The sequence below is a fragment of the Corvus cornix genome, chromosome 11 (assembly GCF_000738735.6).
Source record: "Corvus cornix cornix isolate S_Up_H32 chromosome 11, ASM73873v5, whole genome shotgun sequence".
NCBI classification, from domain to species: Eukaryota; Metazoa; Chordata; class Aves; order Passeriformes; family Corvidae; genus Corvus; species Corvus cornix.
Window position 1 is genome coordinate 10,235,275 of NC_046341.1, and position 71,591 is coordinate 10,306,865.

Consider the following 71,591-nt stretch of genomic DNA (forward strand, 5'->3'; position numbering starts at 1 on the left):
GGAGTTTCACACTACTTCACCTGCAGCCTGCTTTCAGTTCTTGACTCCCCTCTGGAGGAGTGCAGAGCAGGCCGTGCTCTGGCTTTGCGTGCAGAGGCACAAAGGAAAGGGGCAGAGAGGGAAGACAGGCTGCTGGGATTGCCAGGCACCTCCATGTTACCATTTCCTGCTCCTCCAAGCTTTACTGGAGCCTGAAACATCACATCATCTAGCAAGTGTTGATCACTTCAGTAGTTCTGCAAAATGTTCTTGTACCTTCTCAGTCTTCAGCACAGTGGGCTGCTGACACACAGGCCTGAGGGTACTTCAGTGAAACCCCAAAAGGTTTTTTGGCAGCAGGCTCCAGCTAAGGCATGTGCATCTTCACTGGGAGATGTGCAAGCTGCAGATCTCTCAACAAGCTTCAAAGCTGCAGGAACAGGGAACTGTGCTTGGAAGCTAAGAGCTAAATTGATTCAACCCTGGGAAGATCTCTGACTCCAAATCTCAGGCAAAGTTATTTTAACAAGTTTTTGAGAATGTCAGCAACATTTCTGATCTTCTGGGGGTCTTAACCTGTTCAAAGCAGCAATATGTAGCGCATAAGATACCCTGTAGGTCACATATGTATCCAGATGGGCACTGAATCACAAGTAATTTAGTATGGGCTTTTAAAAGAGGAAAAAGTATGTAATTTGTCTCAGAAGCCCTTAGCTCCAAAACAGTGATTCAAGCATTAAACACTGAGCAGAGGAGAAAGCTGTTTTGGTGGAGGAAAAAGGAAATAAAATGTATGGGCTCAAAATGGTTGCACCAAGTCTGATCAGAGTATGAAGCAGGTTACATGCTGGCCCTGGATATGGCCAGTTTGGAGGCATATTCCCTGTCTCTCCCTGCATGGCTGGGTGGTGAGGTGCTGCAGTGTGCCTGATTGCTCGGGAATCCCAGCACTTCCCGCACTCATTCGTTCTTTCAAGTAGCAATGAAGTTGTTTGGCTGGATCCTTTATGAAAGTTAAAATTGGTTTGTCATTTTCTTTTCGCTTCTCACACCTTATCTAGTTTCTACATTCTTCCCACTTCACTAGTCAAAGTGATTGAAAGCCGAAAACTGAGCAGATCTGTCCCTGCAGCAACTTTCCTCGCATTTCTCATTTACCATTTTATCAAACGGGCTCTTTGTCTTTGCAGTCCCCTGATGTTGCCTCTGTTACACGGTGATATTCTTCAGGTCATGGGGGTTAAAAGGGGGCTAAAAAGGAGATCATATTGGACTTGCTCTACACAGACATGTAGCATTAGACCCAACGCCCAATAGAGGAAAGATATACTACTCCTATTTGATGAGCGGCAGGCCAATAAATTCATTAATCATCATTTTATGCCTCATCAAACACTACCCAAGTTCCTCCATGGGAGTTATACAAATTAGCCACTGAAAAGGCAGTAATTTTAGTTTAGCTAGGTAAGTGCTTTTTGATTGCCTTCCTGAACAATGCTTCCCTTGACAAGCTAATAAATCAGCCCTTTCTGAATCAGAAGTGCAGCAAGTGCGAACAATAACTCCACATAGTTTCTCCGCTGATTTCAGCTGGAAGGCCTAAGAGGATGATCTGGGATCAAAGTCTCTTACTTTATTGCAGAGCAAAAGCTTTCTTTATGAAGAAGAGCTACAGAGAAATGAGGGAAGGGGGATTTTTTTTAATCAATTAATGAGAGAAAAAGTCTTGAAACAAAAAGGAGGCCTAAGTCTCCAATTGCAGAGATGCTGGGAGGCCGGCAGGGCAGCTCGGGCAGGAGCCGGCCCTGCCGCAGGTGAGGCAAGAGGCATAAATCGAGGGGCTGCTCCTGTGGAGAGTTACAGATTACCAGGGCGAGTGAGAATACAGACTGTATTTAATCTGCGACCAATTGATTCCTTGAGTGTTTCAGGTATTTGTAGTGTAGGTTTAGATTTGTTGGGTGGCTTTACAGTGGGAAGCCTTGGGGCTGTACTGTCTTATCTTTTTTTCAAATTGCTGCTTTTGACAGTATCATTTTTTTTTTTAACTTGGCCGTAAATCATTTCACTAATCAGCTGTCACCAGCCAACATGCATACATTGGCATTCAGCCGGAGAATTTGTTTTGGAAGGCCTTTAGCAACAAAAACTATGTTTGTATCAATAACCGTCTGTTAATGTCTCATGCATACGGATGTAGAACACGGGGAGGAACAAGGGGAGACGGCAGTAACGGAGAGCAATTTTGGTGGAGGGAAGAGGGGAAGAGCATTAATTACCGCGTATGGCGCAGCCTCCCCCCGCCCGCCGCGGCTTGGGTGAGGAGGTACGTGCGGTACCTGCGGCTCCGCCGAGCCGCACTGCGCAGGGCTGCGCGGGGCCGGGGCGCGGAGCCCCCCGCAGATCCGCCGCGGCGGAGCTCGATGCTTCCCTCTCCCCGAGTCTAGACCTGAGGTATTTTAAGTACAGTGTGTCTCTTCTCCTCTTCATTAACTTTCCCTCCACACATCACTGCATGCCTCTGAAAATAACTTGGCAAACTGGGAGCCGTTTATCTCTTTTATCTTGGGACCTGATCCAATTAAATAAGTGCACATTTACATTTGCATCCATCAGCCATGAGCGTGGAGAGGTCTGTGGTTAGCTTTAGGCAAATAAGAGCCAATTTCGGGGGAAAAGCGGTATCTGGACGAAGCCGCTCCCTTCCCGTTGCGGACGAAGGGGCGAGCCGAGCCAGGGCGGGCGCGGGGCAGGATGCGGCCCCGGGGCAGGATGCGGCCCCAGCCGGCCCTTGACGGGCTGCCCGCGCAGCACCGCCACGGCAGAAAGAGGTGGTTATTTCACAAATGCCTGCATCAACCCCGGCCGGGCTCCCGGCGCTCTGCGAGTTCGCACATGCTCTAATTATAACAGATGAGTAAAGCCGTGCGGGGGACATTTATTTTCTGGTAGTTGGAGGTGAAGAGATCCTCGGCTGAGGAGGCTGGAAGCGCCCGGCCGGGTACGACCCCGGGGAGTCGCTGAGCACCCCCGCTCCAGCCTCCCGCCGTGTTCGGCCCCGCCGAGGTGAACCGGCAGAGATTTCCCTGCCAGAAAACGTGCAGGAGGAGGCTAGAGGGACTCGGGCAGCCCCGCCCGCCGCGGGCGCCCCTCGCCTGCAAACTGGCCATGAAAATAGCGCGGGCTGCTCCCGTTGAGTACGGGGTATTCAGCGAACGCAGCCGCCCCCCAAAAGAGGGGGAGGGTGGCGGCGAGCGGGATGTAGGTGAGCCGGCGGGCCGCGGCCGGGCCCTGAAGCCGCACCTCCTGCGCGGCTCCCTGCGCTTTTGCGACCCCCGCTGCCTCCTGCCCCTGCGGGTCCCGGCGTAACTCTCCCGGGAGACTCCGCGGCCGCGCAAGGAAACGCTGCTGCCTTCGGGGGAAAAGTAGAAGCGCCCATGTTGGGGTGGCCCGTGTCCCTCGCGCCAGCGCTAGGTGCTGCCGTGGAGGCATCGCCGAGGGTGCTGGGTGCAGCGAGGGAAGCCGAGGAGGGCTTAGTTGCCGGGGATCCAGCAGCAGCCTCGGAACAGGGGCAGGGGGTGGGAGCGGCGCCTTGGGACTGCCGGGGGCGGAGGAGGCGCCTGCGGAGCGCTCTCGGACAAGAGAAGGCAGAGCCTGCGCAGGAGCCTCTTCCGCGGCCGCCCCGTCGGGCAGGGCCGGCACCTCGGCCGGGCGCGGCCCGTTCACCCCTCGCCCGTCCCGGGAGAGCCCTTTCCCTGGCGGAGAAAGGTCCCCGGTTTCAGTCGGGCCGCGCCGCCGGGCGACCGCTTCCGCGCCCGCGAAGGCGCGGTGGAGGAATGCGGGGACAATGCGCCATCTGTCACCGCCGGGTCGCGCCGCGGCCGGGAGCGCCGCCGAGGGCGCTGATTTATGCTGAATGCGCCTTAGAAGATCTCGATGTAGACTTTGTCTTTCTCTGTCAGAGCCAAGTAAAAAGAAACAGCTGGCCTGAATTTTTAGCACCCATAATTAATTAAGAGCTTCATTCCTGGGATTTGATGATTCAATAAAGCAAGACCCTCATTCCCCTATGTGATTCCAGTGAATATCTACTCCACTCCAATCCTTTTGGGTCCCAAGACAGGGCAGATTAACACTCTTTTTCTGTGGGAGAGAAGGGAAAAAATGCCTCAAGATTGCATCTGAGGCGCACACAAAAGGTAAATTCAAAACTGCCACTTGTTCTCTGCAAAGGCTCCTTATTCTCCGCTATTGATGTATTTGTGCCAGGTTTTAAAGAAACCAGAGGGGGGATGAGGAATTAACATATTGCTCATTTGGAAAAACAGCCGGTTCTGGTTTTGGTAACACTTGTTCCCTTGCCAGCCACAGATGTCCTTACTAATAATCGTGGCAGGTCATAGAAAGAGGGGAGCGGGGGGATGGTGGGGGGTGGGGGCGGGCGGGCTCCCCGGCACTCCCGTGCCGCTCCAAGCCTGCCCCGAGCCTGGCTGCTGCCGCTGGGACGGGCGGAACACTGCGGAGCCGGGCGCACCGCACCGCCGGCTGAGGAATACCCGCGGCTGCGCACCGACGCTGGGCGCCGACCGGACCGGGCCCGTGGGGACGAGTTTTCCTTTGTTTTCTTTTGGATTTTTTTTTCTAAACTCATCTCAGTTTTGGGTTGAAGTTCCTGTACTTTTCCCTACTGCAACCCCCTGTGATATTTTTTATTCACCTCCTTTAAACTTGCTGACCGTGTGATTTCCCGTGTTTTCTTGGCGGAGGGGCTTTCACGTAGTTCCTAGGCACGACAAGAGAAGATGCTGTTTAGAATCTCTTGCCGGGGCGGGGGAGGTGTGTGGGGGGAGGTCCAATAAGCCAATTAGACGCGACCGCGCCGTCCCGGCCGCCGCGGAGGCTCCGCGCCGAGCGGGAGCCCCGTAGGTTAATCGTGACAATTGGAAAAGCAACACTGGCGGGGAGAGCAGCGGGGGGGATGTAAACACGGTCCGGGGTGTTGAGGGTCTAAATTAGGATTTGTTTTGTTTTTAAGCGTGAAAGAGGAAGCAGCAGGGCTGCGCCAGGCTCCCTGCCTCTCTCGCCCTCCGTCCCCGCAATTGAGAACCGGGACTGGAGGTACAGGGGGGTCCCAGCCGGAGCTCGGGGTCTGTGCTGGCTGCCGACTGCACCCCCAGCTCTCTTTTCTTCCAGGACAGAGAGAATTTTGCCGTAGATGGGATGGATGGGACCGATGGCTGCAGCCCTGGGCTAGCAGCCCGCCTGGGCTCCTGTCATCCCGGGCGCGCTGAGGTGTCGGTAGGCCCATCGGAATGGGCACAGCTGACCTCGGGACACTTGCCCGGGTTTCTCCGGGGAAGCCTCATCTTTCCCCGGGGACACGGCGCTTGGCTCGGACGGGCGTTGCGGGGGACGCCGCCCCGGCTCCCCGAGGCGAGCTGCCGCTTCCGCCGGGAGCCCCCGCATGTCTCCTCTAGGGTCCCGGATCCTCGGTCCGCGGTCGCGTCGACCTGGAGACTGAGCTGTTCCTGCGGCCCCACGCGTGGGCCCTGCCGGGCCAGTCAGGTCAACACGCTTGTCGGCCGCCCTGGAAGGTTTTGGGGGTGATGTTGGACTGTCACCTGCGGGAGAGGGCGGCCCGTGTGCCGCATCCCGCTGCCACCTGCGCCGCTCGACCCGCGCCGTCGAGGCGGGCGGCGTAGGGGTCGCGGTCTCCCCGCCCCATCAAGGGCCTTGCCGTGGGGTCCGGGGCGGAAAGGGGAGGGAGTGGGCACGGAAAGGGGCGAGCGGTTTCTTCCGGGAGCGGAGCTGCGCCTCGCGGTGGCTGGGCCGTTCCCACCTGCGCCCCTGGGCAAGCACCTGCTGCCAGGCGCGCTGATGAAAGCCCAGTCTGGAGGACGCCACCGCCAAGCCCGCTCTTCCCCCTCACCTCCCCAAAAAGCGCTTCGCAGCGGCAGCGAAGTCCTCCTGCCCCAAACCTCCGCGGGGCGGCCCGCGACCCTGCTCGCGCCCCAGGAGGGCTCCGCTCCCAGCGGGAGAGTCGCTCCCGGCCGCTCCGAGGGCTGCTCCTGAGTAACCTACGGCAGCTCTGACTGGCAGCAGGCGTTATTTTTATTTTAAGATATCCTCACTTCTTTTTATTTTTTTTTTTAACAACAAATTAACATGCCAGGGGCAAAAAAGGCGAACGCTGCCCCCTCCCCCCTACTCTCTTACGGGAAAAGAAACTGGTAAATTCGTGCTTGTGTTAAAGAATGGCTATACAGTATATCTCCTGTGGCAGGGGAAAATGGTGATGAATAAAATTGTTGTATGAAATCGTTTGGGCTACCATAATAGTTATGGTTTAAAATAGGCGACAGGCTGCAACCTAAAGGAAACGGTTAATTCCCTTAGGAATTTATACATCAAACGAAAACCGTATTGAGATCGCTAATAGACCTATTCAGAATAGCTCGGAGTATAAGGAATAGGGCTTTTGAACGAGCGAAGCTCCTAAGCTGCTTTGCAAAATAGCTTTTTCAGAGATGGGAAGATCAACTGCGGAAAGGTAGAACGACAATTAAAAAAAAAAAAAGAAATCCATAGCTAGATGAATAATTGAAACCTATTTATTTTGAGGTAGTCGTTCCTCTGTGGAACCTGTTGTCTCGGGAGCGCGGTCCTGAGAGGCTTTGTCGCTCCCTGTAGCACAGGGCGCTAGGGAGTTTCCCCCGAGTTCAGCCGGAGGCGGTCTCCGCCGGGGGGACGGGAACGGCAGAGCCCGGCGGGAGGCGGCCCGCGGCGCTTTGCCTCCAGCCCCGCACATCGGGGCCGCTTTTACCCGGCCCAGCTCTACCCTGTCCCTCGCCGCGAGAACTTTATCCCGTTTTAAACAAGGCAGGTGAGTCCAGTAAAGCTCACTGCTGCGCGAAAAATACGCCTGCCCGCAGGTCTCACCGACTGGAAATGAAATATCCAACGGAGCAATTCGAGCGTTTTTTAAAAAATCATTTATCATTAAAGAATGACAAAATAACATACTATTATCCCAGGAATATTAGACTCTTCGCACATTCAGTTGAAACAATTTTGATTTTAAACCAGATTATGCATAAAAAATTGTATAACCAAGCGAATATGGACTGCATCTTTAAAACTCAAAATACAAACTACTATTTAAAATCCCGTAAAATGTAAATATGCATGAATAAACCTGTTACAGCTAATAAATGGCTCTGACAAAGTTGAAGAGATTACAAAATAATTATGATTCGTAAAGAAAAAAAAAAAATCCAAGCAAACCGAGGGGTGTCTGGGCACCAGCCCCAGAGGTCCCAGTCATACTCCCATCACACCAGCAGTGTCTATGTCAGCGTACAGCTGACACACACAAAATCCACACTGAACAAGGAGAAACCCGTCCCCGAGGCTGGGAGCTGGAACAGTCCTCGCCGTTATTTCTTTGCTGGGACAGCCGCACCGGCAGGGACTGACTTTTGGTTGGGGGTTCCGCGCTGGGGTGCCCCTAATCCGCTCGGGGACCTGCTTCTCCCTGCCTTGGGCTGTGGAGCGGCAGAACGGCGCGGAGGAGGCTCAGGGCGCTCTCTGTCCCCGCACCCAAGGGACGTGTGGTGGCTGGGATTGCCCCGGCGGCGCGGCCCCTGTCCCACCATCAGCCGCGGCGCTGCGGGCTTAGCGCGGAGCGCGGCCCCGCGGGACTCCCGCACGGCCGAGCGGGCGGCGGGAGCCAAACCCGGGCCGAGTGTGACACCTACCTGCCAGCGCCGGGAGCACCGCGCCCGCGGCCGGCCCTGCGCGGGGCTGCGCGCCCGCGGGCCCCGCCTGAACAGCCCCATCCCGCGAGCCGGGGCAGCGGTGCTGCGCGCCGGGGCTGGGGAGCGGGGAAGGGAAAGGGGCCGAGGCGGCCCCCGCCTCACCGAGCGCCTTTGCCCGTGCAGTCGGCGGCCCCGGCTGCCACCGCAGCACCGCTGCTGCAGCGACGCGGGCTAAATCTGGCAGAAAATCGAACTCATTAGCAAAGTTCACCAGCTGATTGCTTTGCATAAAACACGACACTGATTGGGAGTAATTAGGTTAAAAGATGGGACTGCGCTTCGATTTGGTGTTTCTAACAAGTGCTTTTGTGCGTGGCCTGATTTAAGCCTTCACCTCCGGGAACAGCGTCCCTCCCGCACCCGGCCCCGTCCCGCTGCCGCCGCCGCTCGCCTCTCCTGGCCCCGCGGGCGGCTCTCGCCTCCGGAGCCCCCCGACCTTTTAGAAACTGCCTGTCACTCCCAAAAAGTCTTCAGTGAGATCCAAAATTGAGCCCCGCGTCTCATTTAAGACGTGCTTTTATTTTTCCGCAGCTATGCACGTATCTAACAGTTGCAAAAAGAGAGTGGTTTTGATTCTGTTAAAAATCTCTTTTAATTAAATATTTGCATTTTACAAAGGCGGCTGCAGGGTTGTTTTTTTTTTTAATCTAATACGTATAACCTATTTCCTTTTTTTTTTGTCTTGTTTTTGCATTATACTTTAACTCACACCCAAGGAAAAAAAAACAATAGGCATAAAAAATTAAATTAAACTTGTATATATATATTTTAAAACTATGAAACAATTCGGAAAAAGACACAGAAATGTATATATTTATATTACGAAAACAACATTAATGCCTGTACAGTTGTCTTGATTTCATAATTTACTTCAAAGATACTGTATTATCAATTTAAATACAAAAAAGCTACATTAAATATACAGAATAAGATTTAATACAAATCTTTCTTCTTTGTGTGTGTGAGAGAGAGCGTGTCACTCGTTTGCTTTTCACTTGCTTAAGACATTTCTGGGCGGTTTCCACCCAGCCATTTCAAATAGACTCTATAAACTTTTGAAGAGGGTGGTGGGAGGGAGGGGAAGCTGGTCTTTTTCTGTTTGTTTTGTTTTTCTTTTGGTACTGGAAAAATAACTGCCAAAGCAATTTATTATTTCTCTCAAATAAATTAAAAAAATGAAAAAAAAATAACAAAACCACAGTCCCAGGAGGGGTTAGGGAGGAGAAGCCGATATTAAATGTTGGACATACCTTTCTTCAGTTCGTAAGGTGAGTCTTTGCAAAGGTCTACTTGGGACTGGCTCCTGATCATTTTAGTGTCTTTAGCCAGGCTCTCGGCTCTGCTGAGGACAGTCTGATTTAATCCATTGAAGTGGGCGCCGGGGGCGGCGGCGGGGGGGCCGCGGGCGGGGTGCCCGTGCAGGGCCCCGAAGGAGCCGTAGTTCGTGTAGCCGGGGTAGAAGGGAGCCGTGTAGTAGAGCGGCCGGGGCAGGACCGCCCCGTTGGGGAAAGGGCACTGCGCGGCCGGCGAGCGCGGCCGCGGCGGCGAGCGGGACGGGCCGCCGCCGCCCAGCACCGGCGGGGCCGGGGGGTGCCGCCTCACCGCCGGCCTCCTTAGCCTTGTCCGCCGAGGTGGCGATCTCGGCCAGCGACCAGAGCTTGGGCTTGGCGAGGGCTGCCTGCTGCGGCGAGTGGATGACGGAGGCGCCGGTGGCGGCGGGCAGCAGCGGGTGCAGGTCGGCGGCGTGCGGCGGCCCGGCGGCGGCGGAGGGCGGGCGGTACGGCGGGGGCTCCTCTCCGCCCGCCGGCGGCGGCCCGCGGCCCCCGGGCACGGTCCCAGCGGCGAAGCGCCGGGCGCCTTGTGGGGGACGGGCGGCCCGTCGAGCCGCTCCTCCGCTAGCTCTTTGCAATCCGAGTCGCTGAGGCCGCTCTCGGCCTCCCGGGGGACGGGGGACTCCTGGAGGCGCTCGCAGCCCGGCGCTGCCTTGGGATCCGCCGCTCCTGGTAGGGGGAGAAAGGACAGGGGTGGGGGGACAGCTCTCGGGCTCGCCCTGCGCCCCAAACCCGCCCACCCACTTCGCCGCCCACCCCTCGGTCCCCGCCGTGACCAGGCCCGCACCGCTGCCCGCCGGCTCCCCCCGCCCCGGCTGCCCGCTCGGGGAACAGGCCGTCAGGCCACGGCCGCCCCGCGCCGGGCCGGGGGCAGCCCCGACGGCGCGGCCGCGATGACCCGGCCCGAGCCCGCTGTCCTACCTGTGTCCGGCGTCCCGGGGTCCCCCTTCTCCTCCAGTTTCTGTGGCTCGTCCTCGTCATTTTTCTCCAGGTCGATGTTTTCCTCTTCCTCCTCATCCTCGCTGCGGTTCCGTGGGGTCCAGGTCATTTTGTTCTCCTTCTTGAGCCGCCGCCGTGCATTGGCGAACCAGGTGGAGACCTGGGTGAGGGTCATTTTGGTGATGATGGCCAGCATGATCTTCTCGCCCTTGGTGGGGTAGGGGTTTTTCCGGTGCTCGTTGAGCCAGGCCTTGAGAGTGGCCGTGGCGTCCCGCGTCGCGTTCTTGCGGTACGCGGGGTCCCCGTAGGGGTAGGAGCCGAGGGGCGCCGCGTACGGGTGGTACCCCAGGGAACCGGCCATGCCCGGCGTGTGGTCGTAGGGCGAGCCCTGGGGAGAGAGGGGAGAGCGGCCCGGCGGGCGAGGTCAGGCGGCCGCGGGGCGGCAATGACAGGGCAAAGGCAACGCCAGGGCCTGCCCGCGGCCCCTGCCCGCGCCCCGCCGACTCTCCCCCAGCGCCGGGCCCGGCCCGGCTTCTCCCCGGCTCTTTCCCGGGAGGAAGGGCCTGAGGGCTCGCCGGGGCCCGTAGTCTCCGGCCCAGGAGACCACCGGCTGCCTGCAGCAATCAGCGGCTCTGCCCCAAATACAGGAGCGGGTAAGCAAGTGGGCAGCGCGGCGTGGGGGACGACAGAGGCAGGGGGACAGGAGCCTTCCCCCCGCCCTGCGATCGCGGCAGACAACCTGCCGGGCCCAGGCGGCCGGACGGGCTGGGCCGCTCCTCCCTGCCCAGGGACGGGAGGGGGAAAAAATAAAGGGAAGAAGAGAAAAGAGAAAAAGACTATAAAAGAGAAACAAAAAAAGGGGGAGGGGGGGGGGGGAAAGGCAAGAGAAAAGAAAGAGAAAAGAAAAGGATACAGAAAAAGGGAAGAAGGAACTGTGAAACCATGCCCTAAACATAGAAGAGAAGCTGAGCAAAACTCGCCGGCTTTTTGGGGGAGCTGCGGGGCGCTGGCGGTGGCCGCAGCTCTGCGGTGTGGATGTCCCGCACCCGGACTGGCCCCGCGGTGCCCCGCGGGCGCGCACGGCGGCGCAGTGCCCTAAGTGCCCTACCTTCCCCTTCACTTCCCCGCACAGCCCCGCGGAGCAGCTCGCGGCCATGGGATTAGAGCTCTGCAATATTTAAACCTAATTATCGCCGTGCAGGAGAAAGTTGCCTGGATTTATCGCCCGGATTTCTCCCATCGCCGACCGGTCCTGGGTTCATTCCCTTTTCAATCACAACAAGTTAATTGTTGCAGAACTACGATTGGTGCTTTTTATACATATTATTTTTTTCTTTTAATAGGGAATGAAACCAGTCCCCGCCTGCCCCGGTCCTTCTCGCCCGAGCCGTGCCGGCGGCTCCCCCGCGCCCGGCCCTGCCAGCCGCTGCCGCCAGCAACAGTGTGCGGCAGCGCACGGCGGCGGTGCGGGAAAGTTGGGCGGCGAGGCGGGGAGCCGCGCTCCCTTTTGTCCCCGAGATCTCAAAAATAAAATGGGAACAAAAAGCAGGCCCGGGAGGGGGGGGCAGGCGCCCGCGGGATGCCGTCGTGCCCGGCGTGGTGCCGGCTGCCCGCGGCTGCTCTTACCACGTAGGAAGTGAAGGCGGCGGCGGCGGCGGCGGCCGGGTCGGTGCCGTACTGGAGGTGGGAGTTGTAACCCGGGGAAGGGGCGGTAAAGGCGGTAGATCCGGCATAAGGGGAAAAAGCGGAGCCCGAAGAAGATCTCCCAAGTTCATCGGTCCTGGGTCCGGAAATCACGCTGGTGCTGTACGCCGGGCAGGAATAGAGAGCCAAGGACGCAGACGGCTGGTACAAGTAACCCTGAGGATACGACATGGCCAGGCGCACACATATACCCGGGAGCCCAAGGCGCCGGGAGGGAGCCGCCGCGCTGCCGGGTTGGGGCGGCTGCGGCCGGGGCTTCGCGGGCGCCTCTCCGCCCTCGCCCGCTGGGCAGCGGCGGCACCTTGCTCTGCGCCGGGGCCGCTGCTCCGCTTTCGCCTGCAGCCGGGCACCGCTTCCTCCTTTTTCTCCCCCCCTTGCTTTCCCCTCTTTCCCTCCCCCCCTCCTCTCTTTCTCTCTCTCTCCCCCTTGCACTGGGGGGCTTTTTTTTTTCCCCTTCCTCCTCGTTCTCGCTTTCCGAAGGGTCCTGCCAAGATGCTAAGTTGGAAATTGCAGCTCCTGACGCCTTCAGCACGGCCCGGCGAGGCTCCTCCTTCGCGGGGTGTTGTCAGTGGAAGGACTGGCAGGACCCCGCTGGGCTGCCGCGGCCGGGCCCAACCAGCGGGAGGGCTCCGCGCTTCCCTGGCCCTCCCCAGCGCTCAGAGGCTCAAGTGCGCCGGCTCCTGGATTGCAGTCACCTCCGAGCCATTTAAGATCAGCTCCAACTTTCTGCATGTGCTAAATACCGTGCGGAGCCGCGCTGCGCCGGAATGCAAGCCAATCAGTATATGAAAAAAAAATAGATCTTTAATAAGATTTATTAGCCGCCCGGCTCCCCCTTGCACAGCCACCCCTCCTCGTGCTCTCTGCCCCTGCCCCTCCCTCCGCTAAATCACTGGAGGTGGGATATACGGCGGAGTGCTGCTGATGCTAGTTTTGATTTCCTTAACAAAAAAGGAGATTTTCGTCGGGGAAGAGCCGCAGCCCGGTCCGGTCCGGCAGCGCTGGGCTGCTCGGCCGGTCACTCCCGCGAGCAGGGGCCGCCTCGCCGCCGGACCTGTTGCGGCGGCTGTGCGGCCGGAGCGGCGGTGGGGCTCCGGCCAGGAGCGGGGATCAGCTTCGTGGGGCTCGGATTTAGTCTCTCCCAGCGCCGGTCGCGGGAGAAGGGCGATCCGGAGGGGAGCGGAGGGGGCTGAGATAGGTCCGCAGACACCGCTCAGAGCGAGGGTTTGCCCGCGGATCTAAGGAACACACAGAGTATCCTCTCCCCACCCTCGGCTCATTGAAGGGTCGAGGCGAAAGCAGATTAAAACCATATGAACTGGGATAAATCCCTGCCGATCAGAAGATGTAATCTCTTGTGATTCCACCAGATAGATTTCCCAACAGAAACATATCCCGATTTATTCCCTTCTCGCATTTTTTTTCCCTTGCGGTTGAGGAAAGGAGCTACTCCAGCGGCCGCGGACCCCCGGCCATCGGGACCCGCCATGCCTTTTGCGGTTGAGGGAGGGGGCGATATCATTAGATTTATCATTTTAGAATTGATTTTATTTTGTAACTTTTGCATTTTCCGACCCTGATGCTCTCGCCGCGCTCCTCCGCGGGACGTAGCCGGCGACGCGAGGAGCAGGGGTGTGTTTTAAAACGGGCAGGCCGGGGCAGGAGGTACCCGTGTCCCCGTCGCGACACCGACGCCGCCCCGCTCCCTCCCTCCCTCCGTCTCCGGGGCTCCGTCCCGGCGGCGACATCCACAGCCCCCCGGCTGGGCGCAGGCTGGGACTTGCCGAGCGGCCGCGCTGCAGGGCCGGGGCTGCGCGGGAAGGGCCGGCCGGGCAGGGCGCGCTGGCCCCGCTGTCTCCGCGGGGGACGCGGCAGGACGGAGGCCCGCTGGGCGGGCGCTGCCCGCCGTACAGTAGAGTAACCTACCCTGCCCTGCCCTGCCCTGCCCTGCACTACAGTACCCATCAGGCCGCGGCCCCGCCAGTCCCGCCCCCGGCCGTCCCGGCGCATGACTGGCTGTCCCCCCGCCGGCGGCGGGCGCTCCGCTTCTTCCACGGGCCCGCGGACCTGTCCCTCAGCGCGGGGTGTGGAGGGGCGGTGGCAGCTCGGGCGCGGTTGCGGCGGAGTCCGGAGGCGGCGCTGACAGGACGGCGCGCGGAGGCGCTGCGGGCCGCGGGGCCGCCCCCGGCCCGGACCAGCCCCGCTGGGCTCAGCACAGCCCGGCCCGGCCCGGCCCGGCCCGAGGTGAGGGAGCGGGGCCAGCGGGGCCCGCGGAGCCGCTCGGGCGCTCGGAGGCGGCGCTGCCCCGCCGCGGGGGCGCCCCCTGACGGGCGGCGCGGGCCGGCCCCGCCGCGCTGCGGGTTCGGCCCCGGCCCCGCGCCGGTCCTGGCGGCGCCGGGCGGGACCTGGCGAGGCCACGCCGGGCTCGGCTCCTCCTCGGCGCTGCTGCCGAGCCGCGCTTGGTCTGGCCGTTCCCTCTATCCTCTTGCACCCCCCTCGCCCCCCTTTTGTTTTGGTTTTTTGTTTTTTTTTTTTTTTAATTTAGTTTTTTAATGTGCGGTGTGCAGAATTTCGTCTCTTTAAACTCTATGTGGTTCTGCCCCGGTAAACGGGACGGGTCCATCCCCGGCTCGCACGCTTACATGCTCAATCCACACAGGTGTGCACTTTCATCAGTTTTCAGCTGCACGGTGTCACCGGTATTTGTCCCCGGCTTAATTTTAGCGATCGCTCTGGAGCACTGCATTTCGTTTTCCACTCAAAAGCTCTCTGTCATAATCCTCTGACAATCCCCCTTGTTCGGGGAGTGAGATATCATCTGGTCGAGTTTTATACATTTAACATTCATTTTATATGTGACTAGAATAACTAACTGCTTTTCCGTGCTCCTTTCTTTGTAGGAAGAAGCAGAAGTTTTAACCATCTTCCCATGGCATCTGACTTTTTTGAAGAGGAGGTAAGGTTAACATCATGTAAAATTACCCTCTTTATTTCTGATGTTCCACTAATCTTTCTTCTGTAGGCATACATTTTGGAAACTGTGGTGAGTTCATGCATACTTTCATGCATTGCAACATGATACCAGAGCTGATTAATAAACCGTAGTGATAGGACTCTTATGCCATCAGGATTGTAAGTGCCTATCAAACTGACATTCTCACTGTATTATGCTACTTTTATATTCTTTGCAATTTTAAAAGAACTGTAGATAATTATTCAAGATCTTGAAACATTTAGTTTATAGTTTTATCGCTGTGGTTGTCACCTTCACTTTATATCAAATTTGAGACTCATTTCTTAAGGATGTCTCTATTTTCTGCTTTATTTGCACACTGATAGCTCTACTGAATGACTAGTCACAGCAGCCTTTTCCTCTGATAGCAGCATATTAAAATGTGAAAGCCTAAGACTAATCTGCTTTACAGGACTTTTCAGCCATTTGATCGAAGGGAAATAAGAAGTTTGTTTCAAGACTCCTATGTTGTTCATTAGTTCTGTTAACAAATGTGGGGCTTGAGAATACATTTGCTACTTCTCTTCATTTTTGGTGAAGGTATGTGCATTTGAAGGTATGGATGGATTCTTGGTGTCAGGAGTTTGTGTACTTTGCAGCTGCCAGTGAAACTATATCAGTGCAAGTTGATATTAAAATTCTGGACTTTGTATATTTTTCTCATAATTTTTTGGAAGATAAATTGTTAATGTAATAGAGAAAACACTTGCCCTTAAAATCCTATTTAACAGTGGGAAGGATTTACAGGCTGCTTATGCGCTCTTCACTTTATTTAAATTCCAGCATGTGAATTTAGATTCCGCTTGTATAAATAAATAATTAGAATCACTATTTTTGTAGCTTTCAATCTGATGGGCTGATCCCACAAAGCTGTTTAAAAGGTCTTTGGTTAGTTTAGTAGTTGGACTCCAGCAGGGTTTTTGGCATGAGAGGAACTTGGATTTGAGATGACTGCACAAAATGTAGCAATATTTGAACTTGCATATTTGTTTTTCTACATTGATTTCTTTTGCATAATTTCGTTGAGGGTGTGCAAATATGTGTGGTACAGCATAAAATGGCTTAATAAATTAGTGCATGAACGTACAGTAGGGATCAGCTGAGAATATTTTCTTTCTGGGAGGTTAAAAAGAGGCAGGATGTTCCTGAAAGTAACAGCAAACTATATTTTAAAAGTACAGCTGTTAGTAGGCTCTAACTGTAAGTGGTTTGGTTCCAGGTGGCTTGTAGTGAATGGAGTTAAACTTGGCTATCTTGGATATGATACACCTTAATTTAATTAATTTAATAGCTACTTTCTGTTGAAACTTTAAAATCTAACGATCCTGTTTTTATTGCAGTCTTTAAAGATCTAATCGTTCTCCTGTGTGTCTGAGATGTAAAACTTAGTGCGAGGAGAGGCAACAGATTGGTTCCGTCATGCGATTTTGTTGGGTTTTTTTGAGAGTACTTAAAAGATTATGATGGATAATGCTGTCTTGCCAAAGAATGCCGACACAGGTGTTCATCATTATCTTAATTAAGATCCTGAGAAAATGTCATCTTTCAGCATGAATTATGAAGGGAGATGCATTAGGAGATCATTTCAACTTTTTTTTCTTTTTACAGGGGTAGATGAGAAGGAGGCTGTTTTGTCGAAACCTTTTTGATATTTCTTTATCAGAATACCTGACCTTAGACACTCAATAATTTGTTTCTCCAGTTCAATTTGTGACTATATTATCAGGAGATCTGTATGTGATGCTAAAGGGAATCCTCTTAAAGAAAAAAAAAATTAAAAAGTATTTCCCCTACAAGGTATCTTGTTTCATTTAAAGCTGTCCTATGAAAAAAAAAACTGTGAGACTCGGTAGTGGAAATTGCTGCTGGAAACATCTGAGAAGAGATGTTTTGTACAGTATATTTAAAAGTATTAACAACTCATAACAGAGGAAAATAAATACATGTGAATATTCATTTTTTAAATTAGGCACGAAGAGAAAAGAAAATTTTCTTTCTCATCTTTGCACTATCATAGAAGTAAAACTAATTAGCTTGCAAAGAGGAGGGAGGGGCCTGTGTCTTTGTGTGTTAAATCAATACATTATTAACTGGGTAAGAGCTAAAAAATCGCATGTAAAATATTGGCTGTAAAACTTAGGGGCCCTTTCCCACCAGACACTGCTTCCCTCAGGTGCAGTGCTGGGAGTTCCAGGGTCAGGCAGCGCAGTGGAAGTGCCAGTGTTTGTGGCTCTCAGCCTGGGTGAGGGGTCCCTGAAGGAGCTCTCTGGGCAAGACACCCTCAGATGCTCTGTTGTTTTTTCTGCCTGGGCTTCTTTTGCCTGAGATGCTCCTTGTTCACACTCTCTGTGTTTGTGGTCTGAGAGCGAGGTGTAAACTCGTGAACACCAAGAACAACTCTTCCGTCCCTAGCACTTGGGTATTAGGTAGCTTAGAGTTTTGTTTTTCTCTCCAAGCCTGTCTATGTTAAATCTCTTCTTGTCTGCTAAAAGAAAACCTGATTATCAGTTCCAGTCTTTTCTTTTTTTTAAATTGCTTCAGCAAACCTTTTTAGTGTGTGGAATGAAATACAGAAGTGCAGCTGACAAGCCTTTCAAGCACCTAGTTATTGTATTGAGCATGTAACTCCAAAGATCTTGACAGTATCATGGGAGAACCTGAAACTGTATTTCAGTTTCCTTGAAGTTTCCTGTAATTAACTTAAATGCCATTATTTGCTTGAATTTGTTGGCATAGTATGGACTAAGTTAAGAATGTCTTGAGGGTTTATTTTACTTACAGTTCCATGGACATATGCAGAAAATAGACCCTGAGTAAAAAATAAAAAACTGCTCTCTTTCATGTCTGAAACAAGTTTTTCACTTAAAGCAAGCCACATCTACTGTTAGTTGGCTCCTACAGCAAATGAGGAGCAGCTCAGTGGGAAGGATGGCTGTGGCTCCCTGTGCCGTTTTATGGGATGTACATGAGCCCATAGCTTCCCTCATGGTGGCAAATTCTCTTTTGCCTGCAGGTGCTGCAGCATGGTTGGAGCTCCTGTAGCTGTAACCTGGCCTCCGGTGTGAGTGTTAGAGGTGGGTGACTTAATAGCAGTGTTGTGTTCCAAAGATTTTGTTCTTTATCTGCTTTACTTACATATATTTGCAGTCTTTATGACCAGTGTTTGCAAGAGCTCAGCAGTACCTCTCTGAAGCATAAAGCCAGGTAGCCTTTCTGGCCTTACACCCAAGGAATTCTTTATCATTTCCAGGGTTTTATTAATATTAGAGCTTTTTAGTCTGTATTCCTTAATGTCGGTAATGCAGATGTAGATGATTCTTGAAGCTGATTTTTGCAGATTAATGTGAATGTATTTGTAGAACTAGCATTTTTTTTTTATTATTATATAAATCACTGCTTGAGGAGAAAAACAAACCGGTTGGACCTTTCAAGGTGAATATGGATCACCATAACAGAGTTTACTGTACTAATGAACATGTGACTGATGACTCTCCTGCTCTTCCAGAAGGAGATGCACCTTCCTGAGCAATTTCTTTTTTCCCCAACAGAGCAAAAACGAGCTTTTTCTTTTCGTAAGCACATATTTTTTTACAGTATTTCTTAGCATTTCTAGTGCGGATCAAGAACACAGCATTTACCTCTGAAATATTCTCTGATGACATCTACAGAAATTTTCCTGCCCTTCAGATTTAATTTTGTGTAGAATAATGCATGGTATAATATGTAGGTCCTGTGTTTTCAATCAAGCTGTGTTAGGTAACTATGCTCTTCTTTCATATCCCAGAGCAAAGTATCAATATCCAGATGGCAGTGTGCTGGGATAAAAGATAGCTACAAGCTTGGCTGCTACTCTAAAGACAAGAACTAACATTTTAGCCTGTGTGATAAATAAAACCGAGGTTGAGACTCTCAGCGTATTGGAGTTGCACTAAATAATTCTACAGTGCTGTTTATTACTGGTTTCATTGGACAATATGCAGCTGTAAAACCTGCTTGAAGCTTTTATTAAGAGCACTCTGTCATTATAAAAAGGTGCCTACAACTTCTTTATGATATTGGCAGTGCAAGAATTACTTTGTTTGTGCTGACTTTCTGGCTTTTATCTAGGAAGGACCTTGCTGTCTCCCAGCTCCTCTAGGCATTAAGTTCCATGAATGTCTCTTGGGAAGAGGACAGCTCTGTAGAGCCTAAGTTTCAAAAGTAATTTTAAAGGTATTTTTTTCCTTTATGCTTTTTCTTAAGTTTATTTCAGTATTTGATTTATTGTTTTAGTTAAAATTCTGCTGATATTTCCTGTAGTATACACTGTGTTGCTGTGTCCCTAAGTAAAACTTAAGCTGAGGTCATCCAGGTAGTTCTTTGAGAGGGTGGAGGCTGCAGAAGGGTGGAGAGACTTTTAGACTGGCTGAGAAGGGATGGGAAAACTTGGTAGCAGGCAAGGGGCTAGACCTGGGTTTGTTTTCTTCTTGCATTTCTGGCACATCCTATGACCTAGATTTGTTCATGTAACCTCAGCCTCAGTTTACCTAACAGGAGCTCTGCTTGTCTCAGAAATGTTCAGATGTAAAATGGTGTTCGTGCTTGTATAATTTTTAGACTGTTGTGCTTTTGACCAAGAGCAGGTTATTAATGCTGTTACTGGTTCATTAGCAAAATGCCATTAAACTTTCACATTCCTCAGATCTTTGATTTCCATCGGCACCTGTTTGTGGTGTGCCTCTTGGAACATGCATGGTTGAACATCATCCAGTGGGATGTGATACTAACACAGTGTCTGTGGGATTTAACAAACGTGCTGGATCAATGGGTGAAGAAACCCTTGCATTGCTCAGTCTGTAATCCTTGTTTGTCAGAGAAACATGCTGTCTGAATTAGTGACAAATACTGAATTTTTGTTCCATCCCTCATTCTCCATATGTCCCTTTTTTTAATCTTTATAGATTGCATCCTAGAGAGAAGCAGTGAGGCCCACTGTAGGGAGAATGAACCCAGCAGTCCATCCTGTCCTGTGCCTGCCTGAATATGGGAAGAGACCTAGTACAAAGCTGGAATGCATCTGGGCTTGCAGTCTTTTTAACCATATTAAGTCCTGTTCAGAGTTAATGGTAAGTAATCTGCTGTGAGTATGATATGATTCATTAAGCAAAGCATTACAGTAGGGGCACTTTCCTTTGTGGTGCTGGGTTCAGTCACTTACAAAATGCAGAATTAATGTTTCCAGATACGTCAACTTTATTCCCGTTCCTGTTGAGAAAGTCACGCAGTGCAGGTGACAAGAACTGTAATAAGTATGTTCTTTTCTTTCTATTTTTGTCCTCCCCAGATGAGCTCAGTGAGATGGTCTCAGCAATGCTGAAGAAGGGAAGAGCAGAATTGGAAGGCAGGAGCTATTTCGAAGCAGGATTCTTCATCTTTCCGTAACGCCCAAACGTGAAGACTTTATAAACTTCATTAGGTAGAGTATTGCTAATAGTGTAATATCAGTAATGTTGCATGGTGTAATATGGCATTGCTATATTGTTTGGTGATTGTGTGGAGCTGCATTAAGTAAATGAACATATGCCAGTGACTTAAATGAACATTATGAGTGAGAGCAGTAAATGGAGAAGGTGGGTACTAGAAGAAATGTTAGTAGCTTTCTTTAAGCCAGTGTCTTTTTTTTTACAGCTGTTTCCATAACCAGTAGTTGTTTTGTTTCTTGATAAAGATGGAATAAAAAATATCTTTTCATTCAAAAAATTGAATCTAGTTCAACTTCTTAACCAGAAAGACTTCACGGTCCTACTAGCTGTTAGAGCATCTTAATGCTTTGTCCAGCAGGAAATTGCACTCACAGTGCTGACCCATAAACATCTGCAGTGCAGTGGCATGTGCTACTCTTGCTCCTCAGGGCTTGTGAAATGTCTGCTGTGGCACAGCCCTCTGTGACCTCTTGCTTTGAAGGATGGAATTCGTGAGTCCTTTTCTGTCTGGAGCTTGTGGGAGCTCCCTCCTGAGCCCAATAGTTCTGAAATACTGCAAAAAAAGATCTGACAGTGTTGTCTGGGAGATGTGACTGACTTAATTGTTATTAACATTTATTAAGTGCCTTACAATGGAGTGGAAGAGCCATTGCCTTCATTTTTACAAATAGGAGAACTGGTATGTAGGAAGAATGAATCTCTTCTATCTTCTGCAATTCTTGACCCACCTAATTAGGTGATTGTCGCAAGAAATGAGAACCTGGCTCAGGGGAATGGCACAGGCGGAAGCTGCCGACGCGTTCCGTACACGCTGCTCTTCTCCCTCACACAATGGCTTAGTGTAGTGAGCAGGGCTTCCCTCTGTGAGTGTCACTGGGCCAGGGAGGAGATTTGAAAGGGCTGAGGAGCCTGAGGCTGTCTATTGGATTGCTTCATTATAGATCTCATCCAGGTAAAAAGTGGGGAGCTGCAACTCGTTTCTAGGAGCTACTCTGTTTCTTAGCAATTCCTCACCCACTGCCTCCTCCCGCTTCCTTTCGCTGTGGAGTGGCCTTTCCCCACAATAAGCTGATTCTCTTCATGGCTGATATTTACACTTACACTTAGTTAGCCTCTAAGGCACTAACTGCTTCTTCTGGCCTAAGACTTCAGTTTCTTTTTTTTTAAATAATTTATTTTGCTAAGAAAGAGAATCTGTCCAGCTGTTACAAACAATAATGGTTTTGATGTGTATCAATAAAGAGTTAGAGATGTGTGTTTTCCATGTAGAAGATAAAGAGACTTAAAGCTTGCATTAAAGGAAGGCAAACCTGGGAGAGGTTTACTTAGATGTACAATATGCCCTATTCTTTCATTTTTACAAACAGCATTAAGGGATTTTTTTCAAGAAAAGAGAAAATAATTTAATGTTTTTGATTGCAATTTTTTCTTAGTCTCACAGTTGTAAGATAAATATTCAGAATTAGGAGTCGCTAAGGTTAATGTGATTAAAATTAGTATGTGATAACGGGCTCTGCACATTAAAGATTAAGAGCTCAAATTACAGACTCCAGAGGGAAACACTCCATGAGCATTTCTAAATTTTGTTTGTGCAAGAAATGCAGGCTTAGGCCTATGGTTGCAGTTACACAACAGTTTTATCCTGTTTTATCTGCAGAGAATTCTTTTAAACACTGTAGTGTTGTGGTGAAAATGTAGTGAGGTGGGGGGACAAATGAGGAAATAATTTTAGTCTAAGTGTTAGTGTTACTCCATAAAAATAGATTAGTTTTACACAATTTATTCACATGTACAAAGGTCAGTTTATAGCATTCTGAATGCAGTAGTTAATTCGTTATGTATAAATTGATCCTTTATACTGATGTAATTCCATATACAACATTTAATCTTTGAATGCAAGTTGAAAATATTTTAGCAATTAATTTATGTAGGTTATGACTTTCTTTCCCATGTACTTTGCAGTGGTTCCTACCCTAAAGTTGAGTCAGTGTGTGCTTAATGAAAATTAGATGTGAAATATAATATGTAGAAGACAAAGAAGCATTGAAGTCCTTATTGCTCTTAAAAAGACAAAGGTACCTCAGATAATTCTCCTTTCTTAATCTCTTAAGAATTTGATACGTAATTCTGTTATGCGTGATTTGGAGTGAATGAAAAATATTTTTAGAAGTAGTATTAGTACCAGATATTATTTCTCACCTTTTGTGAAGCATAGTTTGGTTTTAAAATTTGTAATGCTTTGCATTTTGAGAGGCTAATTTATAGGCAGTCTTCCACTGGGAAGGAAAAGCACCTGGGACGTTAGTGGAGGGGCAAGCCTTGTTGTTATATCTGTGAAATTCGCTAATGTTGCAACCATTGAAATAAAGTGTTTGTTTACATAACAGCAGTGGCATTTCTCCTCCTCTTCCTTGTGGTTTTGTCCAACTAGATGTTATGAGTGGCAGTTGCAGTGACTGCTAAGTGTTTAAATGATGATACCATTATGTGAAGTGATTTTGAAATGAGAGATTCCAGCCAAGAATTACATCTGCTCTCATCTCCTTCAAATCATACTCTCTGGCTGTGCAGATTATGATTGATTTGTTTGTGACAGATTGCAGGAAACAGTCATTGATTTTTCAATATTTTACCTTAAAATTATTTACAGTTGTAACCAAGGGGAGGTATTTCCATGGGCTGTCAGCCCCTGAAAGACTGGGATAATATTCCCTGCTCCCTGACAAGACAAATTACCCGTAATGAGTGCAGTAGCTGAAGGGTATACTTTTATTTTAAAATATGTCAATAACCCAGTGACTAAACGAATATTGATTCAGCATAATGAAGCCTGAGTAATGTGAAAATGAGCTCTTCAAGGAGCATGGTAAAGACTTTCTTTTTAGCTTGTAGCAAGAAGCTTTTCATTCTTTACTGTTAGGTAGTTGAAATGTGCAGTCTTAAACAAATCATCCTTAAACATTAGTAATATGTGGAATAACGTAACAAAAGAACTTCAGTGGATTTTTATGTTTTTCTTTTTGTTTTTCCTCCAAGTTCATGTTTCAGTAGATCAAACGCTTAAAGAGGAAAATTCAAGTTATCCAGGGCAGAGATAGAATTACTATTGGTGTAAATGTCTTTTGCAGTAATATTCTCTGGCTTGCCTAATGGCATTTTTAATGTGGATTCTGAATATGAGAATGGAAATATATCTAAATAAACTGTAGATTTAATTTCATATTATTGACTTCTTGACATACTGATGTGTTTTCTGTGTGATCAGCTAATGTTCTTGTCCTTCAACAGTTTAAAATGGCTGGTTTATGAGCACCTAGATATACTGTGTTATAAAACTTAGTTACCCTAATGCATGTTTTTCTTTCCATAACATGTAACACCGCATGTTTTTTACCAAATGAGAATTCTCAAGCAGTAATTCATTTAAATTACAGTAATTTATGCAGTGCCATAGGTGTGGTGTGGAAAAGCATCTAATAGATTAATACGAATGTACTTCAGTTGTTCAGGGTAAGGATTCGATTAAAGACCATGTTGAGGTACAATTTTTTTTAACATTAAAAGTATTGAACGCTAAAAAAAAACCCCACCCTATCATGTGAAAGGATCAATTGGTCATTTGTATTCAAGAGTATTGTGCAACATTGGGAAGGCTCTGCAGAAGCACTGGGTATAAATAGCCATGTAATCCAGACATAGACAAAAAGATATTTTCTTGAGGTGTTGTGTATAATATGTCAATTAGGAAATAATGTCATAGCCAGAAGCATTTAGTGAGCATGTTTGGGCATGAAGGCGACTTTTCCTTATTTTCTGAGGACTAACTTCAATTGCATGCAACTAGCTTGTGAAAATCTTCAGAAGGATGTTTTCCTATCAGCACACAGGTGATTTTTTCCAAATGTCATTCCTTTAGCACAGCTAGAAACTATTTCAGGAGGCACTTGAGAACCTGTGGCATTGAGAGTTAAATGGCAACCCTGGAATGTGAGATATGTTCCTGTTTTTAATTTGTTAGTTTTCAGAAAAAAAAAGTGATGTACATTTGAGTGGGTTGCAACTGTAAATAATTGTAGTTTTGAGAGGGTTTGTGCATAGCACCTGGGATTTCCAAAATATTGGAGAATTATTAATGGTGAGGCAGTAATAAACTGAAATATATAGCCGTGGCAACAGGAGAATTTGGGTCTCTTGTTAAATGTTACAAGAAATCTACAAATGTTACAATGTTGAACCTTAATTTCCTGCTCAGTGGCATTTTACACACCTCAAATTCTCTTCCTGTTCTCTTTGTTTCTGTACCTTTATGTTTTTTTGGCCAACAGCAGGAGATGGAAGGGGAGGATTCTTGTTTGGTAGCTTTCCCACAGTAGCGAGGAAGAGGGAGACTGTTCAGGGCTGGGTGCCAGCTCTGGTGCAGACTGAAGGGCAAATAAATGTTTGTTTTAACAACATCTCCTTTTCCTGAATAACACTGCATGAGCTCATGGTACCAAACTGAGTAACAGCAGATACTGCTGGAGGTACTGCTGGAAGTGAAACCGAAGTGGGCTCTGCTTTCAAGCCATTGGCGTTTTTCACTTGCAAGCCAGGTAACAGCTCTTGCTTTGCTGCCTTTCCCAAAGATGAGTTTGTTTATTGAATATCTGGCATTCCAGCTCAGGCCTGAACCGTGTGCTTGGCACTAAAGGCAAATGGTGCATTCTTGGCTTTGAGGCTTTTTGGGTGATAGTGGAGATGTCTGATGATGTTACCTTGGAAGCTCTGTTGTTCACACATCTCTTGGTGTTAGAACTGTGACAATTGTTAGTCCACTTTCAGGTGATTATGGAGGAGAATAAAAGCCTCAGACAAAAAACAATCCTAAATCACTAATTGGTTAAAAGTTCTTGTGGCATTTGGGATCTCCCAGGACTAGAACAAGCTCAGTTGCTGTTCAGTTAGGTAAAAGTAAAAAACGCTGTGAAATTAAGATCATGGGTAGAGAACAGAATAATATCCTTTGTGGCTGAGATGAGGCTATTGGTCAGTCATTAAGGGTTAATATTTAAGGGCTGTATGTCCTTCAGCACTTGGCAACTTGCAAATTTTGACTCATTTCAGTTAATTTCAAACCTGATGGGAGCACAGTGCATCAGTATGTTCTTGTAGTGGGTGGTTTTGTGTAACAATTCAGATCTCGATTCCATTATGAATAAAGTAGCAACCAAAACCAATGGTGGATTTTTTTTTTTTTCCTATTTACTCAGCTTCTGTGTTATCTATCTGCTCTACAGACCAGCCAACTAAAACAAGTTCATAGTTTAAAGTAAAGGAGGAGAGCATGTTGATAGAGGTGATGGAAATTGGGCTTACTGGCTAAGCCTTCTCCATGCTGCTTCCTTCCCATTGCCAAATTACTTATTTGAAATCTAAGAACTAATATGTGATAGAACCCAAATCAGAGCAGTCTACAAGTGGGCAGATGGCCCTATGTAGAATTTGATCATCTAAATGTCATGATTACTTGAGCCCTAAACTACACTTTGAAGGTGTTGTTCCTTTTTGTTTAAATTTGTGAACAAATTATTGCTTTTCTCAAAAGCTATTCCATATATGCAAATATTCCATTATTTTGGAAGGACCATTTTATGTACTAAAAGTTGTCAGTAGTGCTGATAGTATCACAGTCTTTGGTGTGTTGGCATATGGTTGGTTTATGGTGAACTGTAAGACTGAGATAACCCTATAAAAATATGTGAGGGATCCAAGATGCTTTGAGGGTCTTGCTTAACTGCAGTGGTTAAAAAGGCATGGCTGACTTGCATGAGTGTTGAAATCTGTGTCTGGAATTATGGAAACAAGTTGAGAAACATGAACAGAATTGATTGTTGATTATTTTCCTTTGTAAAAGCTTGGAAAAGATGTATTCTGCTTTTCTGTGGTCTTTAAAAGCCCACAGTGTCCTTTTTTTCCTTTCTTTTTTTGTTTTCTTTTGTTAACTTATCTTTTAATATGAAGTGTCATTCCCAAAATGAAGTAATGTCCTTGGGCTGGTGGCAACAGCTGGAGTTGCAGAATTCATAAATAATTCAGAGAGGGATAAAGGGTAGGGGAATTTTTTTGTCATTTGAATCTTTATTATGTGCACACATTTCATTTTAGATATGGCATCATTTGAATTCATTCAGTATGATGATTGCACTGACCTGTCATATTTATTTTGATGTCCCTTCGAAGGACCATATGCTCTGTCCTCGGCATGAAAATGATGCAGGTTGCAAACTGAAAGGCAGCTCTGCTCCTGTAGGGATGAAGCCCCTCACTTCCCATTGTCACGTCAGTGGATGTACAGCTGCGCTGCAGTAGAGAAGGTGGAGTTGTTATGTCAGTGCAGTGACTAAGTGGCAGTGTAGTCTAGCAAAAGGTGGGAAAAAGGGCAAAACCCATTTGCATCAAGGTATTGTATGGCATTAAAAACTCAGCTGTCACTGAGGGCCAGTTGGTGTGAGGAACCTGGCATGTGGAAGGTGGAAAGGATTCAAGCCAGCTAGAAATCTGCCAAGGTGGAGGTGTGCCATGGTAGCTTTAGTGTGGGAATACAATTAATTACTCTGTATGTTGGAAGTGGGGTTGCCATGCACACAACCTCCTGGGGTTGCACGAGAGTTAGTCTGGATATGCAAGGCTCAGAGCTTTTTCTTTACCCAGTCCACGTCCTCCTTTCCTCTTGAAGCTGCTTGCTTAGTCAGACAAAATCTTGGATAATGTTTTTGGGAGGGGAACAGGGGGAGGAAGTGTGCAGTTGTAGTTTGCCTCTTCACTAATTCTGCTGTAACTGTTGCATCTGGTCCTTCATTTATTTCATTGGTGTGTTCCTGTGCACGAGTGGTACATTTTCCAGAAGTTACAGGCTCAAGTTCAACCATGTCCCATAAGTAATGAACTGCATGATAATGAGTAATGTCTGGTCCCTACTGGCTAAAGCACTGGCTGGTATTAGCAACTCACAGTTGGTGGATAATGGGACTCTGTTACCAGGATTTTGCTACTGTTACCTTTATATGTAATATTAACACCGTAGGATTGCAACCACCTCAATATTTTCATGGTGTAAGGTGTTAACAGTGAGCAGTGATTTGTGGGAAGTACCTGGTTCACTGTACTCATGCCAGGGGCAGAAGGAAGCCAATTAAGTGCAGGTTAGTGAAATACAATAACTAGAAGCTGTGAATGAGAATGATAACTGTATGCAAAATTGTTTCTTTTCTAGATCCTGCCATCAATGACTGAGCCTCCCTGAAATCTTATCAGTTACTGCTGAGATGAGAAGGATAACAGGAAGGAGGAGTGCTTAAGTGGCTTTAATGACAGTTAATTTCATCTATTTATCAAATGACAGGTTGTTTTTTCCTAAAAACTCAATTATCATGACAAGATGCTTTTGGAAGTCATCTTTGTAAAATAAAACTGACAATTTTTAGGCTACAAAGAGCTATTGTATCTTGCTATAGAACGTTGTCATTATGGTAAACTGCTGGAAAGTCTTTATTTTTGAAGTAATTTAACTTGCATGCTTCATTCATTTATTTGAATGTCTGTTGAATGCCATGTGAAAAGTTTCTTGCCAGTGTTCTTTTATTCAATGGACTAGTTATTCTTACAATGCTCAATTTATTATTGTCTAAATTACTGTTGCCTTAGCCTCCTGCAAAAATGTTTCTTTTTAGTAATTCTTAAACAAATAAGGAACGAATGAGGTTTTGTACCCTTTGTGGTTTGATCAGCATATTTTGCCTTTCAGTGAAAGTGTCTTCAGGTTTTGGAATGACACAACACAAAGAAAGGTGCTTCGGTTTTTGTTTTTTTTTTTTTTTCCCCAACAGCACATGTCTTTTGTGCAATGATTTTTTTAATATGTATACTGCCAAGATACAATTACTGGAAGGAGAGAGAGAAGCTGTTGGGAATGTCATGTTATGCCAAATTAAGAATTATTAGCTCTTACTTTCTGTGCAATCTCTTCGACTAGAGCTTGACCTATTGCGTCTGGTGTATACTTTGACTCTAGTGGAACTAATGTGTCCTTGGAGTAGCATTTCAGAGTAACTTCAGATTCATGTTTTTTTCACAAGTCAGCTTTAAACTGCTGGGATTAACTTCAGAGAAGGCGAGAGATACAGGCTCCTTTGTCAGCAGCTGTGCTGGTTAAGGAAGGAGGCTTCGTACACGCTTGCTTGCTCCTTCTCTCCCGAAGGTTATAGCCCCTGCTAGGGAAGCGAACTGAACTGTTTCCCTGAGCACACCCAGACTTATTTCAGCGAAAGTTAATCGTGTTATCAAATATTAGTTATCCAGCACCCTGGGTCACTCTGATGAAAGGACAGGGCATACAGAGACCAGCTGTGCAGACATCATGTCTGGGAAGGGTGGTGTGTTGACAAGAGGGTTGTTGAGGACTGGCCCTGGTGTGTCGCCTTTTCAGCAGGTGCAGTTACATCTCTCGGATGTGGTAAAAATTGGATGTGTTAGAAAGCTGTGCAGATCTGTTACACATAATATTCACATTTCAGGGTCATCCTGGATAATGCAAAATAAACCTGTGCTGTTTGACTTACTCCTTGTGTGTGCCAGTATGAGGGGAGAGACCTGGTGTGAGTGTGTGTGCATGACAGACACCTACTTCAGGAAAATGTATCTGGTCAAGGTGTGGGAATGGTACAAGCGTTTCCATTACCTAGAGAACACACTGTTTACTTCACTCATCAACGAGGCTGCCTCAGCCAACACATGCCTCGGGAGAACTGCTTTTGACACATGGGCTGCCTTGAATGGAGAAGGGAGAACACCTCCAGCAGGAGTGGCTGCTGTTGCTTCTCTACAGTGTTGAATCAGTAGATGCTGGAGTCTGGTGAGGCATCCAAGCTCTTGATATTCCCTGTGCCAAAATGAGAATGGTATGGATAATCTTTAGTACTGAAAGACATACTGAGGAAAAACAGTGCACTAAACAGTTCCTTCAGCACTGACCCTTGTGTGAAGGCTGTGGACTGTAGGTGCCTTCCTATTGCTGGCTTGGGCATACAAAGAGCAAGAGGCCTTCTGATCTGTCAGAAACCTGAGAGCAGCAATACTGCTGACATCTCTTGTCAGGGCACTGCCAGGTGAAAAGAACACAGCTCAGTCACAGAAAGGACTGAACTTCCAGCTCAGTTTGTGTGGCATCCATTATCTTTTATTTGGCCTTATGATAAAGGATGAGGAAATATGCAGTGGCCATACTGTACAGAAGGCACTGTACAGGACTGCTTGCCCTGGCTGTTTATCCTTGGCAGCACTACCTTGTCACAGTGTCTTCAGATCAGGGCCCGCATCGGCTGTTCCCTGAACTGTGGGTCTGAAAAATAGTAATGTGAATAGTAATGTGAAGGGATGAGGCAGGGTGGGTCCCAGGACTAAGGTTTAAAGAGACATTTGGGAATGTGCACAAACTTAGACTTTGCTAATATTTTATAATTCTGTGTGAAAACAAAGTAGTTATGATAAGACATAGTGGGAAAGCTATTGCTCTTCTGTCAAGTTTTGAGTTGACTTGGCTCTGTACTGCAGTATGCTGAGAAAATGTTGGGCTCCTCAGTCAAACTCCTTCTTACCCTTGTTAGCCTGTAGTTGCAGTGGAGTGCTTGGTGTGTGCATAGGTCAAGGAGGCAAAGTGCCAGCCACATAGTTTCCAAGATCCTCAGCTTGCCCTGATCCAATCGCTGAGCTCCACAGTGAAGGTGGGTGCAGCTCCAGGTGTGAGAGCTGTGCCCTGTTCCAGCAGCCCAGTGTCAAGCCATGGCTGAGCTCTCAGTCCTAGCTTCAGAAGTGATGTGCCTCCTCCAAATGACTGTCACATGTCTCCCCTGACCATGAACTAAGTGCAAATGAGTCTCCACAGCTCTCTGAGACAGCCCATAATTCATATAACTCTTTTTATCTTAAAATGGACTATTGTAGTAGTGGGACTGAAATGTTTCATGAAATGCTTGTGATTGCCGAGGAATCTTTTTTACCTGCCTAAGTGGTAAACAAGTACTGCAAAATAACATCTTGCGTAGAGCTCTGTCATGGATGTTAAACTGATAAATACAATTTTACATCCAAGCACTTAAAATGAACAAATACTACAGTTAAGACTGCCATACTGTTTATGTAGTGCTAAAAAGATAACAAAATAAAACTTCAGGGAAGGTAGATTTTCTTCTTATAAATATTCCAAATAATAGGTTGGTTTCAAGTAGACTTCCTGGCTCTTCAGTGATTGCTGCATTAGTCTGAATCTATCACGAATCCCACTCATAATGGTGTGTTTATTATTATAAACACATGATTTCTATATATGTTCTCCACAAATATGTTGGATAAAACATAGTTACCTTCTTAACTGGTACGATACGGTTACTTTCTAACTTCTTTAATTTCAGTTCTAACTTGATTGAATAAAAGGTGCATTCCTGAAAATAATCTTTACATCTGTAATGGGACACTCGATTTTATATGACTCTTTTCATAGTCCAGACATAGCACAACATTTTTAAGGCAATATGTGTTGACAATATACAGAGATAAAAATCAGTTAATGACGAACTAAGGAGCAAACTTTTAATAAGAGCAATGATTCATTAGAAATTATAAGGAAGGGAATATTAGATTTTCTATCTTTTGAATGAGGATGAAATATTTTTATAGAGGTATATGCTTGAACAAATGGCTGGGTGTGGTAGAGGAATTCCTCACAGGCTTCTGTGGCTTTTGCAACACTTGGGGTCAGACTGGGTCATCTTAGACATCCTTCTGGTTTGGAAGGGAGCGAGAAGTCTCAGCGTAGCAAATACCTTCATAGAATAGCAGCTTCAATTGAAAAGTTACTCAGAGTTATTTAAGCTTCTCTTCAAAAAGGATTGGGAGGGACGTTGATAGTGTTCCTGTCTCCTAATGCCATGCCTTTTTTCAAAGATCCTCTTTCACCTGACTGCTTGCTTCTGTAGGGTGTTTCGTTGGCTTAGGTGGGTTTCTCTGGTTCATCCATCCTGCTCCTACCCACATTAATCAGACAGCACATGAACATATTTTTTCACAGCAAATGTCTTCTACAGAGTGTCTACTTCTACAAAGTGTAATGTTGCCTTTCTGCTAGAAATAATTATTAGGTTGAAAATAATCTGACAACATCCTGCTGTGGGTAAATTAGGTTTGTTCTCTACTAAGATTAGTCAGCTGGCACCCATTCACTAACATGTTGCAAGAAAATTATTGCAAGTTGATTGTATCCAGTTATCTGCCTTTTTTCTTTTTAATGGGCTTTTTGTTGCTGTGCTGTCACCAAGGTTGAAATAAATGTGAGCAAGTCATACTTTTCCAAGTTCCCTACAGCCTGGGGAGATGGTGTTTGCTGTCCTGTACCATGAAAAGACTTGTGGGCAGAAGTGTTTGGAGAAGGGGAAAGGTTGTCTCCACATAGATTTCTGAATCTTGTGCACCTTTGGTTTTGGCTAACAGGGATGTGTTCTGCTGTGAGGCAATCAATATATTCCCACTAAAGTCCAAAATGCCAGGTATAATTAGCTCATGTGTTTAAATAGGTAGTGTTATTTTTCAACTTGTATGTACAAGCCTGTTTTCATGCAGAAGTCCATACTGACTTGGGAAGAATGCTTTGCAAATCAGAAAAAGCAGAAAAATTATTTAAAGTTATGTGGTAGTGTTAAAGATTTTAAAAATAACTGTGAGATCTTTATTTCTTTGTTTACGATTGATTAGGGTTAGAGTTTTAAAAGCTTAATGCTGACTCTAAGTGCTTTACAGTCAGTCACTGAGAATTATGGACTTGGCACAACTCACGTTTTTGTCCTCCAGTATATCCATTATTGTTAGATGCTGAGTAGTCATTGAACATAGATGACTGGTTTTTTGGGTATTTTACATTTTTACATGTTCAGAAAAATACTTCATTAAAGCAGCTGCTGGGTGAATGGGGTAATTAAAGAACTGTACTGCTTTTATTGAAGCTGACATATGCTTCACATTCCTTAAAACTCAGTATGTGAGCAGAATGTTTCCAGGATTTATTGAAGGCAGACGTCTAGAGATACTGGAGAGCTTTTAATAGTAGTAAAGATAACTTCCAAGTTTTATGCTGTTATATAAATCTGTCTTTAAGAAGAGAGCTGTTATTGCAATACATTGCTCGTGTTCATATTTTGTCCATGTATGTGTTTTATGTATGTACTTATACACCTACACACAAATGCTTGACCTGAGCACTTTTATTTGACAGTGATTGTATATTCTATTTAGTATTTATTTGGCAAAGAATAGTGTTCTAATGCTGACTGAGAATATTAATTTGCTTGGTACCAAAAGAAATCTGCAGTATATTGTGGGAGTTTTTAATTAATTTATTTTTTTTAACTGAAATACAATCCTGCTTAGTTTGAATTGCAGCTCTTAGTGCGTGAGTGTCGTGGTAGCAAGCAAGAAATCTTACTCAGCTTAAACTGAGGCTGGGTTTCATTTTAACTAGTATGATGAGTGCAATGTTCCACATGTGTGATACTTCTGCAAGTTGTGAAAAAATAGGCTTGCTTATCTATCATTCATATTTCATATGACTTCAGAGTAAAATGTTGTCCTTACTGTTAAATTACTTGGCTAAAACTAGCAAACTTTCACCTGTATATTTTGTAGTATTTAGACCTTAAGCACTTTTCAAGCAATATGTTTGACTTACCATTATTGCGTGCTGTAAAATAAAATACAATATTAAAATACATGCTGAAAGAACATTATTCATCAGCTATGAATAAACATGTGGAAAAATGATTTTCAAAATTTTAGGGTTTTTTGCTAAATTCTTCCCAGTTGATTTTGTATTGTCTTTAATGTGGGACTTGGAAAAGAAGTTAGTTTCCCTTACCAGGATGCATAAGGTGCTCTTGTGTGTCAGTGTTCTAAACTTCTAGGACTGTGTAAATGGAAAATGCACTTTATAATTTTAGCACTGTGTTAGGCATGCAGTACAAGTTAGTTTTATGCCTGGTTGTCTTCATGAGCAGGATAGGTATTTTTAACTGTTTTTGTAGTGCAACAAACTCATTTTATGGACAAATCTTTTCCTATTGGGTTCTGCAATTTGAAGACAAAAACATTTCTAAACTGCTCATGTGTCTTAATATTCTGAGTCAATTCCCATATGTTAAAGTGTAAACTACGAACTAATCCATAGAAGTTTATGCAGTCATTTAATTAACACTTTTAATTTCAGCTATGAAAGAAGCTCAAAATGAGGTCTGGAGAGTGGAGAGAGGCTTTATTTTTCATCGCTGAAGTCTCCCTGCACTGTAAGTCTGCTGATGCCCGTGGTACACAGACCATCTCCTGCTTGCTAATTAGTCCTCTCCAGTATGCTCTCTAGAAATGTGCTGGAGAAGTTTTTCAAAAAACCACCACGCCATCATAAATAAGGGAACAGTACAGTATGTAACTATTATACACCACTCATTTGGCAGACTATAATTTAATAGAACAACAATGATCAGACCAGTATATCAGTTAATTTTCAAAACATTTTATTCCACGCAAATTAGCTCAGGTCCTGGAGGGCAAAATGACAAGAGGTTACTCGTACACTATGTATTTAATTAATTGAAAAATGCTCAAATTGCTTTTACAGTTGTTATTAAAAAGTAGAATCAGTGTTGCCAGTGCTCAACCATAATTAGAACCCCGGGGAATTAAATATTTAGCATTAGTAATGTAACAGCACTTAGGACACAAATTTCTATTTTTGTAATGAAAGCAATACAGTGTAAGTGCAAATGGCTGAAACGACAGCTGTGACAAGCAAACCAGCCTGGGATATTTCAATAAGACACCTCGTTGGACAGCAAGTCTTACTGCATTACTCGTTTGTAAGAGTCTAAATCCCAATAGCCAGGCATTACACCCAGTATTTAGATTTCTAATTGCTCACAGGATGACCAGCCAGGCGAATGTCAGCCGTCGGTGTGGGGAGCACGCGGCGTTTTCCCGAATAACACAGCAGAGGTGGGTGCCTTTGGCCGTGCAGGCAGGGCTGGGGCACGTCCCAGGGCAGCCGAGGGGGGAAACGAGGCCTTGTTTGTTTTAAGTTTAATTACATTTTAAGCATAAGTGCTTTCAGTGATACAACATGAAAAGTCGGATATTGGGCTCTAATGAGCTGTAGTGGTAGATGGCTGGAGACCCTGAGGGATTCATTCACTAAATTAACTGGATAACAGTACTTGGTTTGGGCACGGTAGGATGGCTGAGCTGTGCTTAAAATCTCCCTTTCAGAGCTGTCTCTCATTCCTGTTTTCATTCTAAACAGTGTAGTGACTTCCACTAGTCACCTACTACAACTGTTCAGCTTGTCACAAGTATTACATTACCAACTAGTAAGTAATAAAGCATATTTGACTTCATTTCTCTTCTGTTTTGCTGGGGTTTTTCCCCCTGGAATGGCAGGGGAAGGAGGAAAGCTTGAAGGCACTTGTGTATCTTCTAAATAGAAAAAAAGCTGTATTTGGTCAAGGCATGCTTTGGCCTTCTTAAAGCACTGATTTGTTTCCCAGAAATAGGACAATCAGGCAGAGGGATGGAATACTTGTTTTTGAGGATGCTTTTGTTCCAGTTGGCACCTGCTTGCAGGATAGAGTTCGTGTTCGAGCTGAACGCGTAGCAAGGATGTGCTGTCTAGGTGGCACTAGCCCAGGACAGCCTGTTTCTTGGGAGAAGCAAGCAGGGACTGCACAGTGCCACATCCAGCACAGGCAGCAATGCCCCAGCTGCTGCTCTCCTGCTTCGCTGGCACTTTTTTCTGCTGCAGGTCACTCTGCAGAGAAAGTTTATTTTTGCTCCCTCCCTCCAAAAAACCCAGCAAACAAACGATTTTGCATGACACTAAAACTTGGCAAACGGTATCAAAACCTGTAAGAGTGTCTCTGGTTCTGAAATTTTAAGTCTTTTTACTGCCATGTTTCAAATAATCGTTACAGAACAAGGGGCCCCAGGGGTGAAGCTGCGCCAGCAGAGATGCTGGAGCTTCTGCCATCAGCCCTGCCCAGCCCTGAGCCTCTCCCCCGGGGTACACACTCATCCCCAGCACACCTGCCCACAACCTGGGGGTATAAAGCGGTACCTGGCAGCACACCCTGGGCCCCTACCATGGGGGAAGCTTGTGAGGAAAGGGCTTCCCTAGGTTGTTTCAAAAGTACAGTGCTCTTTCTTCAGCCTGGCTTTCAGAAATAATTTTGACCTGTTAGCTGAAGGTTCCTCTCAGTGTCTGGTTTTAGTTGAAGTTGCTTGAACTTTAGTGAAGCACTGATGAACCACCAATGGAGCTGTGTAATGGGGAGTGACCTGGCAGGTACCTGGCTGCAGTCACCAAAACCTGTGTGACTTTTTCAGGTGAGTGCAGAATGATTATGGGCAAGGATAGGGTAATGAAGGCAGACCTCTCTTGTGGATGACGTGCTGGGGTACAGTAATGGTCCCAAGGATCAGGAGCTTCAGTTTTGTGTGTTTCCTGAGCAGGTGAAAAATTCTGAGTAAATTAGCTTTTCTCTAACAGGTTTATGAATTTGGGCTCAAAGTATAGGAAGGAGCATTTTTTTGAGGACAGTGAAACCTTGTGGGGTATCTCTGAGCTTCCCTAGGTGCTTGTATCCCACCTACTTTGATCCAGCTCCCCGGGCTTTTTCCTGGCTACCAGCGACTTGCAATTAGAAACCCTTTGTGCTCTGTGTGTGATGCACAGAATTAAGGTACCCAAGGGTTTGATGTAACTGTGAATTACTGCTGTGTGTAAATAATCCTCATCAGCTCTTACTTTTGTAAATAGAATTGTGGCATTTTCCTGCTCTGCCTCCCTTTGATGCAATTAGAAGAGCTGGGAATAGAGCCGGGGTCCTGCCAGCAGCCCTGACTCGCAGCAGGATGAGCTGCACCTGGACTGAGCTTTCTGTCCTGGCATCTAAAATCTGTGCTGAGCCTCTCCTGTGGATGAGCCAACAGCTGCACTGACATGACAGTAGCACCACTGCTGACTGTTGTGTCAGTGATCTGGGGTCTAAGAAGTCTCTACTCTGGCCTGGGACGAGATTTTTTTTTTTTTTTTTAAAGTGTGCATCTGCAAAGCTGCTCTTTCCTAAGGTTGTTGAGGCTTGGGTCTTGTCTGTCATTGCCAGGATCAGTTCCTGTAAGTCCTGCAGCAGTTGGTCTCTCTCTCCCTGAGGATGGGGAAGGAGGGGGGCTGTGGGCTTTAGTTGCCTGGAGATTGGCAGCTGGAAAGGCGTTTCTCCCTTCTGCTGCATTTTTGTTCTTGGGCATCTCTTCTTCCAGTCTCTGTACCCCCTGTGCCCAGTGCTGTAAAGCACACAAAGGGAGTCTCAGACCTTTGCTGGTTTCTTGTCCTTTGAGGATAAAATGACCTTTTTGGCTCCAAAATCCACCAGCATTTCCTCTTCAGAGGCATGTTACAAGCTACGCCATCACTAACTTCTACCTTAGAAAATGGACTAAAAATACAAACTTTAGAGAAGGTTTATCCTGCCAAAGGCCATTAAAGTTACTTCTAAGGCTCTCCGTAGCCTTGACTGCTGCCTGGTGAGTACGACAGTGTGCTCTGAGCTCTCTGGCAGGCAGGAAAGAGGTAGACAGGCAGAGATGAAACAAAAGTTTTCCCTGGGATCTTCTTCTGGTCCAGCTTTGGCCATTCTGACAGCTCCTGATGCCTAAGGCAGGGTTTAGTTTTAGCCCATTTCATTACATTTCACCAATTAAGATAATTTTTTCAGGAAATAATGTTCAATGTATGGTTTTTAATATGAACTCAGACTAACCTCTTTAAAGCAGCTGTAAGTCCCAGAGGCAAATGTGTGGTATTGGTCATAGCCAAGATTTTTGAAGACACCTAACTGACCAAACATCCAGCGTTGTACTGATGGATGTTTCTGTTGTTTAAACTAGTGAACCTAGTGTGAAAAATCAGATTTACCTGCAAAAATATCTGGGCACTGCTGCAAGTTTTCCTGTAGCCCTGACTGAATGACTCTCTGATTGCTTGTTGACTTTACCAAGGTATTGTATTGCCTGGCATTTCTGTGATGCTGTTCCCTTCAGCTCCACAGGTAATGGAGCAGTTCTCTGTTGATGCTATGCTAGGAGAAAGCAAATGACCTGAAATTAAAGTATGGCTGTGTACAGGAGTCCTTCTTGTTGTTTCTCCTTACATTGTTGCTTCTGCTGATACTGATGCTCTTCTTTCAGTTATTGTCTAGCATGAAAAGGAAGTAGCTGGACAAGAGAGTTTTTCTACATTTCTGTTTAAAACTGTGTTGAGGCAGGGTTAACTTCTTTTCTCTGTCCCTTTTAGATATTGCCTCATTTCTTAATGGCATAAACTTCTAAAACTACTCTCAGAAAAAATCTGCTTTGCTTTTTGTGACTTGTTGCTCATATCCCCTGTTGTATTTATATTACTGAAATTATATTGTATACACACACCCCTGCAGTATTTTAGATCTTTGAATATCTCCTAAGGCTTTCATTGAATGTCTTGACAGTTGTTTGCTTTTTTTTTTTTTTTTTGATGGGGGGAGGTTTCTTCTTCTTCTTGTGTTGTTTGGGCTTTTTTGTTTGGTTGGTTTTTTCTTTTTAATAATCCCATCCTCAGTTAGTTGCTAGTGGTATTAGAGCCACCCTGCCACTGTAATGTGAACTTTCAAGTCGTCCTCAAGTTTTCTGCAGTCTTTAGGACCCGATTCTGAGGCTGCTGCCAGGTTTCCTGCTAACATCCATGAGCCTGCCAGTGCCGTAGGGATGGGAGCTGTCAGGTGTCCTGCTTGCAGCAATGACCCTACCAGTGCTGTGGCAGTGGCAGCTCATCTAACAGTGCTTGCAGGCTGGGACCCAAGGGCTTTGCTACTGCTTTGTTATAAATATGGAAGCTAGACCCCAAAATAATTCAAAAACTTACATCCAACTGCTCAAAAATCTCTGAAATTGGGTTCCTGCTGCGTTGCGTTGCTGACCTACATGTTCCCAGGCAGTTGGAAAAGTTAAACTCGTGTTACTGACCTGGGCCACATTAAATGAGCGAGGGGCAGGTTTTGGGTCTCAGTTGGGGGGGTGGAAGCAGAGTTCTGAGGCTCTCAGTGTTACACTCCCATTTGTGTGCGTGACGATGAAATGGATTGGTTAATGAGTGCCTAAGCATCTGTTCAGCCTCTGGTAGATGCTTTGCCAAGGTTCGAGTTCCCTGAGGAGGATTAGCCACCTGGTCCAGTTTTCATGATGTAGTGACAAAGGGGACACCCACCTTTCGTTTTACTGTTGAGGATGGCCAAATGCACAGGGTCCCTGGGAGGTCTGCGAGTTTGATGTCTTTTTTGTAATTTAACAATTACTTTTGTAATTGTTACAATTTAGGTTACAGCAGCGCCTGCAACCACTGTGTGTTTTTGTAGGAAGAGTGACATCTACTCACCCTGAGTGTCTCACAGTCTTGCCAAATAGACTTATTTATTTTCCTTTTTCTCAAATGACACACAGCTCTTTTCACACAATTATCTCTCTTGCTGTATAATATATATAATCAATATACACCATAGGGCAACAAGAAGTGGTGATAAAAAGAGGTTTAAAGAGAAAAATGAGCATTTCATAGTCTGAACTTGCAGTTAGGCTTTCCAAAGTGTCTAGATTTTCCTGCATGGACAGCATTATGACTTGATGAAAGGCCTGCACTAAAAGGCTTAAATTTATGTGTGGTAGTATTGCTTTACGATGAGCTTGATTTACTAGGGGTTTGACCCATCAGACACAATACAGCAAAGGAATGCTTGATAGACAGAAACATTACACATTTGTTGCTGAACTTGGAAAAAGCTGAAATCATGTAACCAGCCTGGTTTAAGGCAATGAAATGGATGAAGTCTTGGCAAACTGCAAGGAGGGCTTGGATGGACTTTTGCATCTGGGTTACCTTCTGATGTTGGTTTGTTTTGGGGTTGGGGAAAGGAAGGAGGCGTGGGGATTTTTTAACCCATAGCTTGTTGGATAGGTATAAACCCTGCAGTGAGCTCCATGGAAAAGTGAAGCTGGAGCATCTGGATACATGTGCTGAGCTCTCTGGAGGAGAAAAGTCTGAATTAGGATAAGGTACCTTCAGCTGGGCTGCATTTATAACCCTGATGCTGCAGCACCCTGTGCCTCAGGCGCAGCCCATGGACAAGCGCAGGAGAAGCTGCAGGTGCCACCATGAGGGGGGATGGCTGAGACAGGACTGTGCTACAAGAAGAGCTGCACCTCCTTGTCCCTGGCCTTTGTGCAAACACCATGGATGTAGCCTGTTGGCAGGCAGGTGAAAAAGTATGGGAAGGAATTTCAGAGCCCTGTCTGCTGGATTTGGGAGTGGTTTAGGTGCCCATGGGGGAAAAGAGACAATATGATCATTTGGGCTGGTGATCCAGCTTAAGTCTTCAACTTTGAGCAGCTCATGAGTAGTCCTAGAATGGTTTGGGTTGGAAGACACCTCAAAGACCATCTAGTTCTGACTCCCCCTGCCCATGGGCACCTTCTACGTATTTCCTCATATCTAATTTAACCCTGCCCTCTGTCACTTTGGAGCCATTCCTTCTTGTTCCATCACTCCATGCCCTTGCCTAAAGTCCCTCTCCAGCTCTCTTGGAGCCCGTTTAGGTACTGGAAGATGCTATAAGGTTTCCCCAGAGCTGTCTCTGCTCCAGAGAAGTCACAGCTCTCTCACAGGTCTGCTCCACCCCTCTGCTCATCTTCATGACCCTCATCTGGACTCACTCCAACAAGTCCACATCCTTCTTATGCTGTGGGTCTCGAAGCTGGACACAGTGCTTTGGGTGGGGTCTCATGAGAACACGCAGAGGGAGAGAGAATTTGCTTGAATCCTCCCTTGAGAATTTACTGCACTTAGGTGTCCCCAGTGCCACTAGACCTGTTGCTGCAACCTGCCATTTTTAGACAGCCTGCATGTGAAGGACATGTTTATAGTCTGTGTTGCCAAACCCAATGGTTCCCCTTCCTGGTCTGACTAAAGTTATTTGTAGTCACAGGTTCTGGTTCCACGTTTTATTTGGCTTTATGTAGTCAGTGTTGTTTAGCCAGAGGAAAAGGTGGTATTTTCTGGCAGCAGACTGGAGGACCTGCCAGTCAGGCTGGACACCAACAACACAGGATGTTCTGCAATTCTGAGCTTTAGTTTCTGAACTTTCTTGCCGTTTAACAGTGATTTTTTTTTAAAAGTAAAAGAATGATTGACTAGGTAATCAGTGGAATATGACCAAGAATAACATGGCAGAAAATCATTCTAAGTCTCACAGTTGGTCTTATTGCACCGTTTCCTCTCCTTTCAGTCCCCAAACAAGACTCACCTCTGCAGGAGCTTGCACGTGGGAGTGCAGGCAATGCATGCTTCTCCAGCAAAGGCTTCCTTTGCTGCAAGGGTCCTTGTGGCTTGGGACTAAGGGGTGTGACAAAACTTGATTAAAAGGTGGTGGAAAATAATGCACAAGGACTGTTTTTAAGTTCAAACAAACAACCAAGTAGCATCATGTAAATTGCTTTCCCTTCTTTTCCTTTCCAGTGAAAACTCTTGTTGGAAAAAGCATCTGAGAAATTCTTTCAGGTTTCTAAAACCTTGTACAAGACCAAACATCTGAAGCCCCAGCCTCTCAGCTGGGTGTAACAGGACCCACACTGCTCTGTGGGGTTTAGTGCTGCAGCTGGGTCCCTGAGATTCTTGAGATCACTTTACTAAGGCTGGTTTTGGCAGATTGTACCAGTCTCCCACTATGTCTTTTACATATTGCAAAACCATTCATTGTTCATTTGATATTCACCAGCATCAGCTCAAACCCACTTTGTGAGTAGTTCTGAATTTCTGCACGTGTTTTAAATATATTGAGTTTGTCAGGAGTGAGAATAAGCAGCACTGGGGAGTTTTTCCTTCTGATTTTGAAACTTTTTTCCACTGGTTTGCTTGCTCTAGCAGATCACAAATAGATTTCTGTGCTTTCAAACTGAAATGTAAGTCTAAACTGGCCTTTCTTAGGTAATGGATAGTTTAATGAAACTGGATGAATAAAAGCATTTTTAATTAAATATGGCAAGAATAGTAAATAAAAGTTGTGTAGAATAATCTCACTTGGCTATGTGCATGCAGTCACAGAGGCAGCTAACAGATGATATTTTTCACTTAAGGTTATGTGGATTTCCTTTACTTCTTTAGTCAATTCTGTTATTGACCAGTTTGTCCCACCTCCCAGTGTGTGAATCCACCTGCTCCTGGTAAGGGCTGGGGTGGGTGTGCTGGGAAAGCTCTTGGGATCCTTGCTGGCTGCCCTGTCTCCATTCCACTGGCTGTGCCTTTTCATCTTTGTACGTGTACAAAGGGGAAAAAAATCCTATCTTGTTAAAGGCTGAGCTTGTCTGCTGGAAAAATGCCCATTTGCAGGTGAGAAATTGTCTGTCTCAGGACAAGGGAACTAATTGTTTGGCCCTGTTTGGCTCTGAGCAATCTGGGCTCTGCTGCTTCCTCTGGGAGATTACGTTGCTCAATACATCAGAGTACCAGGAAGTTGGTTTCTTGCCCTGGGTATTCAATTTAAAATTTTCTTTAATTTAATCTCATTACTGAAGCTGGCGAGAAACACAAAATATTTTTCAGAACAGGGGTTTTCTGTTTTCTCAGGATCCTCTCAGCAGCCTGAAACCCTGCAGGTCTCCAAGGGAATTGTCTGCAGGTGACAGCCAGGTTATAAAGGTTCTGATGGACCTTCTTCCAGTTCCCTACAGAGTCCTCATCAGTTTGGCCTTCAAGAGTCCTGACTGGTTTCTGCAGGGTGTTATAACATGTATGACACATTTACATGTAATTACTTTGACCTTTTTAAGCCTAGTAAAACTTTGTCATGGAAGAAAGCATGTAAAAATGTGAATACTTCTAAAATATGAGTAATTAGGGGGAGATGGGAAATGTATGTGTTAGAGGTTCTGTCTCAAACACCTGGTGACTCAAGCACCAGCCGTCGTGTGACTGAGGTGGAGATGAGGAATGGTCTCACACCAAAGCTCGTGACTTGGAGACAGAATACATGAGTTTTGCTGTGCCTTACACAGATTTATTTGGCGACCCTGTACAAATCACTTAACCTCCTTCTGCCCACAGTCCGTACAAGAAGGATGGTGTTTCCTTATCTCACAGAAGTGCTGGACACTTAATTCATTAGTGCTTATAAAGTGTTCTCAGGTCTTTTAGAGGAAAATGCTGCATGTCCATGAAGACTTAATGTTGATTCATGTGCAGATTCTGAGGTCTGGGCCTTGGCTCCCCAGTGCCAGGATAAAGACTGTGGCTGATGAGTTCATTTTTATCATGAACCTAAATCTTCTCTGTGCTATTCCAGGGCTTGCATAAAAGAAATTCACAAAGAATATTGAAAATAAATATTGAAATGTTTCTATTTTATGATGCATTGTGTCTGTTTACTTTAAAAATATGTATAAAGACTTCCCAATGGCTTTTGAAAGTGTCTTGAGCCCATCTTCTGTGCTCTGTACTGATTTTGAAGGAAATTGAGTGAGATGCTGAGAAAATATGTAATTTTTTTTTCAATCTATGCTTTATCTTCTTATGTTTTCTGGCTAAATTTAGGATTGTTCAGCAATTAAAAAAAAGCATCATAGATATTCAGATAAATGTTACCATATTTGGCATGGTGGGGCATGTCATTTTCCATTGGCATCATGTCATAGGCCAGTGTAATATGTCAGAAGTATTTTATTGCACTGGCTTCAGGATGTAAATGAGATGAGACGGGTTGCAAATCAAATTTACCATACCTACCTTTAATATATACTAAACAAGCTAGCAGCATAGATCTGTCTAACACACAGCGTGGTTGCAGCAGCAAAGATCTGGCCTCAAATGGTGCGGCAGGTTATGAGGGACAGGCATTTTAAGAGTTACCTCTTCCTGTGTGCCTTGCAATATCCTTTATTATCTACAATTAGAATTCTGTTTCAGTTCAGAGAGAAGTGCTGAAAGAGGCAGCCTGATGCAGATTTGGACAAGACAGGGCAGAGGTAGAAGTGCATTTGATAACAGTCCCTTGTTGCCTTTTGCTTTGTTAGGGCTGTAACTTCTCCTCTTCAGCCACACAAAGTATGGCAGACCTTCCCTCTTCCAATCTCTTGGCTTCAGTCCATGTTTCTAGGAGGAACTCCTCATGTCTACCAGTAATGCCTTGGAAGAGAATAGGTTTCAACCATTATCAGATTAATTTGAAACCTTGAAAGTAAAAATGAAGAGCCGTTAGCTTCCTGTGGAGATCAATATCTGCTCACTGGAAGTCAAGGTGCACAGGGAAAAGTGCCCTCTGCTTCAAACACTGAATTGCTGCTGTTTGCTGCAGAGTGAGCTTGGGTAATTCTATGTAAAGACATCATTCAGTCGTACTTATTTGGAAGACTTGCTGTTAAGGAATAGCAATGAAGCCAAAATAATTCATCCCACAATTAAATATATTAGCATTTATTTCAGCAACCCAGTTTAATCTTAATTTACAGTAAAGCTTCATATCTAATTATGATAATTAAGTAATTTGGTAATTGTAGGTTGAAATACGTTTGTAATAGAAATGTTATAAACTTCTTTGGGTGGCTGTGATTGTTATAATATTTCTTTTGGGGTGGAAAAGGAGAGGCATATCGCTTGTGGAAAGGTGAAATACATGGATTATTCTCTATAGAAATTCTGAGCTCAAGCCAGAGACAACTATACAAATGCTATCTATACCTTGAAAATATTAATTTCTAAACATTGAGGTGTGATTCTTTAAAATAGAAAAAAAAAATCTGTCCTGAAAAATATGATAATTTGGGACTCTTGTGTTTGCAGCATTCAGAAGAGGAAAAATTACACAGAACACTGAGAAATGTTAGATTGGGTAGAAAGGGATAAGGTAGAGGAGGGAGAGAGGGAAGGGGTCAAAAGGAAGGTGATTACATGGCCACTAGGAAAATATGTTCTCAGGGTACAAATTTTGCTATCCTGGCACAGCTGCTGAAGCTGGGAAGGATGTTTTTACAGGAGATGACTGCACAGCCTTCCTTAAACTTGGCCTTGGGCTTCCATTGTAATGCAATCCCATGGATATGGAAATCTCACAGTAGTGCTACTGTCTTGAGCATAAAATCTAAGACAATGATGCTATGAACAAGCAGATAAAAGGGACACAATTTATTTGCTGCTTGCTTCAAGAGGGAGAATTTCAGCCTCTGGTTAGCACACAAGGGCTGCTGGTAGCTGCCTGGCTGCAGTGAGTTCCCCTCCATCTCTTACACAGTGAATGCTGGTGACGGGGATCTTAGCAGTTTGTCACTGCAGGAAAGCTTTGACACATCCTTTTTTTTTCTTTTCCTTAATAAAATAGATATTATGTGCTATTCTACCTTTGCTAGATTTTCACAAGCATGTGTCCATGCAAACTGTAAGTTGATAAAGTTCTCTCAGCATTTCAGCAGGTTGTGTCTCTAAAGTAGTCAACTACGTGGTTGGCAAACCCACAACAGAGGAAGGTGCTAAGACCCACTTCTGTCAGGGGAGGGAGGGTGTGGGTGTGTGCCCCAGGATGGGCTCTCAGCTGTGGGACAGTGCAGGGAGGGGTAGTCAAAGGAGGGCAGAGCTCACCTGGGGGTAGGACAGAGGTGTATAAGAGAGGAGGGAAGGAGAGGTGCCTGTGGCAAGGCTCTGAAGTTGAACACAAGGCTGCGGTGAAAGGGGAAACAGGGCGTGTTTGATTCCCTTGAGAAAATGCCTTTTTTTTTTTTTAATGTTTCTTTTGTTTGACAAGTCAGGTCATGTATGCTGATGCTCGGGTGTAAGAAGCTTGTCTGCTTGTGTTGATCTTGGAAGCATCAGACCTTTGAGAGCGGAGGCAAACTGCGTCTTGACTGGAAAAATGGAACCCTGTTTTCATTTTTACCCTGTTTCTCCATTGTTTTTTCCCTTCCCCAAATAAGTGTCTCCCCCTTATTCTTGTCTCACTCCACTGTGCACAGTCAGACACTGGGGTTTAGGATATCTGGTTAAAAGCAAAAGTGGTTTTAGTTTATTTATTTTTGGTAAGCATGATGTGTTGAGAAATGGAAAGCATAAATAGAAATGTCCAGACCTGCGCCACTTCTTCTTTATCCCAGTGTTACCAACAATAGGGAAATAACTATTTTGGGAGGCATAAGAGAATGAAAACCCCTTCAGCTGCTCCCCAGGCCACAGTCTCACCCATGCGCTGTCTGCCTCATCCCATTCAGACAGGGTTCCTTAGTCATTTGGATGGGACAGGGAGAAAGGCTTTGTCTTTTCTAATTAGGTTCAGTATTAGAAAAAGGTTCTTTTCCCAGAGGTCAGTCAGCACTGGAACAGGCTCCCCAGGGAAGTGGTCACAGCCCCAAGCCTGACAGAGTTAAAGAAAAGTTTGTACAGTGATCTCAGTCACATGGTGTGACTCTTGGGGTTGGTCCTGTGCAGGGCCAGGAGTGGGACTCAATGATCTTTGTGGGTCCCTTCCAACTCAGCATATTCTGTGATGCTGTAATTAGTCAGTGGACTCCCTTCTATTAATAGTTTTTGCTCAACCACTTTTCCTTCAACATTAATGCTACATTTAATATAATGTTGTTTGTTTTCTGTGAAGTGGTCATGTGGCACCAGTGGAACTCGGACACCACCCGCTGTCTGAGGGCAAGCGTCAGGATCTGCCCCTCTGGCTGCCTTGCTGGGGAAGCAAAGCAGCTGCAGATGAGGATCTATGCAGCAGAGAAGCCAGGGGCAAGGCCATGTGCTTGGTTTTAAAGTGAGGTGCTGTGTGGCACCGTTGTTTCTCATCAGGCTACAGGATGGTTAGTCAGGATTGAGAATGACCTCCCAACACAGTCTCTTGGAAGCAGTGACATGGAAACCCTGGCAGCAATCTGTTATGGGTGAGGGCCTGGGAATGGTATGAATAGCAGTACAAGAAGATGCTCAATGCAAAATGTAATCAGCTTAGATGGATTTGTTACTGGAGAGAGCAGGAAAAGATAGGTCTTTGCAAGGTTTTATTTGTTCTTGGGTATGAGTGGGCATTAAACTTCCAAGATCCTCCTTTTTGTTTGACTTCAGCTTGAATGTTTGGCTCCATTTGTTTTTGAGTAACTAGAATGTTTTGAAGCTTAGAGTGGATAGAGAGAGATAGACTACAGCTGGTAATGATAGTAGAGCCTTTTATGCTGTCAATTTAACAGTTGTAAAACAATTAGGGAGAATTATGTTAATAGCAGGCTTTGTTCACACTTTCCTTGCCCAATTCTCCTTTTTTTTTTTTTTTTTTTTTTTTTTTTTTTTTTTTTTTTTTTTTTTTTTTTTTGTGATGTGCCTTTCCTACCATGCTCTGAGAGCACGTAAACAGTGGAGCTCTGTGTGTTTGTATTGTGTATGGTCAGTGTTATCCATTAAACCATGGCTGGATGTAGATCTTCTAAAATTTTCACAAATCGATTTTCCAGTGCTTTGGCTATTGCATTTTAATGTGGCTGCTCCTAAACAAACAAAATCATGTTTTCAGGAAGCTAAGACAGGATAAGAAGTGATTTGTATGGGAAGTGGTGGCTGATTTGCTCAGACTGCTGCAGCTGTTTCCTTCTGTGATACGAACAAAACCCCTTCAAATCAATCGGATCCATGTTGGCTGAGCTCTGCTACCCACGCAGAGGGGCAGCCGAGCCTGTCCCTGCTCTGGTGGGAAAGCAGTTGTGCCAAGGCAGGCTGACCCACGCTGAGATGCTGCTTTGTCTTGCTTGGCTCCTCCCAGTTCTAGACTATGGATTAGTGCTCTCCTTTAGTACTGAGACTAATCTGGATGATGTCTCCCTTGCAGATAATGCAGCCCACGTGAAGGGCATCTCTTGCTGCTCTCCCATACCACATCAGAGTGTGGTTTGCTTTCACTTCTCTCCCTTCCCACACCCAAGGTTCCTTCAGCCTTGGCACCTTCTTCCCTGCCCAGACAGCCTCACCTGTGCTCAAGACTCTTCCTGCTATTGATGACATGGAAAGGGCTTAGTGCTATACAAGAACAGTGATCTGAAATGAAGTAAATATCTTTCTATCTTTTCCAGTCAAAAACCAAAATGATTACACTGAAATCAAGAGCATCATAAATTAGTTTTTTCACCTGGGTCCCAAGGGAGGGAATAGATATGAAAATCTTCATGCTTATTCTTCCCTCCCCCCAAAATAACATGTACATGTAGATGATCCTTTAAGAAAGGCTTCCCAAACTCCATTTACTTTGACAGCTGTCACTTGGCACTTGTAGCTGTCATGGCAGCGTGTAGTTTTTCATGAATTACTAGCACTGGTGGTTTTTTCTCTTTATCTGCCATCAGCCCATCAGCTGGGCCTTTCATAATGGCTTCTGGCACCTCGTTGGGGAGATCAGTGCCATTGAATCACCCCCGCAGCTCCCCCGCCTCGCTGGGCAACCCTGTTTACTGATGTGCCTTTTCCTGTAAATATTACAAGCAGTACTCATGGAAGGGATGTGTGGGAATGGAATGGCTTCACCTTGTAACAGTTAGCTGGGGTGGCAGCTCTGCCTTGACTGATAATCCACGAGCCCTTGTGTTCCAGTTACTTCGCTAAATAACATGTAGACATCCTACTCTGAAGGCATGTATATGATAGTTAATTAGACAACATTTAATTTGGCTTAACATTTGTGTCAGTTTTGTGGAAGTGAGCCTCCATAATTAGGGAATACAGATCAGATTTCTGTCAGACTTATAACCTCTCACTCTAATTTAATGCTCGCTCCTCTGGTGCCGTGTCACACTGGGTGTGCAGGATTACCCCTCCCCACCCCATCTTTTCTGCTTGACTAGTAAGAAAGTTGCCCATTTAACACAACTGACAGCAAATGGGATTGTTCATGGAGATGTAAGGGCAGGAACTGAGCTGGACCTGTTTCTGAGAAGTTGAGCTGGTCCTGCAATTTTTCTGTTGGTTTTCTGAAACTGTTGGAAGTGTTTGGTCATCTGAAGCATTCTCAGGAAATACTGAATAGAGTATCTGAGTTCAATCTGTGGGTCAAGATATGATGTAATTGCAAGTTGTACCATGAAAATATGTAATAGTAACTCAGTGGTACCCGGTGTTCAGATTTTAATCAACACAGCTGCTTTCTGCCCAGTTACCTCGGTGCTGTGCAGCACATATAAAGGAGTGAACATATATACCTTCTGAATTTACTGTTATGAAAGGTTACTTCTTACATTGTGGTGGTGGTTCTTCAGGATGATTTTTGTGGGCAGAAACCATTTACTGTGGTTTCCAAAGACCTGAACTTTCCCCAAATGCAGATATCAATTTTGGTCTCTAAGTGAGCAGTGATCATCATGGCTTCACTGGGGTGTAAATGGCTGGTGTAAATCTGCTACACAGATTTATTAAGTGAAACTTGAGACTTATATGTGGTCATTCTTGTCTTATCTGTAAATCCTTGAGACTGTGCTTTGCATGGAAATCAACATTATGTCATTTTAGTCACAGAACATTTCCCTTTTGTAGTAAATTATGTCATGTGTCATTTGGAAAGTGATACTCTGCCAATTTTTTTTTGGGGGGGGGTGAGTACTGGCTGGGAAGTAATGTCACTTCATATTTTTATTCAGAGACCAGAGTCAAAACAATTAGAATAATAATTTTAAATGAAATAATTTGTCTTTATAGTGCAATGTTGTCTAGCAGGGTTGCATAGCACACATCTGTGGATAGCATGAAAAGAAGGGATTGTATATTCTCACATGTCCAGCAATAAATGCTTGCAGCCTGAAGAGATGTGCTCTGCATGCTCTAGATGACAATCCTTCCAATGCTGAAACTTGGAATTAAGTGGGAGATGGAATATCACATATGTGGGAAAGGAAGGAGTTCAACAACACTGCCCTGAGCTTAAGTTACTTGGATGTGTTATGTGTTGTATTTTGTATATAAACACATTACTAATAAGAGGAGTTTAACTGCAGTGCCAGTACTGCTCTGGCATCCCTCCTGGAGAGTCATACTCAGTTCCCTGATGGGTTCCAGAGCTGCAGAGCTCAGTGTGCTGCTGGGAGCAGTAGCCAGAACCAGGTGTTTGGGAGCGGAGAGAAAACCCCACAGTGCTCCGACTTGGGGGTGGAGTCTGAGTCTTGTGGTAGCAGTGAGTGCGTTCAAAAAACACTCTTCCTCTTGCTGAGACTTGCTTGTTTATTTGATGCAGAATGTGTGCAGGTGTCTTTTTTGTGTGCATGAAGGATTTCTCTGTGGAAATAGAAGAATGTTGCTGTAATAATATTTGTTTTGCAGAATCCTTCCCTGAGAAAGATACTGTGCTGGCTTTAAAATGTTACAGTCTCTGGCATCATACATGCTTAGGGTCCCTAATGTATCAAATACAGTTCAGGGCAAAGCTAAGGAAGTCAGTGTCCTATTGAAAGAGCCTTCATGTCTTTTCTTTTCTTTGTTCAGCAGGGAACAAAGTTTGTCATGGTGAGACACCAGACCTTTGAAGAGGCTCAGGTAACCTCTCACAGTGTGCATGGTGCCAACAAAGGGGCCCTGTCAGCCTTTGTAGAGGGCGTTGAGACCTCAGTCAGCATTGACTTTTCAGAAGATGAGGAGTGTGTTGGTGAAGTGCTAGACTGTGGTTCTTCGGATCTGTTGGTTCATGGAGGAACAGAAGAAGCTCGGCATGAAGATGAAAAGGTGACAGCAGCAGCAGTATCCTGGAGGTTGTGATCACACAGGCAGATGAGGTGGTGATAGACAATACTTCATATAAAATTCCCTTTTATCTTACCTGATTTGTATTCTTGGCTGTGGTCAGAAATACAGCTTGTTGTTTCTAATTAATTCTTTAATTTTCATTTATTTGTATTTTGAATTTAGAAAAATTCTATTTCATGTTGGAAACGTTCTCCCTCTAACCCAAAATGCATTAAAAAGGCTATTTGTTTAATCAGCAGGATTTTTAAATCTTATTATATGCTGCTCAAAAATGAATATTTCTTTGTATTGTACAGTACACATTTACATAAATTAGTGTTATCCTTGGTAATTTTGCAACCCATAATTTATACGCTTTTTAGTTTTATCATAAAATAAAATCTTGCCTCTAATATTCTGGGAACATTTTTAGCATCATAGCAAATTACCTTGGGAGGAACTATTACACAGTCAGTGAACTATCCTACTTGAGTTTAAAAAAAAAAAAAGAGGAACTTAAATGTGTATCAAATGCTCAGCTTTCACTACTCTCATTTTCGCAGGCTTTTGAAAACTGCAAATTGGTAAAAATTCTAGTAAAATTCATCTGGAGCATAAAATATTTGCAACATTTTTGGTTGCTTGAAAAAGATTCAAGATTCATGGCCTGATTCAATTATTTTTTAAGTGTTAAGATAAGTTTCCTCCTCCTACCAGGTTTCTTTGTTTATATATTTTTTTCTACAGAGGGTTCATTTTGAATATTGCATTCAGAAATGTTGACAAAACATTTGTCAAGGATTTCTTTGAAATAATTTTGCGAGTACCTAATCTTGCAAGGTACTGATAAATGGAGCTCTTGATTCTGGGACAATGGAGGCCCAAACCCCAAATGAATTGCATAAGCTCTCCATTTCATCACCATAAACTTGAAATATAAAAATGCTATGAAAACATTTGCTATACCTCCCTTGGGTTAACTTTCCCTTCTTTTCTCTGTGATTTCATCTTTGAGTAGCTTTGCTGTTATTGACCAATTCTCTGTACCTTGTAGGGGTTGCTAAATTCCTCATCCTGTACTACTTTTGCTCTTTGCGTGCGCTGATAGCTGCAGGTTAGGATCAGGGTATGTGGAGCCATGTGCATCTGAGACAGAGGATTCTGGCCCCAAAAATCACACTGATTAAATAGGAGTCAAGTACTGATACAGACAGTTGAAAATAATTTTGGTGGTTTTTTTAATGTGGCCTCTAGCAGTATTTAAAGACTGCAAAGATCCTTGTTATCTTATCGTTTCGACTCCTATTATTGTTGAACTCTGTGGTTATACATATTTCAGCATCTTCTTTTCATGTCTCCCTACGTCTTTATAACTGTTGGACAAGTTAGTACGTGAGATGCCTCCTTTTATGTGTGCTAGATGTTGTAGATCCTCCAAGGGAAGGAGTAATTAAATTACTGTTTCAAAGGAGTTCTACACCACACTAATAACTTATCTGTAAGCTTATTAAAGTAGTTGTTTGTACTCTAAAATGACTAAATAACTGTTGTATAATCTCAAAATGACAATAAATCATAATTCCTTCTGGATGGCGGCAGCTATGACGTCTGGATATGCCTAACTGCTGATGTCTGACAGTTTTAAATACCATACTTGCAGGTACCTGGAGGAGGGCACAGGAAAATAACTACAATTCCAGCTGTTGTGCATTCTGCATATTCACACTGGCTATCAATGTTGCTGGTGTTGGACCATCAGTTGGTGCTCAAGCAGCAACCTCAGCTAAGAGCTGGGTGGAGGCAAACAGCAGTGATAGCTGCCTAGAAGATTTTGTTAGCTTTTGGAATCAAAGGTTTTAAAAGCCCCATGTACTGAAAAGATGAAGCATTTTTTTTATTTTCACCACCACGTCTTTGGGCATGAAGGAGGGAGGAGGACTGGCCTGTGGGCAAGTTCTGCTGCCTCAGTGCATTCTGCCAGTCATTATAAGTCCTTAGAGAGAGTAAGTCCATGCAGACAAAGTAAGAGTAAGTCCATTTAGACACTGAACTGCTATGATAAAAGGCAGACAAATATATGTGTGTGTTTGGACAGAGGGCTCAGCCTTTCCAAGACTTCTCTCTGCTTCCAGGGACAAGACCTGTGTAGTGAGGGAGAAGAGGAAAGGAGAATACTAGTTTCAGTCCTACAGCATGAATACATGTGTGCCTGATAAAATTCTTCCTGCTAATGAAGTTCAGCTTTTCTTTTTCATCCTGTTGGATCAATGAAATGCTCCCAAAATAAGCTCCAGTGGCTGATTTTTATTACAGCCTTAAGGAATAGTTTAATTTTGCCTTAGAAATGCATCTGATATGGCCATTTGCTCCTGGGATCTGCAAGAAGATTTTTACCTTCCCTTCAACAAATGACTACTGCTGATCTTTGGTGACCAGCAGCTGTGTGTACACTGTGTACATGTTCTAGAGGAGTCAGAAACAGGGTAACTAACTGGCCCAGGCAGAATCAAGTATTTCTAGCAAAATGACAGGTTTAAAAATAGATTTAATTGCACCATCTCTTAATGTGTCTATATTTTGGGAGGTGATTGGGAAAAAAAGGTGTCCAGGTTAGAAGTTTTATAAACTGCTTAGAGCGACATGTTCCTTAGCCTTGGAAAAAACACGTTTTGGGATGAAATGAGAAATTTTATGATAACAGAAATATGAATATCCTATCCAGACTGAATGGAAAGCATAGGAAATGTAGCAAAATGTACCTCCACAGTTCTCCCCTGCCACTGGATAGCACCTAAAGGAACATGACTGAAAAAATAGGATGACTTCATGTTCCTTAGCAGGGCATATGGAATGCCTTTTCTTCTTGCTCACTATGGTGTTACCACTTCTTCATGGCTATGCCTGAACTGGCCTTGTGGGCCAGATGTGCCAACGCACTCATCTCTGATGAACCTACTTAACTCCAGTTTGCACTTCTTGTGCTGGCCATTCTCTATCCCAAAGCAGTAGGGTCACTGTGGGAACACAACAGCATTGGTTTTGGAAGAAGGCTGAGGCATAATAAGTTGTAACTGAGAATCACGAGCTCCTTCTTCATTTGTTCTACTTAGAGAAAGTAGACCCACAACGTTTCTTTCGGGATTGATCTTCTAAGGGAACAAGGAAACTGTGGTGCACAGTGCTCCTGGGTTCATTGATAGGTGTGCTTTTAACTCCCCTAAACTGCCCTGCAGGTGCTGCCACTGCTCGTGGTCTTGCTGCTCAGAGTGGGAAAGACCAAGGGCTGTGAAATCATCCGGCACACTCCATGTGCTGGCAAATAGCATAAAAATTCCATGCTGGGGAATACCTTTTTGGTATTCAAGGTATCGCTCCCAGGCTGCATTCCTCGGAGAATAGCTTTCCATCTGTATGAGATTTCACCATCAGCCCTGACACTTTGGTTTATTAAAATTAGCCATTTTGCATTGAATCGAAGTGGTATAATGAATTAAAAATTAATAGTTCTATTTGAAAAATGTTCCTCTATTTCAGTGATGTGAAACGGAGCCCCATGAAACTGGTTTCTGATTCTCTGATTTTATTTCAGTTAAGTATATTTATCTTGCTGATGGATGTGGTATGGATTACCATACCATATTTTAACATGCCCCAACAACATATCAGCAGATATGTAAAAAAGTGAGTTAATAACATAAATGTCTGCTATCATGCTGCTTTGTAAAACCATTCTTAATTTAATCCATACACTAAATGTGCTTTCCAGTTACAAAAATTCATTGTAAGCATCAGGCAGAAGTGAAACCGTGATACAGAATTGTGACTGATGTAAAACAGACACACAAAATGAGTAGCATTAGGACACTTACTTTGAAGTTTGTTAAAACCAGTAAAGTGATAGCCACTTTAAGTGAAACCTGCTGTTACAGATACCTACTGGATTTTGGGAACATTTCACTTTTGAACTTACTCCTTGCAGTCTGCTTTAGTGTTTAATATGTTGTAGTCACGTTTTTTTTTTTCCTTAATGTAGCAGAGAAAAGTAAAATAGCTGACCTACTCAGATACCTTATTATCTTTGCTCACAGACAGATAGTTCAGTATTTTCAGTATCTGTGAAAAGAACATTTATTCAAATACCTATGAGAAATTACCATGCTATAACAGCGCAAATTTCAAAACAATAGCAGTGTACTCCCATTGAGTACCCATCATAACATTGCCAAATGGGAATCATGGAAAAAAAAGTGAGTCATTTGAGCAGGGATTTGAGAATGACAAAGTAAAAAAGAGCAGTTAGGTTGGCCGCTCTGAGTAAATTTTCAGCATCTTGTTGATGCTGGTGATAATTTTAATGTAGGGATTGATTGCAGACTTTGTGAACCTTTTCAGTTAACTGGGCAGGTGGAAGGAGGCAGGTGTCTACTCTGATTTGTGCCCATTTATCTATGGAGAATGGACAAACTATTGGCACATGACAAAGTTCCTGAGCATAGCAGAGATTCCACAAACAAACAGTTCAGTACATATATACATGTATATACATATATACATACATATATATATTTTCAATAGGGATTTATATGTGTTTGACAGAACTGAATGTACCAGAAGTCTCTCTTGCTCACAAAAGCATTACCATGGCTGTCTGAAATGGACTGACAATGCTCATTTTTTGGAGAGGTTGAAGTGGGCCACATTCTATGAAATATACTTATCCCTCAGAGAATATATTCTTACTGACCATAAGTCAGTTTGCTTATAAAATGATAGATAAAAGACTTGGATGATGATTTTGCTCATAAGAAAGACTGTTTTAATCCTGTGTGTTGTTTGAGGGCCATATGTGAGTGTGTTAATTATACATGTTGTAAATCATGACAAATAAATACCGTTTTTCCCATCATAAACTACCAGAGTTGTTCAGGGTTTTTTTAATGTTGATTTAATAAGCTAAAGTGACTCACTTTGAATAAACCCCATGACTTCTGGGAAGGCCATATCCAGTGGATGGAGCATCTTCTGACTGCCAATAAAGCAATGCTTGAGCTTTGCAGTTCTGTGAGTGTTTGGATGTTACAGGAACTGGAACCTCCTGCTTCAGCTGATACATAGAAGCAGCTTGGTGGTCTCTGATGTGGGTTCTTATTATGACAATTCACCATAGACTAGCCATGATTTATACATGTTTCTGTGGCATTGATTAGAGCTGTGGTGTCACAGGTAAAAATGACAAAACAAAAGCAGTACAGGATGCTGGGATGAGTACTACGCAAATAAATGAATGTCCCCTTAGATTTTCTCCTAAAGTTAAGAATGCTTCTGCTTTGGCTGTGCCATGTGAACATGTGAGAACTCTGTTCCCAGGACTGCAAGCTAGGATTGCATGCACTCCTCTGCCCTGGACAATTTGTGCTGGGGTTAGCTGGACTCTGTAGGGATGCTCTGTGACACGGAAGGGTCAGAGTCTGCGAGGCTCCTGCCTTGCTCCCTGCAAGGAAGCAGTTAAATAAACAGGGAAAAATGTCATACCTTGCAACCAGAACTATGTCTGTACACACTCACTGTGCTGTCATAGAGGTAACAAGGCATTAAAGTATAAGTTCCACTTAATTGTCCAAGGAATGACTCACAAATTGGGTGTGTCCACTCTTGTTGAAGAGTAGAAGGTTTAATAGCCCTAAACACATCTTTGTGTCTTTGCCAGATCTTGGTTCCCTCTTGCTCAGAGTTTTCAGTAGGTCTCAGGACTTTTCCTCTTGTTTCTTCCAATCAAGAGGGAAGTTTGTACAAAACCAATGCCATATAATCTACAACGCCATTCTATGCATGTGTATTTCTGAAATACATATAATTAGCCATGTTCGGACAACTTGAGAAATGTAATTTGCAAAGTTAATTATTTTAGAAGGAAAATTAGAGACAGTGTCTAACTCGTTGTGTCAGAAGATAAAGAGAGCTAATTTCTTGAGTTAAAAACTTGCCATGTATAATTTTGTTCATTCCAGTAGGCTGTGTGGGTGCAATTATCTTATGTTTGGTGTTTGTGTGTGCTCTCTTCTACCATATTATCCAGCCTGCAGTGATCTAATCCAGTGAATTTGGGAGAGGTGACTTGGGAATAAGCTAAATCTGACTTGGTGATGTAGTTTGAGTCGCTTTTTGTGTAGTGATGTTTATTTTTTGAGGATAGTCCACGGAAGGAAATGGGCAAATTGTAGCTGACAGAGTGGAAGAGAGTTTGCTGTGCTCTGACTGACATGGGATTTGATCCCTTTCTGCCAAGAACAGCATCCCATTCGGTTTGCTTTAGATCACACATTTCTTTTCAGGACCCGTTGTCAGAAAGCTGCCGAATAACTTTCTCAGGAAGAGTGTATGACAAAGAGCGTGGCAGCAGGGACAAAGGCATTTTACTGCCACTTTCTTGGGACGCCTGACTTAAAATTGTGCATCGTTTCCCACGTAATAAGGGAGATTTGGCCTGGACCTGCTTTAGTTGCTTTGCCTTGGGGTAAGTCAAGAGTGGGGATGAATTTGGCCTCGTCTCTCACCCCAAAAGCCTTGGTTTGAAGAAGTGGCATTGCTGATGGTACAGGGTCAGGCTGAGACACAGAACTGCTTCGGCTGTGGCTGTCCTGAATAGGATTCTCTCGTCTTTATCATTTGCAGTTCCTTTCTGTGAACATGAGGGTTCAGGCCATTTCCATTCTATTGTCTAACGTAGCTTGATTAATATTTGCTTTCATTAATTGATTTTTACATATTCCTTCTGCTTGATATCACTTTTCATGGCTTCCTGGTAACATTTCTTTCTCTGTATTTTGAAAAATACTGATGCACAATATTCTTCCTAGATACCTTTTCACCCTGAGCATCATTTACTGAACTGACATAACACAATGGACAGTCAGACTGGAAAAGGATATTTTTTTCTCCTAAAGTCTCCCTTCACCTACACACAATTAGTTTTTTCCATAGATACCTCATTGGACTCTTTCAGCTCATGTCTGTCTGTCTAAGATTTCCATAGATGGTTGAAATGCTACTGTCATTGTCTTTCCACTTCTTTTGTATTTTTCATTACTGTTTGTAGTTCAATAAAAGTTGTAAAATAAATTAATTGTAGGTTTAGGGTTGGATGGTTTGTTGACCAACTTCTTTGTTTTCAAGAAGTCATTCAGTGATGAAGAGGAAATGGACGCTGCATCCTGATAGGACTTTTTTCTCAGGGAACAGCAACAATGATGTTCTCAGAAGATGGGAATCAGATTTGTACTTTGTGGCCAAAGCAGAAGTGCTGTAGAGAGAGGTCTTTGCTCCAAGGCTCCAATACAGCCAGTTGAGGTGAAATGCTCATCTCTCATTTCTTTTTTTTAAACTTTGGTATTTATTTCTAGGCTAGCATTTTCTTTATTTCACCTTTTTTTCTTTTTTTTTTGGCAAACAGAACTCAAAAGCTGGTTACTTTTTACTTTTTTTGTTTTTTTTTAATACAGAAACAACTCTCTTTTTTGCTGGTTCCTTGTCCTAAAAATGTGGTTTGTGTTTTTCCTTTTTCTGCTCTCCAGACCACGTTTTTGGTTTGGGGAAGCAGATCGATCTGGCAGTGTGATACGTTCTGACTAATTTTTCTGGCATCTCTATGATCATGATTCCCTAGTGTTATCCTTGACTTGTCGTCAGTGACAGAAATTTGAAGGCAACTTGTTCTTCAAAGTGTTCTATATGCAAAAAATATATTTTTTTCTTTTTTTAATCTCTAAAGCTCTCATTAAATTTAGACTCTTAAAATGGATTTGACTCTGCAAGGCTGTATATAAAAGACCTTCCCTCTTGCTTATCTGTTCCTCAGCATTTCTCACACATGTTATTTGGGATTTTTATCCTAAAAAGATTAGATTGGATTAATATTTTGTTTTCTTTTCAACCATGTAAATATTGAGTAGCAAAAATGAAACAAAATCCTCATTCCTATTAAAATACAGCAGGACTTAATAGAATCTTAGAAAACAACCTTAAGTTTTTTTCTTTTTTCTGCAAAAGGTTAACTAAACATGGCCCCAGTTCTGCAAAGGATTACTCTTGTTTAATTTTACATACCGTGCATTGACTTTCAATGACACTGCACAAAATACCCTCCCTGAGCCTTCGGAGATCATGGTCTGAGTGACCATAGGACATGATGCTCCATATTCCACTAAACTCAAAGCAGTTTTGCCAGAGAGTTTCCTCTCTGGTTGTGTGGATCTCTGTCACTTACAAATCCTTCTCTTTTTCTGTAGTCAGCTGATGACACTGCCTTTATGTTTCACCTGCAGGAAAGTTGACACCACCTTCTCCATCACTCGATTCGTAACAAATGTTATCCTTTTTGGCTAAAATCAGCAACTCTCTCCCGAGGATTGTAGAATGTGCCTCAAATATTAGGAATGGGGAGGAAGAAAATAATGTAGAAGGAAATATGAAAGCTACTTTTCCTCACTCAATTAGAAAGAATAGAATATTAAGTAAGCATTGAAGAGTGTTGCTTTTTAAGTTGCTTTGCTGTTTTTTTACAGATAAGAGTAACTCTAAGGATACTCTAATTCTGGATCATAAAGGTAGATTGATCCCCAGGTACATCAAACATAAGTATATCTGGAAAAAAACCCCACAAACTCTACCAAACTGTGTTGGCAGTGGCAACTTCCCTGTATCTTTGGTCTCACTCCAACTGTTGTTTTAAATTAATGTTGTCTTTCAAAAGGAGCTTCTCATTTGTCAAATTTTAGTGCTAAAGTCATAAACAGTTAACTAATCAGATTGCTTCAATGTCATTCAGAAAGCAAGTGGAGAACAGCCGTGCCATAAACTCCATCCCCTGGTTCCCTTGGGATGACTGTCCTTGTTTGAACAGTGAGGGAACAGATACAAATACATATGTGACTGCCCTGACACTCCTGAAGGAGCAGAGTTGTTTCCAGCAATGTGAATGGACATTAGCATTGCCAGGGATTCTGTTTTTATCCCTGTGTGCTCTGGCTCTCTGTTAGAGTCTTCTGGGATGAAATAACAGCAGCACGAGTGGCTCTGGCTGTGTGAGTGTGGCACACTAGCAGTGAGGAAATGGAGAGAGCTACAAAACTGTAAATGAAATGGGAAGCTGCCCCTGCCTCTGGAGCCAGCAGCTGCAGTGATACAGCCACTGCATCTGGTGTCATAACAGTCCCAGCATTCCAGTGTCCTCTGCTCCCAATTATCCATTCCTGTCCCTGGCTCCAGAGTGTCATGAGTGCTTGGACCAGTAGCCAGCTCTGAGCTGATAGTAAACTGAAGCCAAATTGTGAATAGTTCTTCAGTTGCTCATAACATCACAATATTTGCTGTTATTCTATGCTGGAAGCCTTTTTCAATGCTGCTGTTCTGTGCTAACCTACATGACTATAGGATTTTGTGAGTGAAGGATATATGAAAATATATGAATCAATGTCACTAGGGTTTTGCTTTCTGTGTAAGGGTCTGTGATGCTGTTTAACACATGTGGTGTCTACTAAACTGGGTCATGTAGTCATGAGGTACCAAAAAATGGCTTTATTAGAAGTACCATTATCTCCTTAGGCTCCCTTTCAGCACAAGGACTGATGCCCCTGCAGGTCACATCTGGTCAGGGCCACCCCTGCATGCATGGGAGGGGTTGGCAATGCACAAAGAGGGAAAACAAGTTTCCATACTTTGATGGTACAGAGTCTAGAAGAGAAGAGGAGACACCTTACTCCATTTTGTAAGGAGGTTTCTTCATGTTTCCAAGTCCAGAGCCCTGATCTGTCTCCTGAAGTTGGGCACCTCTGAGCTTTCTGTGCCAGGGCTGCACAGGAATCCTTGTTCTGGTGAAGCTGGACAGTGTAGTTTGAGAGGTCAGGGTTAAGGCTGGTAGGTTGGGTTTTGTTTTTTTTCCCAGGACACAAGATGATGACCCCTTTTCTTAGCTGAGCATGGGGCTTCTAAAAGTGCATTGGTTCCTGTGGAACAGGAGTGCCCTTAGCCTGGTACTGAGTGCTTTTGAAAATGTTAAAGGCTCAAGACTCTGAGAATAAGGGAATGGTCTCACAAATGTCTTCATAACTCCTGCACTTCGTCATTTGGATTTTGAACATTTTGGTACACTGCTGCAATTTGAACAATTTATATTGAAGTGAAGAGGCCTCTTTGAGAGACTACACTGAAGGGTGCTCATTTCTCACTGTGTTCTCCCTCCTCTGTTTGAGGACACTCTGATAATGTAATTTTTTTTCCAGCATGCTTTTTTTGGAGCTGGCCCTTTAATTTTGGCAAAAATTAGGGCTGTTTCTGTAGCCCTACTATGTCCCTCCTTTTGTAATTTTTTTCCCCCCTTTGACAGATTGCAGCATTTTTCTTTCCCAGCTGGTCAATGGCTATTACATTTTAATTTGCTTTTTACTATTATTTTTTAAGAAATAAACATATTTTAAGGTTGCTGTCAGCAATGATCAAGGCTTATACTGAAGCAGTGATGGGTGAGGAGTGTTGAGGGTGACACCATACTTAAAACTTGTTTAATGTTGCACTGATTAACATGGACTCTTTTCTTTTTTTCTTTTTATTTTCCCAAGTGGAGCTTGGGTTCCAGTGGTTTTCTTTGTTTAGCAAAAAAGATGTAAAAATTATCTGCTTCCTTGTTTTATGTGCTGTGTATGTAATACAAGGTAGTTTTCATTAAGGAATATCAGAGAATCATAGAATGGCTTGATGTGGACAGGACCTTAAAAATCTATTTATGAAAAAGCACCAGAGGGCTTAATGTGAAGAGAACAACTTTATAAAGACATATTGTACTATAAATTCTCATTTCTGTCTTGATCCAAATTAATTTTCAAGTGTAGACAAGCCTTTGGAGCTGCTTGCTAAACTGTGTTTGTAAAGTATCTATGGCATCTGGAAGAAAATAACACACTTGGAGACAGGCAATGTTTTCCAAAGCAGCCTAACTACATATTTTTCCTACTTTGATTTTACAAAATATTCTCCCGTCTTTGTGCCTGGCTGGACAATACTTTAAAAACAGTGAAATGATAGTGACACATGTAAAATGAAAAGCATTTCCATGTGCACGGCAACACTGAAGACTCTCTACTGCCCCCCAAATATTCCGAGTTTATAGAGCCTTACAGACTCAAACTAAATACATTTAATTCCAATGCAGCAGTGCATGTTTGAACCCTGGTTTATGAAATCAATCAGATGAAGTAGTGATACCTGATGGTAGTGACAGAGACACTTTGAACAGCTGACAGAGATCATTATAAAAAAGGTACAAGAAAAACATGGATTCAAAGCCTCAAAATCATTTATAATGTAAGCCTCAGTTGTCTTTCCCCACAGTGCAACTCAGAATAAATTTGATTAGAGGCGGAATGGCTGGAGAGGGCTCTTACACAAGTTTGTAATACCAGGCACAATCAAGCTTCCAATAGCCTAAGGGATGGCTCTGTTTGAAAGCTAATTTGGATTAATGCAGGGTCTGAATTTAAAGTAGGGCTAGGTATTTCTGAATAACTGTATTCTTATTCCAGAATAAAAGTGTCCACACGTGAAATTATTCAGAAACATCTATTTTGGCATAATCTATTTGTATACGAGCCTGAAATCTCTGCCTGTAGGCTGCTAATGGAGAAACAAAGAATAGTATCAGCTAATAGGATCTCTCACAAAATCTCTTCCTTCCAAAACCTGCAAAAAAACTTCTCAAAATGTAACACTTTAATTTAACTCTGTATATCTTGATGTTATTTTTTTTTCCTCAAATGGAAAGTCTTTTTAATTAAGAACAGGATTAGCCCAGACGGCTTAAATGATAACTTCAACGTGCTCATCATTTTGTTAGCCTTGATTAAAAACAAGTCTTTCATTTTCAAGCCTTGTGTATAATATTGACTTCTAAGCATTTTTGGATTTAGAGTAAAAAAAGTACAGAACTCTAGTTAAGACAGAGAAAGAGCTAATGGTGCTCCACTGATAGAAGTGGGCAAGGATTTTGCAGTGAAGTCCTGGAAGAAACTTGGGCATCTCCTTGCCTTTGTATTTTCTACCAGCATATGAATCCTCAAATGTGGGAAATTTGCTTTGGGTTTGCAGGTTGGGGTTCAGCACATTTGCAAAATGTCAGAGTGTAACGTGTGTATGAAGGGCTTCCTGACCAGCATTTGTGGGTGTGATTTTTGGAAGTGCTCGGTTGCTTCCTCTTGGTATAAGTTGCAAGAGACTGGTGTGTGAGGCTGGTTGTTGTCATCACTGCTGGATGTAATGCCTCTGCAGGGCAGCGTTCACTACCACTGCCACAGCATTGGCAGGATGAATCTTGGTGTTTCATTTTCACGATTTTTGCTCTTTCTCTTTGCATGTGGCATTTAAAATTCATAATTGGGCTGATGTATTCAAGCTGAACTAAGGTAGGCCAGCATAACAAAAGATCAACCTCCAAATTTGCAGCTTCTGTGCATGTTTGATATGCACATGAGAAATTTTTGATAGCATTCATAAGTATAAAAGTAGCAAGATATTTGATTTTTTTTTACATAGAAAATCAAACTGCATCCATTGAAAAATATCGTCACTACACACGAGTAGCTTTCAGAATTATCAGGATAACCTGTGTATTTCCACTCAGAATAAACAGTAGTAGGATTTAGAAGGCAGGCTGTGATACAGCCAGTGTAACGAGCTATGACACTACCGATGGTGCAGTTTGGTTTGATGGAAGTCTGTTCCCGAGATCCCAGATATGCTCTGAGATGTGCTTGGCAGTGTGTTGCACAGGCATTCAGTGATGCAACCATGTGGAGCCTCCTTGAAATCACACCACCTCTGGAAGGAGTTAGGGGCCTGCTGCATCCTCTGCCTTACAGTGTCTGATTCTGGAATGTGTTTGGATTGGGATTGGGAATCACACCCAGCCATTGGTTGTGTCTTGCAGCTATAACACCTGCTTTTCAGCTGTGCCAGCTGCTGCATGTGCCAGATTTATTACCCATGTATTTTCTTTTTCCTTTTTTAGCAAATATGTATGAATGTGCTGTATAAGTTGCCAGTAAATGAAATATTTTGTATAGGACTCTGCTAATTATCTCTAGTCCAGCAAAACTTACTTTTATATCCTGAAAAGCACTAGGATGGCAGCATTGTTACCTTGAAGGCCACATACTTATTTTGCTAAAATAGTGGCAAAAAATTACAATGCACAGAATAATTTCAAAAGCATGTGTAGTCAGCATGGTTGCATTGTGATATCTGAAAGTTAGGGGCTCTGAACTGCAGAGAGCAAAGTCAGGCTATACAACACACAATTCCCTGAATGTATCTGTGAACTGACTCTGTAAGTGGAAATAAGTTTCTTTGCCAGCTTGAAGTTTTAATTGTTTCCCTTTTTAAGATTCCATCTATGATAAGATTAGGTTGTTTATCATGGGTAGGGTATGATGGTTATTTTTGCTTTACCAAAAGCCAATTACCTAGGTTGGTTCCAGTCCCTCGCTAAATAGCTTTTTCTTTGGGCATTAATTTTAATGTTTAAATAGCAAGCACATTTTCTTATGGCTGCATAAAGATATGTATAAGTAGAGGGCTACTTTAGCTGGGAAGATCCAATGCTCAGTGAAGCCTTTCGCATATATAGAATACTGAATATCTAAACCATTATTTAGCATCAGAATCAGTTATGGTTGTCTGACTGATGGACAATCTTTTCCTGACCCAGTCTCTTTGCAAGTGACCTATACTGTCTAGACAGTTGCATATTATTTATACATTCATTTCAGATTTATAGTTCTTTTAACTAAAGTTGAGGGTGCTAGTTTGCGAGTGACTCCATATCCATATCAGTACTTGAAACAGGCTGGAGCAAACCCAGATGCTTAAAACTAGCAATGCAGGCCCTTTCCATAGCTGCCCATTGTTTGCCAGTTTGCCCTTCATTACTCCTCATTTCACCTACCTCCCTACCTAAAAAAAGGAGGGACAAAAAAAAGAGAAAAGGTCTGACACAGAAGGAAGATTGTGTAAGACCTGCTAATTTCAAAGAGCAGAGATCAATTCTGGTTGATCCTGTTGGGTGATTGGGGAATCGCTAAAACAGTATTTGCCTCCAGTTTTCACGTCTGAAATGCCAGGGCTGAAATAAAAGAACTGCTCTGCAAAGCTGTTTCCTAAAGGGTGGGTAGAAGGGAAGTCATGTTAAACCAGCTCTGGGTGCGTCATATGGGAGAGACCATTCCTCAAAGGCCACCTGCAAGAGCTCTCCTCAATGTATGGTTTGCTTTGAGAATCATGTTCTTGACTCCTTTAGGGCTGGGGCAAAAAAGGACATGAAAAGAAAAGGACATTCAGTGCTGCTGGAACTGAATGCAGTTTTTGAGACTTGCAGCTGCTTGCCATGTCCTTGCCACTACTGATGGTATGTGTGTCCTTTCTTTTGAAGATAATGAGATATCATGTGAAATTCACATCTACTTTTAGACTATTCACTCATTTATTAAAATTTTATCAACTGTACTCTTCTAGGCAGCATGATCTTTTTTAAATTGTACAGAAATAGAAGCACACACACATCTGTGTGTGGCAACAGATTATATCAGAGAAATATACACTGGCTTGTCTTGAGCACTGGTTGTGCTGGCAAAATTTAGAGCTAAAGGAGCAATAAATCCTCACAACTTCCTCCTTTCTTTTGCAAATGGCTGTTTATTTTAGAAAGGGCATAAGGAATCTGAGAATACTTGTCTTCAACATGTTCCCAGCATCTTTCTTTTTATGCATGAATAATCACAGTAACGGTTCTAAAAGCATTGTTATCAAATGGCATTGACAAGCAAGATGGGCAAGGCAGAAAGAGGCATGTAAGAGAGGCTCCAAAAGTCAGAGGAAAGAGAGGGCATGCCAGGAAATCCGTGTAAATACAGGAAAGTGGGTAGAGCACAGGGGTGCTTGGGCAGAGGAACCTGGGGTCTGGGGAAGAGGAAAGGAAGGAGTGTAAGAGGAAAAAGGGAGACTTGGATCAGTAGATGGACTTAACCTAGAGAAAAAAAGGCAGAACTGTGTTATTCACCAGCCTCTGGGAACATGTCAACAGAGGATGAAAATTCATTTTACTGATAATTTTAGAAAGGGTTTGCAAAATCAATCTCTTCCTCCATGCTTGAATTTTGTTGTTTTGTATTAATACAAGATATAAAATGAAAGAAATAGTCAAAAAGGAATTAGCAGTTAGTGCACACAATCCATTTCAAGTCCTGCTACTCCAGTAGTGTCCTACTCAAGTGTATCTGAAGACTTTCTCATACAAATGCCTTGATTTTCATGTCTCTAAGCAAAAAAATTCCTTGTAATTCCTGATAATTTCACTGAGAAGAATATTCCTGACTCTGTATATTTGTAGGAAGTGCAAGGAGATGATAGATTTTAAATAAAATGGTGGTCCTGTGCTGTTGTTCAGAATTAAGGTGATAGATGAGAGGAAGGTAGTCAAAATTAGAGATCCATAAAATTCATTAGGGCTATTTATGGACTACCTTTGTTGGAAATTTTGAAATGAGTAAGGTAAGTAAATATCAAATTAACCACTCACTGAAAATAAGGCTTGGATTTTTAAAATCATAATCCTAAAAAATACACATTTTCTAGGTAATAGGAAGAAAACGTTTGGACATTTTCCGTGCTTGTTACTTGGAGTCCCAGAATCTTTCTGTTTAGCTAACACAGTATAAGATTAATTCTCTCACAGCACATTGCCTGGAGTTCAGTGCGCATGTTTACTGATGTGTACAGCTCTCAAATAAGTTTAGTGCTTCTTTCACCCACTGTTAGGAAGTATATTTAAAAGAAATTGCCTTTTATAGATTTAAATTACAAAAGTACTGATATCATGCAAAAAGCACTTCAACTCATGCAAGCATACAAATGTGTAAATCTTAGGGAAAAAGATACCCAGGGCTAATATGAATGTAAATAGGATTAGCTGCTTGCATTAGTGTCTCAAATACAATTTTAAATGCTTACTGCCTGGTTATTCTTACATATACATATACATATATATATATATATATACACACACACACACACACACGCATATGTGTCTATATATATACGTATGTATGTATTTTTTCCCAGAAATATATCTCACTAGTACTTGAAAAAATTGCTTTTTTTCTTCTAAACAGGAAGACTTTTAAAGAGATTACTTAATGACAGCTGTGCTAGTGATGGAATCTAATATGTTATTAGATATAGAAGGTTTATATTTGTTGTTATATGAAATATTAACACAAAATGAGGGCAGACTTGCATCCTTCACACAGGCACCCAAATGCAACAGTAATTTTAGACCCAGCCTTCTCACTGAATCATGAACAATGACAGCCACTAGATTCTCTATAAGCCTATGAAAAGAACAATTTTCAGTTAATGGTACCACTAAAGCTGCATAAATCAACATACGCAGCATTTCATTAGAGATTTCAGTCCACTATGTCATGGCTTTTGCAGCAAAGCAAGTCCTATAAGCAGCCTTAGTGGTAGTAGAGGGAATTTAGTTTTGTTATTACTTATGTTAAACTGATATAAGTATGGGGGCTATAAGAAGCCTAAAAAAAAATCAGTTATCTGACATATTCTTGAACTTGAAATAGGATAGGTGCCTAAGGAATAGGGCAGATTTTGTGTTTCTCAAAATGTTTAATCTTCTTGCTGTTTTTCTGCTTGCTAATAGAAATGGTAATCCTTTTTCCAGCAATAACCATATATACCTGTGAATTGTTTAGTTTAAGTGACAGCTAAAAAGCGATAATGCCATTTTCTCTCCTGTGTGTAGTAAATATGTTAGAATGATGCCATAATAATTGTACATGAGCTTGTAGAGAAGAAAGAGTCCTAATTTGCCCTGTCAAAGTGGGCAAACAGTTGTCAAATGACACAACATTGCATACCTGGAGTGTGATGTCAGACTGATAATTGCCCAAGCAGAAAAATTTGTTTTTTCTAAAATATCAGCTTTCTAAAAGTGTTGTGTGGAGGGGCCTGTGAAGGAGGGTGCTATAGCTCCTGCTAGACAATCATATTGCTATGGGCTCTGTGTAGAACATGGGAAATCAAAATTAATTATAGAGAGTAATTTGGCAAAAGTTAAACCCCCAGTTTTCAGTTAATGTGATTCACTTTAATGTTTTTTAAGTAAAACACTTCAACTTTTTTGTTTGGTGAGAATATTTTTTATTTACAGAGATGTTTAAATTATAAACCTCTGGGCCCTTCACAATGCTTGGCTTTTGAAATCACAGCAAAACTTGGGTTAACAATGAAGTTTTCTTTTTTTTTTCCTTTTTTTTTTTTCCATTCAGAAATCAAATCTACACATAACCCCCAAAAAGGTGTTTAGGGTGACTGTCCTTGTTTGGGTTATTTTTGGTTGTTGGGGGGTTTTTTGTTTAATTTTTTGGCGGGCTGGGGATTTTCTTTGTTGGGTTTTTATTTGTTTGGGCTCAGTGAAACAAGCAAACAAAGTTGTTTTGCAATGCTGAGCAGAGGGTTGACTCTGTGTTGGTGCTGTCTATACATTAACTCATATCCCACACACCCTAAGTCCGTGGTCCCCAGTCTTGTGGGCCATCAGTTCTTGCTGTGCACAGACAAAGCACGGCGGGCGTGTGTTGGTAACATTTCTCTGTCACAAAATACACACATGGGTTATGGTTTGGAAGTCAGTGCTCCTGCCCTTGGCCATTGTACTGAGCAGTGTTGTATGGAAGATAGCCTTTCCCTTGATGGCATTCTTTTAAATCTGAAGTCTGCAGCTGCTCTTGATTCAGCCAGGAACAGTCCAGTAATGGTCTCATCTTCATTCCTGCTCTTAGCCCGGAAAAGCACGGTTTGGAAAAGCTCCCAGCAACAAACATGCTGCAGGAGCCCAGGTACCTCAGCCCTTAAAAACCTCTCATCCCTGAGATGTGAGTGGTATGTGGAGTTGCCTGGCCTGTGCTTGGGCTCACAGCACTGTAGGTTGGGAGCTGCAGCGTGGAAGGCAGTGGGAGCACACCAGTGACACCAGAATGGGGGTCCCCGTGCACAGATACATGGGTTCAGCAAGCAGGACTTGCCCTTTGTTGTGGGCTACCAGATTCCTTCCCTCCCTTCCTATCCATTTTCTCTGGATAATGCCCCCCATTGTAAATAGATCAATTGCCAGCATTATGTAACATAGAGAGCTCACTACATCATTTTTTCATAATTATACAAAAATAAAATGAGTGCATAAACAAGACCAGAAAAGAGCTCTGAGTGTTTACAGAAATAAAAATAAATGAGTGTGTTTTTTAAATTAATATTTTCAAATGTTCAGGTTGAATTAATTTGAGAAATATGAATATGTATTGGTAGGGTTAATTCTTTGGGGTTTTGAAAATTCTTACAACCACATAATTAAATGAGTGCCTTTAGAAATACTGATAAAACCCATTGCCATTCAAATATCCATACAAGACAACAGGGGCTGTAAGCTGTAGGCTTTAGAGATTAGTTTGGCCATGGGCCAGTATTTATCACAACATTTCCATCTTAGAAGATAAAATTTAATCATTTTTATTTAAATATAAATCAAAATTAATGCAGGTTTTCAAAAAAGGAGTGTATAAACTAATCACAATATCTTTATTTTAGAGATGCTTGCCTCTATTGTTTCTATTCAAAGGAGCAATTCTGTCTTTGTTGTGCTGCTCTTCCTTCAGCATTTTTTTTCTTCTACAAGGGTGCTAAAAGAAGGAGCGGTTGACCCAAATACAGTCCTATCTCCTAATTTTGCCAAGATCAAAGGCATTTCTAGCGTTTTATGTGCTGCCTATTGGTGAAGTCTATAAAAAACCCAGTGTTTAGGCATGTCTCCACTTCCCAGACACAAACACAGCCAGCCCAGAATTAGTGCTTCGTTCTGTCAGTGCCTTCTCCCCCAGCAGTGCCCACTCCCTACCTGCTCACCCTTGTGGGTGTTGCAAGAGGAGCATGTGCCTCAGGTGCCCTCACCCTGCTTGGTGCAGGGAGTTCTGCTGAACTTGTGCTGAACATGAGTTCTGTAATTCTTTTTCTGATGTGGAAAATATATTAAATAGACTGGTAGTTTTGAAAAAAAAAAAAAAAATTAGCTGTCTGGCTACTAGGGGATTATGGCCAGCATGCTTGGGAGGCAGCAGGAATTTCTGGAGGATGTGGTTGTATTCATACAGGTAGCTAGAATGGGGGTGCTCCTCTTACATAACAGAAAAATAAATTCTTGGACATTATTTGCAGCAGCTGCCAATCCATATGAAGCTTTCTCAACTGCATATGTATGTTGTACCCATCTGGGGAAGAGCCCATGGTCAGTTTGCTAGTTCTCCACCACCACATTTCAGTTCTCCTGGTGTTACACTGACTTTTACAGTCCTGATATTAGAAATGAACTGTCCTGTCCCTGTTTTGTCTCCTTGGGGTGATGGTATGGCTTTGTAGAGCAAATATATCTTTTTTTTCAGTTGAGCTAGTGAAATGCTGTTTGTTAAAGTGCAGTTAGATCAATTCTGAACAAAGCCTGGTTGTCCTCACCTCTTGCTCCAAATTACAGAGTGCAATGAGGAAGAACATTTTGCAACACAGGAGGGTTGAGGAAACCTCCAACCAGCTTGCTGGGATTGTTCTGGTAGCACTAATTCTGCTAACAAACAACGTGCAGCTCGTGTTGGGATCAGTGGGACCACTGCCTTAGGATCCCTGCTTACTCCATACCTTCAGATTGAACAAGTGATCACACATGATTTCCTGCACAGTAAGCTTTAAAAGCAGCTTTTTATATCAGGCTTTGATGTGAATGTGTATATGTGTGAAAAATGTTAAGTGGATACCTAATTATATGTTAATATCTTCTGTAGTGGGGGACCCCTCATGTTGGGTAACAAAAAACCAAAGCTGGTCCTGCAGTATCTATCTTTCATCAGCTAAAGATGACTGCTAGAAACTTTCTCTGGGAGAAAGAAATAGAACTGTTCTTCTTTCTTAATGGTATTTCTTGTATAAGGAAGGCAAACTGCTTCTGACTTTTAATGAAAAGCAAGTTCAGTGCTATTCAGTGCTCAGCTTCATACTGGAATAGCACACTAACATCCGTAAAATGTGAGCTGCATGTGATTTCTGTAGTCAAAGTTTTCTTCTATAGGTGTCTTCTTACTTGTTTTGCTTCTTCAGGATAATATCCAGGTCATCTAATGGAAAAACATAAATTATTTAGAAAATTGTTAGACTCCTTAATACTGGTACTATGTATATATATTAGATGTATAATGTATATGCATATGTACACTCACATAGTTAGAATCTCAATCACTGTTTATGTATCTCAACACCAGCTGCTTAAATGACTGGATAATTCACACCTTCCACTCTCTCCTGTTTCTTCAGTAAATAGGGCCAAATTCAAAGTGGAACTGAAGGTGGATCTATTCCTTCAGCTTCAATGGATTTCAGTGCTTGTTTAGCAGCAGCTCTTGAATACTAAAAGGTGGTTGCTGAGCTCACGCTTCTTTACCTAAGGCTGTGTCAGTCAGTAGTAGTTGTTCTAACCCGTTAGCGATTCAGAATAAGTGGGGCACTTCATTAGCTCCAGTTAAAACAAAAATGTTTGTTTAAACTAGCAGATCTTAAAGCTGTGTTTCTTTCACACCATTTAGGAGATTTCCCACAAGTTTTCCCCTTGGGGTTATCTTCAAAAACCAACATTTTTTCAGGTGCTCTACAAACTGTGACTAGCTTGCTGTAGCTCCTTCCTCACTCTTAACCCACACAGTGTGCGCTCACATCGTGTCCAAAACACCTTTGTTACATGGCATTTATTTCTCAGACTTCCTGGGGGCAGTATCCGACTGTACAAAGTATATTTCACTCACTGTCAAGTGAGGTAGACTTCCAGTTAAATACTGATATAAGTATAAACCAGGAACTCAGAATGGCACTTTGTACATTCTTTTACTGACTTTTGGACATTGTGTTCTTCCTGCTGTTGAACAGAAAGTGACCTTTGTGAAAACAGCAAGCAAGTAGGGTCAGACTAGGAAAGTTTCTTTTTGGTGGTGTTTATGCATGGCATCCTTGTTTGAACTGTACTTGTAGGTACCTCACCTACCACTCACTGGCATATAGCATTCTTTATACATATCAAGACTGGCTTTGTGAAAAAGTTGCCCTTTATGAAACATTTTAATGACCAAATGGTGACTTTGAGGGAGAGCAGAGGACTGAGAAGCTTATCAAATAAAGCCAAGCAGAAATATTCCATGGAAAGATTGTCTCTTCCCTAGAACAGCTGGTTGGTGGGTAACTGAGAAACTCCTGAAACTTGAGGACTGTTCCTGTTTGAAGGTCCCAGTGTTGCCAGCAGAAGCTCACTGAGGAGAAGGGGCTGTGCACTTACAG

The 71,591-nt window shown here is 43.8% G+C and overlaps 1 protein-coding gene and 1 long non-coding RNA gene across 13 annotated transcripts; one reads left to right on the forward strand and one right to left on the reverse strand.

Moving 5' to 3' along the window:
- Positions 1–8,369: 8,369 nt before the first annotated feature.
- IRX5 (iroquois homeobox 5) lies at positions 8,370–12,036 on the reverse strand. The gene is given in 5 exon segments (XM_039558204.1): positions 8,370–9,369; positions 9,371–9,594; positions 9,597–9,796; positions 10,049–10,454; positions 11,693–12,036. Coding segments are annotated over 5 exon segments (1,419 nt in total). The 5' UTR covers positions 11,942–12,036; the 3' UTR covers positions 8,370–9,029.
- LOC104687473 lies at positions 9,510–55,025 on the forward strand. 12 transcript variants are annotated; one of them, XR_002044878.3, is made up of 9 exons: positions 14,181–14,429; positions 14,671–14,726; positions 15,196–15,323; positions 17,797–17,857; positions 18,891–18,995; positions 19,724–19,888; positions 20,107–20,238; positions 33,531–33,606; positions 49,875–55,025. It is a non-coding gene; the product is annotated as an uncharacterized LOC104687473 (long non-coding RNA). The 12 variants fall into 12 exon arrangements; XR_002044879.3 differs by having other exon boundaries at positions 49,878–55,025; XR_751539.4 differs by lacking the exons at positions 33,531–33,606; positions 49,875–55,025 and adding exons at positions 22,208–22,320; positions 27,498–32,464.
- Positions 55,026–71,591: the final 16,566 nt, after the last annotated feature.